This window comes from Rissa tridactyla, chromosome Z (assembly GCF_028500815.1).
Source record: "Rissa tridactyla isolate bRisTri1 chromosome Z, bRisTri1.patW.cur.20221130, whole genome shotgun sequence".
In the NCBI taxonomy this organism is placed as follows: domain Eukaryota; kingdom Metazoa; phylum Chordata; class Aves; order Charadriiformes; family Laridae; genus Rissa; species Rissa tridactyla.
In genome coordinates this window covers 22,677,630-22,749,718 of record NC_071497.1, presented here as the reverse complement: position 1 = coordinate 22,749,718, position 72,089 = coordinate 22,677,630, and the positions used below count along the sequence as shown (strand labels likewise).

The 72,089-nt window shown below is 43.1% G+C and overlaps 1 protein-coding gene across 3 annotated transcripts; it reads right to left on the bottom strand.

Moving 5' to 3' along the window:
* Positions 1–17,127: 17,127 nt before the first annotated feature.
* On the bottom strand, positions 17,128–41,996 carry FEM1C (fem-1 homolog C). Of its 3 annotated transcripts, none has more exons than XM_054185459.1 (3): positions 41,862–41,996; positions 40,510–41,243; positions 17,128–22,764 (listed from the first exon to the last, which is right to left on the bottom strand). In XM_054185459.1, the coding sequence occupies exons 2-3, from the start codon at positions 41,051–41,053 to the stop codon at positions 21,455–21,457; spliced, it is 1,854 nt and encodes a 617-aa protein (XP_054041434.1). In that variant the 5' UTR covers positions 41,054–41,243; positions 41,862–41,996; the 3' UTR covers positions 17,128–21,454. The 3 variants fall into 3 exon arrangements, with proteins under 3 accessions (XP_054041434.1, XP_054041435.1, XP_054041436.1); XM_054185460.1 differs by having other exon boundaries at positions 41,903–41,996; XM_054185461.1 differs by lacking the exon at positions 41,862–41,996 and adding an exon at positions 41,599–41,703.
* Between the last annotated feature and the right edge of the window lie 30,093 nt (positions 41,997–72,089).

Sequence of the window (72,089 nt, the reverse complement as noted above, 5' to 3'; positions counted from 1 at the left end):
CCAAGTGTTTTGTCATATTTTGCCTAGATGTACCTTATCCCTCCCCTTTGGGGAGGGGCTGTTTGCAAGGGCATGTAGTAACAGGACGAGGGGCAATGGTTTTAAACTGGAGCAGGGCAGGTTTAAATTAGACATTAGGAAGAAGTTCTTTACAACGAGGGTGGTGAGACACTGGCACAGGTCGCCCAGAGAGGTGGTGGAGGCCCCATCCTTGGAGACATTCAAGGCCAGGCTGGATGAGGCTCTGAGCAACCTGATCTAGTTGAAGATGTCCCTGCTTGCTGCAGGGGGGTTGGACTAGACGACCCTTAGAGGTCCCTTCCAACCCAACACATTCTATGACTCTAAGATTCTGTGATTACCCCATATAGTCCAGCACTTGCTACAAATAGGTGACAGCACCTCTACGTAGGCTGTTAAAGCCACACAGATACAGATGTGCTCCTGAGCCTTTGTAATATTTCACACACCGATCTTTGCTCCATCTCTACACTGAGAAGAACACCATAGGCACATTAATGGCAGGATCTTTCCTTTAAGCAAAAGCCTTTAGAAGCTGAAGAAATCACGTTTCTCATCTGGTTCTCAGCATTATTCCCTGCAAGACCATCTAACACATGCAACAGATTTGCAAGGAATTGTCAAGAAAAGATCGCGTCAAATTTAAAAGATACAAGTCCAGCACTATTTTGATTCCTTCTGCAATGAACATGGACTATATTTATTTTAAAAGTCTGCTATTTTATTTCTGTTTATGAAGAATGGCGATCTCAAGGATTATTAAGCCCTCAACACTATTAATTAAATAAAGCATAACATCAAGACTAAGCAAAATGAACCCTAGAATTCTTTTAACTGCTAATATCTTCAAGTTTTCGCAAGGCATCAACTCAGTTCATCACTCTTAGGGATCTCCTTTTTTCCTCTGCCCAGCTCGCAATGCCTGAAGCTCTATTTGCACAGCTGTTGAACAACCTGAGTTCCCACTGCCACCTCCTGCGTGCTTTGCTTTTCCAAACCGGGGACACATGAACTGAGACACTCATTTGAAATTAATGGACTTCAGTAACTTATTAGAAGTTGGTAGATCCTGGCGCTAGCAAGATAACCCACTCTGCCTTTTGGGTATTTCAGTAAAGATAATTGTAAACGTAAATGGTATTTTTAGAAGGTGGGTGGTTCCCTCCCATGGCCTCAGCACTTTGTGTTGCACTAAATCAGCAGTTCTCAGATCGCAGCCCTGTAAGAGATGGCCAGGAGGGCAGCTGGCGCCACTGGTTCCCACCTTTGCTTCTAGAGGCAGGAGACGGTGTGCTGCACAGATGCTGCAGTACCTGTACACACATTGCTCGGCCGAACCCTCCCAGCTGAGCTGCCACCACCAGGAAGGTGCCATTTCTGTTTGCATTTCTTTCTTCTCCATCACCTGGCAGTGAAGGAGCCCCAACACCTCACCAACTACTTCAGCAGGCACCGGTAGGTACTCGTGGGTGGTGGTCCTGCTGCCGCTTGGCATCTCCCACTGAAGGTCAGCTGCCAGAGGAGCACAACAGCACTTGCTTCCACCCCCATCTCCCCAAAACAAACAACTCCCCCCCAAAATATCTGGTCCACCAGACCTGTCTGCTGAGTGGGTGGCAGGCAGGAGGCAGCCAGACCGTCCACCAACTCATTTCAGTCACTGCTGCTGCTCAGCCATAAATTCCCTTTACAGACCATCCCCCCACACACCCCCACCCCATTACAGAGCAGGGCTGCTGAGGGTCTCCCTGGACAACACTGACTATGCACAGACACACACGGCAGCTCTGGGGCTTGTCACGCTGTCAGCAGCATGTGTCTGTCCTAGAGCAAAGGGGACACTTGTGCTTTCCCTAGCCGTGGTGTGCCCTTGTTCCTAAAGGCTTGTAAAACTCGTGAAATTTGAAAAGGAGAGAGAGAAGGAAAAAGGAAGGGGACAGAGAGAAAACCTCTACGTGTTCTGTGTTTGTTGCAGTTGATTGCATTACTTTCCTCCTGAGGATTTTGTGCATCAATTCAGTTGTGACCAGACAAATGAACTGCGAGACGACCTGGAGAGATTAGAGCTGAGTGGGCTGCTGGCAGGGTGAAGATATTTGGTATTAGCAAATCTATAGACCCATAAACCAGAGAGCTGGTACAGACATCATCATGGTAGATGGGAGAGGCAAGCAGCTGCGCTGTCGGAGAAGTTTAAACTAATTGTTGATCCCTCATACTGTCCCACAAACGTTAGTCTCTCTCACCAAGTAGTGACTGTGCTGGTGGGAAATGGGGTGAGCTGTAAGAAATACATTTTAGCAACTGGTATTAAAACAATATGGAAATGTAGTCAATGCAAGACAAACAGTTGTCTGTCTAACAAACTCACCCTTCTGGAGTTTTCTTGGGAAACTGCTGTGTCAGTTCCAATTAATATCTGATTTCAACCTCCTTTGAAACCAGTGTTCCCTGGAAATGAAACAGGCATTGCTTCCTCATAAGCTTTTGGCCAAGATTAGCATCACACTCGTTTCTCATCAGTCACACGCTTCACCGGGGGCACATGTCCTGCCGTTGCTCAGGGGGAGCCAGAGGCATCAAGTAAATCTTTCCCATTCAAATGTCTCCACACTCAAGTAACTTATATTTTAGCAAATGCAGACATGCTAAAACATGCTATGGCAACATTGAGCTTGTGACATAGAGGAAGTGAAGCAGAAAATTCAGCGTGAAGGATTACACACTGGCTGCTCTTCCTGTTACAAAAGAAAACCGCAGGGCCATGACTGGGCACACCGTCAGTCCCGACGCCCAGCCTTCCCGCTCGTGACAATTCATTTTACTACATAAGTGCTATTTTGTGGCTCCGTAATGCTTTTTCACATGGCTTCCTAGGATAATTTTCGGTGTTATGGTTTACTCCCTCCTGTTACACATAGCTTGGGGCCGGACCATACCCGGAGGTAGCTCACTCTTATCAGCAAAGTAGAGCTAGAAATCTGTATTGTGCAGACCTCACGCTTCTCAGCTAGTTTGCTAGAAGCATTAACAAGTCTTGTATCAACAAAAGTAAGGGCATGCCCTGGTCTGGGCTATGGCATGCCAGGGCATCGTGAGGAGCTGGTTTCCCAAGGAGGTAGCTCCTTCATGGACAGCAAAGGGAAGGAGAGCACTCCTGTGTCTCCTCCCATGCTCTGCTGATTAGCTAGCTATGAGTTTTACTGATCATTAAGGTATTTGTAGCATACCGGCAAAGCCATAACTACATCCTCTGTGTCCTGCCCTCATCTACAGACAGACCTTTCTAACGCCTTGGGCAGAGGTCGTGGAGATATTTATTTTCGGGGAGATGTCCCATAACGCAATACGAGACATTGAAAAAAAGCTTTATATTCTTAACGACAAATGACCCACTTGTTTGCTTCACTAAACTAAATTTCATGTGACTGATGACAACGGTTAGGTGTGACAGATGCTGAGGTTGAGCTCACTGAGGAACCACTGGGTGAGGCCACCCAGTTTGTTTGGGTTTCAGTCATAGAGGTGTGCACTGTTGTATTTCACATACACCCAGCCACTAAAAGATATTGTCCCTTTTTTCTTCTCCAACACTTTTTCAGCCTGTTTGGTTGCCTCCAATTTTTGCAACAAAAATACACTTTCAAGCAGTGTTCAGATAAGGGTCATTTTTATGCTCAAATTACCACATTTGAATATGGACTTTTGTAACTATGAATCCATTTTGGTGCTAACTAGCAAAACCGACAATAATGTGTATGATTTAAAAACAATAACTTTACTCTAAGCCTGCGTACCTCCTTTTTAATTGATACTTGAAACCACTGACATAGCAGGGTACCTGTCTCCAGCATTTTGCTCCCATCAGTGCTAATTCACGGTACGGTGATTCAACACCAAAGACGCCGACTGTACCGAGAAGCACTGCTGAGACTGTATTTTCTCGGTGCAGTGCAGGTTGCTTAGTGACCTGTCACCAAAACAAATGTGGTCACTTGGGTATTTAAAGAGCCGTTTCTCCCAAAGGATCCAGCGTTTTGTAGGGACACCTGTTACTTGCATGCTTGAAATTTCTGTCCTGAAATGACAGGCTCGATGTCGTACTCTAGCTGGTTAACACTTTTTTATAAGGAAGTCGTGCAACATGTGTGCAATCCTCTCTGACTCATCTTGCACCAGCGTTGCTTAAATCACACTTTAATGTGCACGTTGTCACACCGATCACAGGAGCAAGAGTCAATAAAGCACTCCCCTTTCCCAGACACATGGCAGTTTATACATTTGTTTCCTACTTCTCCATCCTTGGTGGAAACAAGGTAAATGGCATGCTTCCTATCAAAATATACCATTCAGCCGTATGTGAACAAGACACAGGGCAGTGTCTGAGTGAAAGGGCTTCCGAGCAGCTTGGGCACAAGTTGTCCTGCTTGTCAGATCACCCCATGCACCCACGACAGGGCTCAGAACTGAAGTCCCTCTCAAGCGCTGGAAGGGCTCCCCTCTGTAAAGGTCACACCTCATATTTCATGGCTGGAGGTTCAGCGACGGACTCAAGGGTTGTGTTGGGAGGCTGGACGTGTGTGGCAGCCAGTGCAAGCTGTGGTAGAAGAAGGGTCCAGGTGTATGGGCTTGTTTCTCCTTACACTCAACTCTAAAATTAGCTGAAGTCTCAGTAAGTACTGAGTAATAGATTTATGCAATAAGGCTTTAAGTATCTGTAACACCAGAGCGAATGACACCAAAAGGATGGCAACCTAAGAGTCACTGATATACGCGCTTGCATCTCGTCCTTCTCAGCCCGTCACCCACAAAACCAAAAAATCCCCAAGCCTAACAAAATACATTGTATTTGTGAAGGCAGACACTTTAGAAAATTACGAACCCAAAGGTTCCACAGGGAGCTTTTCTTCAGCCCTCCTCTTTGCACGCTTGACGCTGGCACAGCTGATGACTGCCTTTGCTGCAGGACTGGGGGTGCTACAAAACCAATTAATTTCTGGTCCAGCTGTTGAAGGTGGGAGGGCAGAAAGGAGGTCCATCCCTGGGAGAGGAGTGCCTGGGGTTGCATGGCATTACCAGCTCCAGCACAAACAGCAGTCGTCGCTCCTCCTCATGGTAAAGACATGTCTTTTGTCTGGCTCATTTCAGAGTAGTGCGTGGGGTGGTTATGCGTGCAGGATGTACAGGATGTCAAGGACCAGTCTCATTAACAACATGCAGCATTTGCTTTCTCCAGAGGTTTGGTGCTGGCTGGGGCTGGAAGAGGCTGGAGCACCAGCACCAGCACCTCCTGCCCCACGTGCACACCCCATCCTCCTGTAGTTAGCACAGGTAATTCCCAGACTCCCTGCTTTAAACAAAGATCTTATTAATCACAATTTCCTTTTGTTCCCTTCATTCAAAGCATGGCCTTTAACGGACACCTCTAAGTCTGGATTCAGCTGCCGGAGGTGTTTCCTCCTCAGCATGTTCATGGAGCTCCCACCCTGAATGCTTCACAGGCACAAATGAATAGAGTCCTCTCAGCACACCCATCTCTCTGATTGTGGCCTTCTTTTCATTTTAGAGCTTGAGAAACATTCCTAGTGCTGTCTTAAACAAGCTGTGCCTCCTTTCCTTTTAAGTTTTTGATGTCCTATTTGAAACACGAAGGAGGCAGTGTTTTAAGAATACAGAAACAGCCAGCTTTTTCATATTTCTTTATAAATTTAAACCAAATCTTTCCTATTGACTTCAGTCATGCCTGTGAAGACACAGAGTTGCCAACGTCAGGTATCAAGTGTTAAGCACCCATGAAGTGTGAAATGCCTGGTGCAACCACCCGTGAGAATTCAGGTGGAAGCCACTCGCTGTCCACCACCAAAACCCCGCGCCAGAGTTGAGTGGGATCCGACTGGCCAGGACAGCAGCGGTCAGTCCCCTTAAGCACGAGGCCACGCTTTTGCTTTTCCTGCAGGTCCTTTTGCTACAGACCCTTCAGCTCCTGCAACAGCAAACAGCTTCCTTCAACACACAGCCCTGACTCACACGCAGAATCACATCCTGTCCAAGGAACGAGGAAGGATTTTGTGAATAAAATAACTTGATCATGTAATTATCAGCAGCTTGATCAGCCATGTGCGTGTGGGAATGCAAAATGAGACTGCTGGCAATCCCTACTGAATTTTTAATTGTTTGACTTTGTCATCATATTTTCCCTCTAACTTTGCTCTTCTGCATAATTATATACACACATGTCTATCCACATGAAGAAGCTGTTCAGAGAAACTAGATGATGTCGGAAGAAGTATGGGATCAGAGAGATGAGAGCAATGGGAACCTGGAGTGCATCTGGTGGCTGAAGAGTAATCTGAGACAAAGAAGCATGAAGGGGAAAGAAGATGACTACGGACAAACAGAAAATGCTGAGGAAAGAAATCTGCAGTTTGCTGATCTATTAAATTAATATTAGGGGAAGAAAAGCACAAATCCAAATGGACAAATACATCTCAAGCAATGCATCCAACATACGGATGATATGTTTGTGGAGTGTACTCTCCAAAGGCTGGTGGATTGAGCCGCCCAGGACAAAAAGCAGAAATGTCCCACACCTTGGTCTGGCTTTGGTAAAACACGCATATAGTTCTACACTGGAGAGCATAAATGATAAATCTTTCACTCCAAAAGCAAAGAGGCTATAAGATTTTCAAGATTTTCAAGACCCAACTGGGTAAAGCCCTGAGGCAACCTGGCCTGGCTTCATAGCTGGCCAGGCTTTCAGCTGGAGGTTGGAGAAGAGACAGCCTGAGCTCCCATCAAGATTAGATCATTCTGCAAAAGACTAACTAATGGCACCAACAGCCAGAAAACATGCAGTGTCTCATGTGCACTTCGCATTTGGCTGAGAGTCACACATAAAGTATATTTCCAGTCTCCTTGACAGCAGTGGAGCTACTCACAGGAAGAAGTGGAGCAGAAGCATGTTCTTAGTTATCAGCCTGGTTTGATGGGCTGCGATACCACAAAACATACTGTTCCAGAACCACTCTGATCTGTAAGTTTCCAACAGCATAACAAGAATGAAAGTTGGCTGAAAAGCATGAGACCAATCAAAACCAGGAATTTGCCAAGGCCTGTTGCAAATACATTTTTTAAAGGTTTTTATATGTTTGAAAACACAACTACAGTTAGCTTAATCAGAAGTTCCCTGTACTCTGTGACAACCTAGATTTTATATTATTAAATGGCTTAACGTGCCTGGCAGAATTCCACTTTGCGTAGCAGGGTACACAGCGTATTCCTATCTCTGTATGAACAATTCAAGCCTATTTTAACGTATTGTGGGTTGGTGAGAAGTGAGCACACCAATAATTCAGAACCGTGCAGCTGCAAAATTCCCCCAGGAGCAGGAGGGGAGCAGGTAATCGCACAGCCTCACCCCTGCACGCCTCATGAGAATGCTCTTTGGGGCTGAAGATCATGTGAGCTGCGATGGGAAGCAGCCCTCCTCAGAAGCATTTCCCCCGTTTCCCATGTCCACGGTGATGCTATTACTGGCTGTCCCCATTTTGCATGCATCCGCTTCCTCATAGACAAGGTGCAGGAGTGTAATCAGGAAAAAAAAAAAAAAGCGATTCAGCTGTTTCCACCCCTCTTGACTGGAGCAATTTCTTAACTTTCCAGGGCACCTTGTGTCACATTGCTGGCACAAGGGTCCCACCGTGATGTATAAAGCCTTAATCCCACTGATGGCAGGCAGGAGGATGCCCTGCTGCTGAGCTACTGCTCAGCATCTCTTTCCTCCTTCTGGCCTTCACCAGTTTGGCTGCGTCGTTACAGTCTTGGTTGCTCTCCCTACTCTAGCGGGCAAAATCTAGTGAATTCGACTCGAGTGCTCTGAAATGTTAAGAAATACCTTGAATTACTGGAAGACAGGGACAGCCCCAGCAGCCTGCCATTACTGTGCTGTATCTGCACAAGTGTTTTGGTAGCACAGACTTCCCCATGTTGGCAAGCCCTTATGCAACATAGACTTCTCTCCCAGAGTGGAGTCTTGACCTCAGAGGACAGCAAAACGGGTATTTCAGCATCTGCATCTGGACATGCCCACAGCAGCAGGTGGGAGACAGCGTGGATCAGGAAAAAAAAGGAATGTGATGGCACCCTCCTAGGCTTCACTGATTCTTGGAAGCCAGTGCAACACTATTAATAATCCTGACATTTCTCTGCCTTTCCTACAAGATTTACCTGGCATTTACATAGTTAATATTGCTGTCGTATCATTGTGAGCCTTCACGACGTCATTCTGGAGAAATGGCTGGGAAACAGCTTGCTTCTGCATGCCAAAGCTTCGGGCTGATGGCAAACATGAGATGTCTACCACTGGTTCACTCCTGAATACTAACGTCGCAGACAGAAACACTAATGTCTTCATTTTGTTTTAAAAAAACACAAGTCTGAAACTAGGAAGCAGGCAAAGGGGATAGATGTTAGTTCTGCAACCTGCTGTCTCCATTCTTTCCTCTTGTTGATATTCACACTTGCAGTTTGGCCCATTTCACAGGTATCTCTTACCAGTACATGTTCTATAGGACAAACCATAGCTAGGGACATGTTTTAGTAGTAGTAATTACAAACTGAGGTGCACGCCAACTAAACCACGCTCTCTCTACTGCAGTGTTTCACTGGGCATGATGGAGAATTACTGTGCTTTGAACTCTCTCAGATAGTGGCGACAAGCCAAAGAGATTTCTAGTCTTCATTTCTGTGAAGAATTAGACAAGTTCCCAGTTGAGTAGTTTTGCAAGTGAGCTATTTAAGCAAATTGCACTTCCACTTTGCAGACAGTGTGATCATTTGGAGGTTAAACCCAGTCATTTTGTTGCAGTTCTCTTTTACATATGGTTATTCCATTTGGGGGAAAAAAACCCAACCCACAAAAGCTTTTAAGAAAGAAAAACAATCCTACAGAACTTGAATCTGTAGGCGTTCCTCTTAAAAACATCTTATCTTTATCAATCTTGGAAACACTCTTCTTCCTCTTTCCATTCAATGAGCAGCCTGAACGGAGATGTTCTGTGCATACCTGCCAGATTTCACCCAAGAGATACCTGCAGGGGCAGCTGGGCAAAAGTGCATGTGGTGGCTTGTAATCGATTATAAAATGCTCGCAGCAGGAAAGGAAACAAATTCACTTTTGGGTTTGTTTTCCCTTCTACACTAGGTCTTCACACATTTTTGTAACTGTGCCAAACCAGAAAAACAGCGTGTACTTATCCATATATGCAGTCGCATCATATGCCTTTAAATACACAAAATTCAGTAATCCCTATGAAAACAAGTTTTCTGTTTGGTGAGTATCTTTGTCCAAGTGCACATTTTTCCCCATGGCCAGTATCAAGCAGCCATGCAAGCTGTAAAACAATGATGGTTAACGCTTCTGCTTCACTTAGTGCCTCAGTTTAGCTATCTCCGCGGTTGCCTCAATGACTTTAAGTCACTCTGCTTTGCCTTTGCTACTTCAGGCAACTGAGAAGAGACATGTTAAAAGCACAGCTAATTCCTAAGGAAGGCTCACAGCTCCTGAAACAAAAGAGCTCGCTTGCCTATTTTTAAGTATATACATGCCTGTGCACACAGCGTTCTGCTACACATGCACATGCATATTTATGCCATGAGCTATAGGCACATATTTTGATGTAACACAGGCGTGTTTGCCGGGCCCTGCCTGTTTAACGGTGATGGAATATCTCGAGCCTCTTTCAAGCTGTTCAGCACCCGCACGTGCTCAACCCCAGGCACTAAGTCCAGGAGCTTCAGGACACCTTTCAGCAGTCCGCACGGTTTAAACGCTCAGGCTGGAGACAGAGACTACAAATTCTAGGAAGGTTTTTGATTTGTAAGGATATCTTTCTGATATCCATGACTAATTAAAAATCCCACCTCTGTATGAAAGCAGATGATTTCCCTGATTTGAATAACAGCAACAGTCTCAGAACTCAGCTGTCTGACTGAACAATTACTGAATAGTCTCCCACTGTGATCTAAGAAGTGCTTTCTTGGAAGAAGCATCATCAGCTGTCTTCCATAGAACATATAATAAAAGATCTAGACAACACCACTTAACCTTTTTCTTGTAGACGTCTTTAGCCAATTTCTACAGATAAAGGAAATGGGTTGTTCCATCTGTCAATAGACAGATTTCCTGAATTAAGGAAAAGATGTATGTTCCTCCCCACCTTCTGAAATGTCTCCTTTGAAGAAGAACTGGGTTTCTTCAGCAACAGGACTGAGTTGCTTTTTAGTTTTCTGATACTTTTGCACAATGCCTATAACTTTTTTCTCTCTGTCCCTGAAGGAGTATTTCCTCATTTCAAGGGTGCTCTTTTATCTGAGTAGATTGCCAAAGAGTTGACTACGTAGATGAACTCTGCCTAGAAGGTACAAAGTTTGTGCTCAGAGGCCCTTTACAGAAGACACTTCGCATCAATCATGGTGGAGATTTCAGGAATTTTTAGCATCATGTCAGAGAATGGTTTGATGACTACGCATAAAGTCTTAGCCGCTTAGAAAACACACAAAGCTACGCTTCTACTTATGTTTTTTTTTTCTGGGATCACAGCTTGCTAAAATTACTGAGGTGATATTTCAGACTTATTTTCCAGCCTGGCAGTTCACAATATGTGAGCACAGTCTGATCTATCTATAGTGGCTGCCTTGCACTGCTTTTTGCCGTTGGTACAGTAACGATACTTCATTTTCCCACTGAGTGTTCTTCCAGCATCTTCTCACCCCACAATAAAATTTACTATTGCCTGCTAAATCAGCTTGGCTTTGCAGTAGCTGCGTGCCCTTCTTTCACTTTTCCTCTTGGCTGTTTTCTGCTGGTGTAAGACCAGTATCACACAGTTGAAGACTAAACGAAGCAGAGTTTGAGGTTTATTAGGAAAGAGTGGTTTCTCCCTGCCCCCCCTCCCCGGTTTGTCTCCATGCTGCTTGCAGTCAGAGCAGTATGTTCAGATACCTGAACTGGTATTTCATCCTAGCTCCAGATCACGGTGCAACCCAAAGTAAAGTAGGGGGCTGCCTAGATCAACCCACTGCTCTGCTGTCCCTGTTCTGGAGAACAGTGATGGCTGTTGTGTACAGGGGAAAAAAGAAGGGGACTCCTAGCAGCAGCCATTGCTACCCCTGTCGCTGCTGGCCACAACAGAAAGTGCAGAAGGTTCCCTCTTCAGCCTCATCCCTTGCGCTGGCTGCCGCGGGAATGAGCTTGGACCTTTGCCCAACAGCATGAAAGATGCCAGATGGTCAGGAGTGACTGCTGTGAGGAGCTGGTGAATGCAGGGGTTGACAACAGACATCCACCTATGGCACCCCTAAGTTACTTACAGCCTGTTAAAGTCCAGCTGACCATCACATTTTCCTCCTTCCATAAGCCCCTTTCTGGCCTTTCTTCCCTCTTCTGTTCCAAAAAAGCAATCCCCTGCCAGTGCAAGATTACGTTTTCTTTTGCCTACTTTGCCAAGAAGCCTTGGGCCAGCTCTGTGCAGTTAGTGTTATTTGCTCTAAGTCCACAGAGGTCTAATTATCCAGCCAGGGTAAAGTACCCATAAGTGAATTTACTTGCTTCTCCAGTCCCACAAGTAGGTGCCCGTACCTCATCCCAAGGTACAACCACAGCATGCTTGGTGTTTCATTTGCTAGAAGTATGACCAGCTTCCTTTTATTTTCTCCTCTTTGGATTGAAGAAAATAGCCCCACATTCAATTCAGGTTATTAAATTACGCTTCTACAGTAGTCATTTAAAATTTTTCATTATCAGCTATTTTAAAATAGAATTTTTAGCCTAGCAGAATTTATAATTTCAGGTAGGTGACCCTTGCCTTGTTAATGGCAAGACAGTCAGGCAGAACATAACAGTAAGAGACAATTTTAATGCACTTCCCACCCTTGTGGTGTCAACAAACGTCTTGAGAGGAAACACATGAAATGTCACATTCCTGATATTAGCATAAATTTCCACAGCACAGAAGGGCAAAACGGGGTCATGAAGCAGCAATCTGGTGGACAAACTAGTGGGGCTTGGAAAGACACCGTGAGAATGACAGACTTTTAAGGCAGATTTTCAGAAGCCACAAACTGCAAAATCAGCAAGTTTGAAAACGTAGGACCAGGTGTTTAAACCGGGGCAAAACTTTTTAAGTATCTTGTGCATAGGATGAAATCCAGTATTACTGATTCCAGGGCGAGATTTGCTTATGGAATAGTAACAGCCCTACACCAGCAATACTTGCACAGTGCATGTGCAACCTCACGTGAGATAAAACTACATTGTGCAGAGTGATTAATGGAGCCTGTATTTCACATTAATGAGGAGACTAAGCAGCAGTGTAGCATCCTTACCTTGATTAAGAACCAGGCAGATGAAGACAGGACAAGCAAGCTGAATCCTGTATTTCTTCCAGTCCTTGCACTCCCCAACTGACATGGTTTAGAAACAGCAGAAGGTGCTTAAGGCATGGCAAGGGCTGAATCTCAAAAGCACTTCCCATTTCAACACAGGCTTGAGTCAGCCACAACGGCGGCAGGGGAAGAGTGAGGAATGGGAAGCTCCCTGGAACAAATGGGAATGGCAAATAAAGGAGACAGAGAACACAATGAGAAACAATGAAGGCACGGCTAGAAAAGGGTCACGAAGGATGGTGGGAAATCTGAGCTTTTAGGTGTTTATTTATAATGGCCACTATTGCTCATGGTCCGCACCAGACTTCCCCAGACATCACTGACTGGTTTGGCAGCTGGCTGCCAGTAGCAAAGGGCAGCTGGGGCCAGGCAGAGTGCACGGTTGCGTTCGGTGGGGTGTGGGGGCAAAGTATCGCAGCTGGAGAAATGTTGCTCCACAAAGAGAACCTGAGAGAGTTGGAAAATCAACCCTAGGCATGGACAGAGGTGGTGATCTCAGGAAAACTCGTGCTGGACACTCAGGAGGGAGCAGACCTCACAGGGCAGATTTTCAGAAGTGCCAGATCCCTTTTCCCACGGAATTGTTTTCCACCAGATGCATATTTCCTTTTCCAGAATTCATTTCATGTCATTTTAAGCTTTTTAATACAACAGTTACCATCTGGGAGAACTGAAATGCAGGATTTTGCAAGAGGGTGATTATGGAGTCTGGTCTTGCTCATAACTTGCGTGGAGGTCAACAGAAACCAGGACGCAAACAAGGTCAGAACCCTTATAGCCGCAATGAGAGTCACTGTTTCCCCCAACCCTCTTAGCAGGCACTCGTAACTTCTCAACAAAATTAACTGCAAACAATTTTGGCACGTATGCTGAAGAGGTTTAACTTAGTGCAATAGTCAGTACACAGCCATAGATGGTTCTAGAGTTTTTAATTTTGTGCAGTTTAGTAAATTGTCATTTACATTCTGTGTCATTACAGCTAACTACCACTCAGGACATCGAGTAACTAATGAGTGCGATCAGACTGTACAAACCAGGATAATCCATTGGTCAGATGCTACCACCTTGATGAGCAGGTGCAGGGACTCTATGATACACAATGTAATGAATGTAAGACGTGTCCTGACCTCTCATCAGGTGACTGGATCTGCTGCTCTCTAGTAAAGCCTGGGCTGTGATCAAAGCCTTTTCCATTGTCCTGAACGTTTTAATCCCCATGTGGATTCTCTCATGCCTAGTAAAAGTCAAGTTCATGCTGAAGCCTCTTCTTTGGGGGGAACTGTTAGCAGGGACTCTGCCTTCTGCCCCATCTGCTATTCTCAAGGAAGCTACACACATGCATATCTTTAAGGGTGCTCTATTTCTTTTGAATTTATTAAAGTGGCCCAACGTGTTCAAAAATTAGTGAGGGAGATGAGGGAGGCATAAACACATACTGTAAGCTGGTGCAATGACATCAGCCTAACTTTCCTAAAAAATTCTTGGTGACATATTTTTTTTTTTTAGAGCGGACTCTTGTATGAAATTACTAATGTCAAACCATAGCTGGAGCAAAGAGTCTGAAAATTAAAGTCCCTGGAGCCAGATGACGTGAACCTTGTTCCTTGCTACAGCACAAGCTTCAAAAGGTCATTTTAAGAGGTCACTGAGTGTGTGCTTTAATTTCTGCATTTGTATAATGGAGCAATATTTCCTTATGCCACTTCAACAACATTTTGTAGTAAGGTCAGTCATGCTGTCAGGAGGAAGTATCAGCGACACGTACAGCATGGCTGATTCATTCTCCAACAGCTAATGATGTGGTAGATCCACCTTAGCAATCAACTACATTATCTCATTTTAATTTTCCAGCTCAAAGCATAACATGGATTATGGGATGTTACGTTGGATAGGCAGTAACCATTTACAGGCAAGAGAAAAAGAAAAAACCACCCGTGTATGTGTCAGCTTATGTTTGACATCAGAAGAGAAACAGAACTATGGCTACACCTATATTAGCAAGTAGAAGAACTGTAGCACAGTGGAGCTGGTGCCAAGGATCAAAAGTCTGTGATGCTTTGGGGGGATGGAGGGAACAGGAGAGGAAAACAGGATTATTTCAGAACAACTTGCAGTCTGCTCCCATGAACTGAACACCCATTAGTGGTCAGAGCCTGTTAGGTGAGCTTTTGGAGCACATCCTTCACCCACTTTCATCCAGAAGGAATTCAGATCAGGGGCTGAGGCAACTCTGTGGTATGAACCCAAACACGCAAAGTGAGGACCATCAAAAGCACGTTCCTGATCCACACTAGAACACTGGGGCGGGTACAGAGCCTTGTCACAGGACTGTCTGCTGTTTGGCTCTAAGGTCAACACAAAGTGGGATTGAAAGTAAAAAGTAAGCCACATGCACTCCTCATTTAACAACTCACTGGGCATCTCCCTCACAGAGCATATATTGTTATTTTACAGTAGGCCCTGGTTTTTGGTTTGGTGTTGGGGCTTTTTATGGGGTTGAACTATTTATTTTTTGCAGCTCCCTGGAGCTCCCACTTCATGCGTGAGGGTAAAAAAAAAAAAAAAAAGCACGATAAAGGTGGTGACATATTTCCCAGCAAAGCCAGACAAACAGATAAAGAGCACAGACAGCTTAGGAGGACTCTGTCTTAGAGGCTAGCAAATAAAAATATAGTGCAAGCCTGGTAGCCACACATGTAAAAAGAAAGAAAAGGAGAAAAAGCAAGTTCACTATTCCGAAACTACGGGATGTAAATTAAAAAAAAAAAATCCAAGTCTGGCTCATCCACCAAGCACATTGCCTCACGTTCCATTTAGGTTAATGTTGTTCATAATTAGAATAAAATGGCATCTAATAAAAATTGGAATAGGACAGTACAAGCTAATGTATCTGAAAATAATTGACTGACTACTGTAAAAAAACCCTCCAATTGTAACAAAGAAAGACTTGGCAAGTTAAATTGCAGGTTCAGCAGCAAAAAACATTTAGTGAATGAGTAATTCCCTTTTTTTTTTTTGTAACATACAAGCAAGGGAGGGTAAAAAGGAAAACTGAACGATTCATCTTACTTGACTCTGGATTATTCTCTGTTTTTGCTCATCCTTACAGCTTGGTTTTTATTTGTTGAGTTGGTTTAGCCTAACCACACGAAGGTTGACAGAGGGTAACTGTTTGAAGGATGGACAAATGCTGAAACTATGAAAAGATCAAACATACAAAACCGTGAAAAAATAAATTTCTAATTATTGAAGGACTGGAGTTCCAAATAGCCTTCTAAAGAGAAATTTGGCAAGGAACTCATGACTTGATAAATCTTCAGGAGATATGACAGAAGCAACCCTTTGAACTTCAGATAGGAACCCCCATGTCTTATGATCTGCTGGGAGATGTGGTTGCCACTTACATCATAGTCTCTTTGGCTTCTGACAGGCACTTGTAGGGATGAGAAAGCCGTTCTTTTTCCCCCTTTGTGCATAATTCAACATCATTGCCCGTGAGTGTAGAAACTCTCTCCTCAATTTTTCTGAATGCTGTAGAACAACTGCAAGGTAAGGCTTTGATTTGGCCGGAGGGGGAAGGGCTTTCTGCTTTTCACTGTGGATGGTATACAGCCCTTTGAATATTATGTGGGAAACAAACAAATGTATTGCCTTTGCCAGAGTAACCGACCATACACTCAGCCTCTTTTGCCATCTTTCTGCTGTATTTTGTACTGTGAGTTTTAGTCTTCAACTGACGGGCAGCAACTGCTACTGCCAAGAAGCACTTTTGCATGGGGATAGAGCTTAGGTAACCAGCAGACACTTCCAGACGAAAACAGCTTTCATCATCTGGAACTGCAGAGGGATGAATAATGATACAAATGATCCTTTCCGGTTCTTCCCTTTCCTAATTAACAGAATCTATATTCAATTCAGTAAAGCCACCTGTGTGACAATAATCTTACTGTGAAAGCTCTGTATCAGTTTTCCTCATCCAGTACCTCATCTTTTTTGATGCTGTTTGTTACTGATTAGGCCTAAATCTAGAATTTCAGCTCTTTGAAGTGCATGCTGCCTTTTAATAAAGGATTTTGACTATTATGCCTTACTATAAAGATCTTTTGAAATTACAATGGCAACGTTCTTCAGAGTCTTCCATTCTCTAGCTGCCTTTAATAAGGATCTCCTCATACTTCTCTCACCCTTGGAGTATTCTATGCCTCTATTTTTCAAAACTGTCCCTGCAATAGGGAAGAGACTTCAAAAGTTTTAATAAGAAAATCAATTTGTGCAACTTTTTGAAAAAGTGTCTGTTGCTTACCTCTTACAGTGTCTTAATAACTACTTTTATGCTATAAACTAAAACTACTATGTTTTCACAGAGTTAATAGCATGACTAACTGCATTTTCTAGAAAGTGGAAAAATAATGTCTCCCGTTATCCAGTTTAAACCTTTTCTGTACTATTACCTACTACTGGAATTTAAAGGCTTGGCTGGACGACCATTTCACAGGAAGAGAATGAAATATGACATTTTGGTTAAGGTACAATTCTTAATGACATGAAGATTGAAGTCTAAAGCTGCAGCATTCACATTTAACTATTTATACTCAACAAAAAAGCAGCTTAACAACCCATATTGCAGTAACCGTGAAGGAAACAGATATATAGACTCAGACAGGTGTTCTCCAAAACATATTTTTAATGTAATCTGCATTTGGAGGCTAAAGAGAGTAAGAGCAGAGAAATATGCTTGTTATTCCTTTTTTACATTACTGTTAAAGCTAAATTACCTCACGTAAAAAAGAAACTGCAATATTTCCATACACGGAGCTAGCCCCGCATAGAAATCTTTGTGATAGAATGGAACACAAATACAACATTAGTTAAAACCAAGCCAACAACAGCTTTTCATTCTGCCCTCACTGAGGGGTCCACAGTTACTTTCACACTCAAAGCCAAGACATATCCCCATCAATATCCCCAAAATTTCCTTGAAGCATTAAATAACAGTTGACTTCACTGTAGTCACAGAAGATAGAAATTAGTGTTTAGTGTACTTACTCACGTTTGTCAACATGTTAGAGTATAACAGGCATTCCACTCTATATTTCAAAGCATGAGGAAGCTATTTCAAGTGCAGTCATATCCTGCCACTGTCACCTAGCAGTTGATATAAAACTGAGGAGAGGCACATTTTTTCCTCATGAGGTTATCTTTTTAGAAATCCTCCTAAAAGGATTTTACTATAGCACTCTATTCTTTTTAAAGTAGCGTTTTGTAAAAATGGAAAGAGGTTAATTTTAACCAGTTGCAAAACAGTCGTTAAAAGAGAGCTCTTTGGGGACTTAGGAAATAACACAAAATTATTTCCTGTCCAGGGACTGTTGCAAAGTATATATGGAAAACTAACCACGCTGTTGCCTTGCATTTCAGAAAGTGTCTTTAAACTGCACTTAAACAGAACAAAGACACCACAGACAGCTGGAATCTTGTTACCAGCATAAGTGATATAAAAATAGGAATATAATTTTAGAATTTGGTAGGAAAAACATTTCTTTTTTTTTTTTTTTTTTTAATGAGAATACTCTTCATCTTCCCGGTTGAAGGATTTCAGTTGAAACCCAAGATGATTAGAAGAAAAACTGCTTTGAACATTTATCCCCTACCCCAAAAAGTACAACTTCAGGGGTCTCAACAAGCAAGGAGGTATCAGTGTCTTTGTCTCTAGGGAGCCATACCTGTAAATTGTGTAATCAATTTTAAAACCTGTTTCACCCCTGCAGGGCATACAGTTTTTTCCACAGTGTTCTCAACATTTTTCTGTGTTGGTAGCTCAGAAGCAGTACATTTCACCAGAAAAAAAGCCCAAACAGGAAGAAAAGAGAAGAACAGGAAAAGAGGGAGTAAAAATATGACAAAAATAAAGCAATTCTTTGTGTTCTGAATGCTCTTTAGTTCCTTGTCCTTACCACAGTTTGGGTCCAGTTAGGAACACTGCTGCATCAACACGTTTCACTAAAACTTATTCCCACCTCTGAATAGTAACAATAAAAAAAAAATCTGGTCCAGAAACTTGGTATATATACACAAGTGGAGACAAAACTGGTTTGAGTCAGGGGTCAAGGGGGCAAAACTGCTACTACTCATTAGCACAGGCCTTAGTGGCACATCCATCTCAGACAGTGTCGGCTGTCTCAACCCTCGCTCCCAATCAGCAAATCCTGAACTAAACCCTAACCACCCAGCACAGGCTCTGTACTAGTTTGTTTTAAAATTAAGAAAAATTAAACAGGGTAGGGTAAACATACAGGGCTAAGTGGAAAGTGGTATTAAATGCATGAACTCAATCTGCCTGGACACCTAAGTCCAAGTATCTGGCAAGGTAAGAGTTCAACAGATGGCCTCATCACCACGAGAAATTAAATTCTGCATGAAGGTGACAGTCTTTAGGACTGATGCACATTGGTAGATATTTAGACAGAATAAGTACAATAAATCAGTACACCTTTTAAATTGGTTCGTTTTTAAAGAGTAGCTAACAGAATAAGCCTTCCTTGTAGCAACTTCTACTGGATTTATGTATACTAAATAGTGATGTGCCTTCTCTTTTGGGAATGGTTTCCATTCAAAGATTTGCTAACATTTAACAATTTTTAGATTATATTTCCTGACTAATAACATCCAACTAATTTTAAATGGGATATTTGACAGTTATAAAGACAGAAATATAAATTCAAACCACTAAAGAGCATACAGATTCCAGAGTATAAAACTCTAAAAATCCCCTACTCTGTGACCTATAGAAAAAGAATTATTTTTATAACTTGAAGTATTACGTGGGTCATTTCTAGTATGGTGTGATTTGTTGATTAGCCCTACTTAGAGAGCAGTAGAAAAGCATAAAAATAAAATCAAAAATCAAACTACATTTTCTCACAAATAACTTGAGTAGCATGTCTTTTAATCATTACAAATCAGAGATTCAGCCAATTGAATAGAGTTTTACTCCCATGTATTTGCAAGAGAAACTAACAGGACTTCCTCATTCTCATAATTTCATACAATGTAGACATGGCATGGGACAAACAGGTGAAAGTTGCTTCAAAATACAGAGTCTGAAAGCGGCAATACACAAACAGCACTGCTTTCAACATACTATTGTTGAAAAAAATCCCCATATTTTTTGTAAGAATGGCTAAGCTAGTAGGCACCACGCTGTACACCAACAGGAACCCCAAAGCAGCCCAAAAGCAAGGAAGAACTATTCTTATATGCTCCCAAGACACATTCTTCCTCAACTTAATTCACAAACAAAAAAAATAAGTGTTTCAACACCATCTTGAAAATGAAACTAAAACCAGAACATTAAAGACCCTCGCAAAAACAACTTTACCTTTATCTAATTAATTTGGCTTCTAAATATCTCTATCCTGACAAAGGCCTAAATCAACTTGTTGAATTTCTGGAGCAAGAACCCCATAGGTACACTTACTGCCCACCACCGAAATGAAACATCAAGCCGAAAATATCCAATATGCTAGACCACTACACTTGCAAGTAAACTATATTCTATCCAAAAGAAATGAATTTTTAAGACATTTGCAGGGCTAATGTGCCATAATAAATTCTAATATTAATCACCAGTAAAGTGCTGAATTATATTAATTACCTGAATCGCACTCACATTTATGATCTTCATTTATAGATTTCTTATCAAGTCAAAAGAGCCCTTTCTGTTGCAAAAGCTAAGCTGTTGTGCAAGTATTATAAAAATAGGTACTTTAATTAGGAGCTATATACACAATAGAACTTCCGCTTTTTGTTAAGTACAGCTGACATAGTAGAGATGAAAAAATCCATGCAAGTACTTATAAAGATACTTAAAATGAAGAAAAAAAGGACACTGCTATAGAACTTCCAATAGCCTGGCACACAGCCACGTACTATATTAGATGATGTCTAGATCTGGACTGATAAGCATCATGCCACCAACATGCTTTAGTTTCTTTTGTAGCTAAAGTTGATTTGTAAGTTTTAAACTACAGCATACATTTGATCTATTTCTCATTAAAGTGTATCATTAAGTTTGAGGTTAAACTTTGAGCAAACTTCACATCTAGTCACATAACTAGCACAAGCAAGACATTAGTGCAAAGGGGAAGGTGTCAGTTGTACATAATGAGGACTCTTCCCCAACTGCACAATGCAATAAAACGATTTTCAGATTTAAAGTTCAAGTGGACTACGATGAGAAAAAGCGAGATTTTCTTCTCCCAAATTTAGGACAAATTTCCAGAGGATCAATAGGAAAGCAACCTCAGATACAGCAGTCAAAAAAATCAAACCCAAATTTGGAGAGCTGATAAGTAACTCCAAAATTCATCATGCTATGAAGACAGCATTCTCAAAAGAGCTCCAAACAAACTGCAAAACAAAACTGGCATTTAAGTTGAAATTGGCCAAGTGCTGCATAGAAATATGCTCACACACAACAGTCATGTTTAAGCCAGTGCATAGAGAAGATAAAAGCACTTATGGTAGTTGCAAATGTTAACAAGTCCATACAACTTGTACATTTTAGCAATGAGTCCATAGAAAAAGAACAGAGTAAGAGTAGAAATGCTCAAGCAAAATCAAAGAAAGATGACCTTCCAACTGTATAAAATCCACAGAACAGTTATAGTAAAAAGACATCAGTGGAAATACTCAACTCAGTCCCAAACACCCAACAGGCAAATAAGACCAGAATAGACAAGCCTTTGGCAGACAATTTTTAGAGTCTAAATATGGCATTACGTTTCTAAATAATCCACAAAATATATTATATGGCATATTCATATTAAATACTGGGTAACCAACTCTGCAGATCTGATGCTAACAACACTTTAGCCAATGAGAGCAAGATGGAGCAAGCTAAGGGAACGCTGGTGTATCACAACAGTGCTCAAGGAATATATCATCACCAAGTCGTGCTTCAAAAACAGTACTCTGGGACTCCATACTATCATCTATGGAGCAAAACAAAGTTCTCTAGTTTTTCAGGGATGTGCCCTGTATAGTATATGTTATGATTCACTATTACACGAGCAGCAAGACACTGCAACGTAGTATGATTTATGGGCTGGATTAAATTTTTTGCTATTTCCTTCTCATCCAGCAAATCACTAGCAGTTTGTTTATGTGAGTTTGTAGCATCAAAGTGTGAACCTGACTTGATAAGAAGATTCATGATGTCTGGATGGTTGTTCAGTGCAGCAATGTGTAATGGACTGTTGTTATCAGAGTCTCTGACATTTACATCAGCACCACATTCCACCAGGATAGCAGTAACTTGTAGAGAGGGGAATTTACAAACTGGGTAGCGACCCACACATGTGGTATTATTGTCAACAGCAAGATGAAGCGGACTGAAGTTATTCTTCCCTCTTGGCTGAAGCTTAAGAAACTTGTAAATGGTCTGCTTCTTAAAATGCTCCTGTTCTGAGCTGCAAGGTACTTTCTCCAACAAGCAAATTAAATGCAAAATGATGGTAAGGGCTTTGTTCAGCTGTATTGGATCAGGAGAACACTGGGTTTGTTTCATGGCCCTTTCTATTTCAAGAACGCTTTTGCACAGTATACCCATGAGATCATCAAATGTGACAGTAGTGCCTAGCAGGCCTTTTGCCCTATCTTGCAGCATGAAAGAGAAAAGTTCAGCAAATGATAGTAAGCTGCTGGCTGTCATAGGGCTCAGTGGATCAAGATTGCTCTGCTGCATGTCCAAAGCATATTTCCATAAGTTGATGCAACGCTTGAAGTTTCCAGAGTCTGCATAGACAGCACCTCTGTATCTAATATAGTAGGATGTGTCTGGGTGAGAAGGGCCAAGAATACGCTCTCTAATTAATAGTGCTTGCATTCTCATTTCATCAGGGTCTGCAATAAGATTTTCTAGCTCTTCTGAGCTGTTTACCTCTTTAGCATAATCATACGCCATAATTAGTGTTTGTGGCACAGGTTTGCTCAGGATATTAGTCCTATCGCTGTATCTCATTTCCATAGCTCGCTTCCAGTATTTCAAAGCACCAAGCAGATCTCTCTTTTTATCCACGAATGTTGCTCCTAGGAGTTCCAGAGCATTTATGCGCTCAGCCTTACTGGTTTGTACATGCTGGGTCAGAAAGTCCACAATATTTGTGTGGCCTGTCACACTAGCTGACAGAAGGGGAGTCATTCCATAACCATCCTTTTCCATTTTAGCACAATACTTCAGAAGCATCTTCATGATCTCCAAACTTCCAGATTCCGCACAGTCATGTAACGCGGTGTTTCCTGCAAGAGAAGAAACACAATTACACAAGTCGTAATTAAAAAAAGAGAATAATAAAAAAATAGGTAAACACACCCAAACATTAACAGCTCAAAAAACAACTGTTTTGATGCCTATGAACTATGAAAGGCTTCAATAACAAGTCAAAATATTCAAGATATGATTAAATATCAAGACTGCCAGGCGGCTATACAAATCAAAATGCTTGATATTATTGCCTGAAAGAATTAAACAGGTTTTAAGGACATTTTTGTCTCGTTATTAAAAAAAAAAAGGCAACAGCATTAAAAGAGAATTGTCCACCACATATAAGCACAGGATGAGGCAATTCCATTGTGTCAGAAGTCAAAACAGTGGGCCAGAAGACCAGCTTGGCCGAAAAGGGAGCTCCTCATGGAGGTCAAGAGGAAAAAGAAATTGTACCATCTCTGGAAGCACGGCCAGGCTTCTCAGGAAATTTACAGAGCTGTGGTTCATATATGCAGTGAGAAGACAAAAAAGGCCAAAGCTCAGAGTTGAAACTGGCCAGTGTTCCTAAGGTCAGTTCTGTTCAATATCAATGATGTGGATGCAGGAATTGAATGCACCATTAGCAAGTTTGCTGATGATACCAAACTGGGAGGTGCTGTTGACTGTCTCATTGGGAAATCATCAATGGCATAAAATCTAACAAGAACAAATGCCAGATTCTGCACCTGGAATTGAGTTACACTGGGGACAAGTATAAATTGGGAGAGGAGTGGCTGTGGAGCAGCCCTGCAGAAAGGGATCTGGGGGTGCAGGTCAACAGCAGACTCAGTAGGAGTCAGCAGTGTGCCCTGGCAGCCAAGAGGGCAAGCCACATTCTGGGGTGCATCAAACACAGCATGGCCAGCTGATCAAGAAAGGCAACCACCCTGCTGTACTTAGCATTGGTGCAACCTCATCTTGAGTATTGTGTGCAGTTCTGGGCCCCACAATTTAAGAAGGATGTGAAGGTCCTTGAATTCATCCAGACGAGGGCAACAAAGCTGGTGGAAGGTCTGGAAGACATGCCCTCTGAGGACTCTGGGTGTATCTAGTTTGGAGAAAATGAGGCTGAGGGGTGACCTCACTGCTCTCTACAGCTTCCTGAGGAGGGCAAGGGGAGAGGGAAGTGCTTGACCTCTTCTCACTGAGATCCAGCGACAGGATGCCTGAGAATGGTTCAAAGCTGAGGCAAGAGAGTTTCAGATTGGACATTAGGAAAGATTTCTTTACTGGGAAGGTGGTTAAACACTGGAACTGGCCTCCTACAGAAGCAGTTGGTGCCCCAGGCCTCTCAGTGTTTAAGAGGCATTTGGACAATACCCTTAATAACATATTTTAACTTTTGGTCAGCCCTGAAGGAGTTGGGCAGTTGGTCTAGATGACAATTGTAGGTCCCTTCCAACTGAAATATCCATTCCATAAGAGATTTTGTATCTGCTTTCAAGTACAAAACAGAAACTTAAGCTTGCTATCTCCACGTTGTTTCACTTTTCCCTTCTTCTCTTGTCAGATTTCCCTTCCTCCCTATCTCCAGCAATGATTAAAAAATAATGGTATCTGTATGATAATTAAAGCTGGGCTAACTCAACATCGTCTTTGTTTGCCTCTATGCTATACCTCTTCCTCTCTCCGTCTGCCAACCCTTTTGATTTACAAGTTTTGAAGCAATAATTCTACACAATGGAAAATACGATCCCTCACAACAGGCCCTTCATCTCAGCTGTGGCATTTGAGACTGCCAGTATATTCTGAGGGAGCTGGATATTTTGTCAAGCACATCTATATACCCAGACAAACTATTCTTAATGCTTTCTTAGATATTTATCCTGAAGTCCCACATTAATCCCTCTGCTCCTCTGTTTAGGATTCCCAAAGCCAAGAAGAAAATAATGCCTTCAATACACAACATGCAGCCATCTATCTTATAAGTGTATTATCATTTTCATGCAGATTATTTCTCATTAGCATGACATTGCACAGTCTTTTATTTAAAGGCACTCTGGTTCTAACAGCACGTGGGGAAATTTCTAGTAAGCACTAGTGCTATCTGCTTGAAAACCTTACTCACAGAAAGTGAGAAAGCAAGCATTGGACACCACAGTTAAATATTTAACTATTAGGCGTCAACAAGATTAAAATTTTGCTTAACTTCAAATATGAGCACTTTACTGGAGGAAAAGGAAAAAGATGGAAACAAACTCTTCTGGTTCCCTTCCAACATAACAAACTCTCTTATGTGGTTGACTGCTTTTAAAATTACACAATTTAAATCTATCTTGTTCTTTATAATATATTGTACATACTACAGATTCAGGTCCAGTAACTTTTCAGCCTCCCACTAAATTAATACGTAAATTATAAACAGAACACCCATGTAAAATCACACGCCACCCCCCCACCCCCAATTAAGATTTCTTACATTGCTAGCCCTGCAAATTCCAGTTAACTGCCCATCAGATCATCAGTGTGTGTTACACTGTCAGCAAGTTTCCACATTCACAAATGAGACCTTTTCTAAGGGTTCTCTGTCCATTCATAGTCATCAGATTTGGCTTTTAAAAGTTAAGAGAGAAGTTTCATGAAACTTCCTTATTTTCATTTTGGTAGGCTTTTTTTCTTTTTTAATGCCAACAAGACAGCCATTTACAGTGCACTTTACTATTGTATTTCTAGTATCCAATAGAACTATGGTGGGTTAGGAAACAAAGCAGTACTCTTGAAATATCCAGCTGATGTTTGGGATAAGTGTGTACTTCTAGATATACAGTCTACTGATCTAAACAGCTTCTACTTATCTATATATATTCGAATTCTCTTTTTTCCAGGCTCTGATCTCCAGAATGTTTATACTAGAGTATAAACACAGAGGTCTCCAATCTTTAACTAGGATATTTAGCTAGTGAAACTCAAATCAAATTAAAAGCTGAACACTGTATAGAAATAAATTAAAGCTAAAATGGAGGTAAAGTCTTTCTGCTAATAACATTGTTTACACTGTCTTAAATAGGACAAATTCAAAAGCAAAACATTTGAAGTCAGTATGTGTCTATGTATATACGGAAACAAGATTCATAGTTATTAAATATGCTTCAGAAATATGAAATTTGTTCAATTTTAATTTCAATTATAAGAACCTGATATATGTCTATACAAATAATTTTGACATCATCTAGCTTTTACATATGTGACTTCATAGCGTATTTAACTTCTTTCTAACAAGACATCGTAAGATGATATAAAGTCAAAGAAAAACCACAAAAGCAAAATTCAGAAATATCAGGTCATAGAATCACAGAATGCTTCAAATTAAAGATCTTCCAGTTCCAAGTCCCTGCCATAGGCAGAGACACCTCCCACTAGACCAGGTTGCTCAAAGCCCCATCCAGCCTGGCCTTGAACACTTCCAGGGACGGGACATTCACAACTTTCCTGGGCAACCTGTTCCAGCACCTCGCCACCCTCAGAGTAAAGAATTTCTTCCTAATAGCTAATCTAAATCTCCCCTCTTCCAGCTTAAAACCCTTACCCTTTGTCCTAATGCTATAGTCTCTGATAAAGAGTCCCTCCCCATCTTTTCTTTAGGCCCCTTTAAGTACTGAAAGGCTGCTATAAGGTCTCCCCGGTGCCTTTTCTCCAGGCTGAACAACCCCAACTCTCACAGCCTGTCTTCAGAGGAGAGGTGCTCCCGCCCTCTGATCATTTTCATGGCCCTCCTCTGGACTTGCTCCAATAGGTCCATGTCCCTCCTATATTGAGGGCCCCAGAGCTGGATGCAGTACTCCAGGTGGGGTCTCATGAGAGCAGAGCAGAGGGGGAGAATCACCTCCTTTGATCTGCTGGCTATGCTTCTTTCGATGCAGCCCAAGATGCAGTTGGCTTTCTGGGCTGCAAGCACGCATTGATGGTCAAGCCATAACGACTGTTCTCTAAATTCAATACCCACTTGTCACCAGCAGAACCATACACCTTAGAAGTCTACAACGTAGACCTCTATTCTGTGTTTTGAACTAGCAGACTATCATGTAGTAACTTTCTTTTGTCTTCTGTTGACCATCCACCGAGGCAAGAAAGGTTCATTCAATGCTTTTGTAAGTTTCGGTATGCACAAAAAGAAGTATGGAGAGACTCATAGTCTGTTTAGATAACAATTTTCTAATAGGCACCAGGCATTTGGCGTTGGCTTCCCCACTAGTACCTCAATCATCTCCTCCTCACTCTTTCTCTTCCAGCCTTTCACTTCTCAAAACTTTACACGTATTATTGGTCTGCTGGTTCTTCCTCAAACTTCTTCGTGGACCATCTGAAGAAGAACCGACAGCACATTTCACGAACTCTTTATTGCTCTCAATCCCAGCATCCAGAAGAAGAGTGGTAAGGAGCATCAGTTATTCAGGACAAACTATGGCTCAATCCAGGCTCATCATCAGATACCAAAATTTAGCTGACACACTAATCAAATTCATAGAAAAGATGTGTAAAAAGTTATTTTCAAAAGCATACGACTCAAGTTTAAAGTTTTTTTTGCAATTATAGCAGAGCTATGAACATATTTTGTCCCACAACTGCTATTTTAAGTGCCAGTTACAAACCTTAAAAAAAACCCCAAAAATACCACCACAGAAAATATCAGATTCTTCCATTAACAGACAGTGAACTTAAGGCAAAAATATTCCTTTCCTGAAACGCTTCTGAATAGTGGCCAGTAATTTTACTATAATTTGCTAGTAAGCAAGCTGAGAAAGACACCCTGACACAAAGTGTCACCTGAAATTATCTGTTAGATCAAGATTCACAAAGCTAAATCAGTTCATAAAATGGTAAGTGATTTTAAAGTACTTAAGGTATTAAAGATTAATCACTAATAGAGTGCAGTCAGTCTGGCCACACTACAGTCTCTACCAAGACCAACAAAACTTCCAATCACAGGAATAGATTTAACCAAATATATGTGAAGTTTGGCATATTTGACATGCCTAGTTTCTCAACTATAATTCCCTCTGTCCTTATCACACATCAGACCAGAAAACTGCCAATACCTCAATACTGATGAACATGAGACCTTTAAATTCCTCAGATGGGAAGGTGTCAAAAGCAGATAAATACACAAGCTTGCCAACATACATACATTGTAAGTCTTCTTGCTATGCTGGACAAAGCCTAGTAAAAATGGAACTACAGCAGTCAGTCCAGAACTAAAGGCTGTCGGGTTCCTCAGACCATCTGCACTTCTCCACTCAGTGATGAAGGCAAAACCAGATGCACAGAATCATAGGGTTGGAAGGGACCTCTGGAGATCATCTAGTCCAACCCCCCTGCCAGAGCAGGCTCACCTAGAGCAGGTTGCACAGGAATGCATCCAGGCAGGTTTTGAATATCTCCAGAGAAGGAGACTCCACCACCTCTGGGCAACCCGTTCCAGTGCTCTGCTACCCTCAAAGTAAAGAAGTTCCTCCTCATGTTTAGGTGGAACTTCCTGTGCTCAAGTTTGTGCCCATTACCTCTTGTCCTGTCGCTGGGCACCACTGAAAAGATCCTGGCCCCATCCTCCTGACACCCACCCTTTAAGTATTTTTAAGTGTTGATAAGATCCCCCCCCTCAGTCTTCTTTTTTCCAGACTGAAGAGACCCAAATCCCTCAGCCCTTCCTCCTAAAGAGAGGTGTTCCAATCCCCTAATCATCTTGGTAGCCCTTTACTACACCCTCTCCGGCAGTTCCCTGTCCCTCTTGAACTGGGGAGCCCAGAACTGGACATGGTACTCCAGGTGCATCCTCACCAGGGCAGAGTAGAGGGGGAGGATGACCTCCCTCGACCTGCCGGCCACACTCTTCTTGATGCACCCCAGGGTGCCACTGGCCTTCCTGGCCACAAGGGCACATTGCTGGCTCATGGTCATCCTGTTGTCCACTAGGACTCCCCACCAAGCTGCTCTCCCGCAGGTCAGCCCCCAAACTGTACTGGTGCATGGGGTTATTCCTCCCCAGGTACAGCACCCTACACTTGCCCTTGTTGAATTTCATAAGGTTCCTCTTTGCCCAAATCTCCAACCTGTCCAGGTCTCTCTGTATGGTGGCACAGCCTTCCGGTGTGCCAGCCACCCCCCCAGCTTTGTGTCATTAGCAAACTTGCTGAGGGTGCACTCTATCCCCTCACCCAGGTCATTGATGAATATATTGAAGAGGACTGGGCCCAGTACTGACCCCTGGGGAGCACCACTCGTCACTGACCTCCAACTAGACTCTGTGCCCCTAATCACAACCCTCTGTCTTTCAACCAGTTATCTATCCACCTTACTGTCCGTTCATCTAACCCACTCTTCTTAAGCTTCCCTATGAGGATGCTGTGGGAGACTGTGTCGAACGCCTTGCTTAAGTCAGGGTAGACCACATCTACTGCCCTTCCCTCATCTATCCATCCAGTCACGCCATCACAGAAGGCTATCACATTGGTCAGACATGATTTCCCCTTGGTGAATCCACGTTGAGTACTTCTGATAGCTTTCTTTTCCTCCACATGCCTTGAGATGACACCCAGAATGAGCTGTTCCATCATCTTTCCAGGGAAGGAGGTGAGGCTGACCGGCCTGTAGTTCCCCAGCTCCTCCTTCTTGCCTTTTTTGAAGACTGGAGCGACATTGGCTTTCCTCCAGTCCTCAGGCACCTCGCTTGTTCTCCCAGACCTTTCAAAGATGATGGAGAGCGGCCCAGCAATGACTTCTGCCAGCTCCCTCAGCACTCTCGGGGGCATCCCATCGGGGCCCATGGACTTGTGAATGTCTAATTGATCCCTCACTCAATCCTCCTCAACCCAGAGGAAGTCTTCTTCTTTCCCCGTTACTTTTCCCGAAGCCTGGGACTCCTGAGGGCTGGGCCGAGCAGCAAAGACCAAAGCAAAGAAGGCATTCAGTAACTCCACCTTCTCCGCATCCTCCATCACCATGGCTCCTGTCTCATTCAACAGTGGGCCCACAACTTCTCTGGTCTTCCTTTTGCTTCCAATATACTTGTAGAAGGCCTTCCTGTTGAGCTTGACATCCCTAGCCAGGTTTAATTCCAAGGCAGCCTTGGCTTTCCTTGTTTCATCCCTCTGTTCCATCCCACGCATCTGCGTGTTGGCTGTGCCACCAGTAATTACAGCCACTTCTGGGTGTATTCAAGTCCATATTCTGTCCTCACAGCAGACCTCCAAAACACTGGATTTAGCACTTATTTTCTACCTTCAGGTCATTATTTTAAGATATTTAAAAAGTCGTTACACAAAAGCATATTAAAGATAAATAAACGAAAAGGTATTAGTAACACTAAAGTTATTACTATTGCTTCACAACTATTAAGATACATTTTGCTGGCCTTGACAATAGGACCAATGGCAGCTATTCATATTTCACATTGTAGATCCATCACATGAATGCTGCTTTGACGCCCTGTTATCAATTGCCAGGCATATATGCTATGACACATTAATACTGAAAAAAATCCACACAAATTAAGCTTGGCCATTGTCTCAGTAAATTCAGGTCCAATCCAACAGTCTGTATGTCATTAATTTACAATGCAGCTATGCAGAAGATGTGGAAATGCACTAAGACTCCAAGGAATTTCACTACTCTGTCCAAATGGTTATCATCCTTTTTTAAAAAATTATGTTTTTTATTCGTATTACTATTACTGACTTAGGCTTAAACAGCTGTTACTGACAGCATATCAAAAGTAGTGTAATTTTTTAGCTACTTATATTGTGGTAGCCCTTAGAGTTAAAATAACCATGGTTACTTTAAGCCATGTACAAACTAATAAAGGAAGGTGTCCTGGTTCCGGTGGGGATAGGGTTAACTTTTCCTGGTATTCCATGCCATGTGAGCCACGCCCACCCTGAGCTGCCGGGGGAGGGGGCAGGAAGTTGCTGCTTAAAAGCGGGCTGGGGCTGCCCGGGTCCGGCCGCGAGCGGCCGGGGAGCGGCGGTTCCGTAATCGCGTTTGTATATTCCCCTATCCGTGTTGTTGTTGTTGTTGTTTGCCTGTTCCCTTTGCTGTTCTGTTAAACTGCCTTTGTCTCAACCCAAGAGTCTTGCCTTTTCTTACGATTCTTCCTGTGTTAGGAAGGCACGAGCGAGCGGCACGTGGTTCTTTGTTGCCGTCTGAGGCTAAACCACGACAGTCCTTTTTGGCGCCCAACGTGGGGCTCGAAGGGTTGAGATAACGACAGAATCCAACTAGAACGTGGAAAAAACGGTTTTGGTTTTTTTTGTATGCGTTTATTTTATTAGGTAAGTAGTCACTGGTCATCATGTTGCTTGGTTTGTTCTCATGGCTGTGTTACATAAATTCCTATATGGCTTATGTACTCCCTGCGATGCTGTTTACCATGTCTGGAAAAGGGATGAGGATTATCATTCTGCTGTCCTGTGCGATATCTGTTTATGATATGATAACATCACTGTTCAGACGGCTATTTTGGGGTGTTTATGTGGTTTTGCTGTCCTGTCCGTACATTGGACACCGTCTCTCAGAATTTGTTAATAATTTCCCCAGCCCTTTTGCCTCCCTTTTCTCCTTCGGGTCAGGTATGACAGCTTTTGAGAATTTTGAATATCCTTGGGATACTCAAACTAGCGTGTTCCTAGTGCTATGTCTCCTGAATACGTTCCAGGTCTTGTTTAGGGTTAAGCGACTATTTAAGACTACCACCCGGAGATCTGCTCCGAGGCTGGATAGTCAGGGGTGGCACGGCATGTGGGAGAGCATGGGCAGGTACCTAGAGAACTACTCACCTCCAATGGTCTGGGACTTCACCCCTGAACAATTACAGGACCCTGATAAAGTGGTAGAATATTTGAAGGGAAAATGCTGTGGCTATTCTAGAGAGGCACAACTCACCGCGCTGTGCTGGGCCCATGACTCCTCAGGCCATCAAGGGAGAGATGCGACATATAGATGGGCTCGTGACCGAGGGGTGGACTTGACCATGGACACTATTGCACAGGTCATCCATGAATGTGAGACATGCGCTGCGATCAAACAAGCCAAGCGTTTGAAGCCTCTTTGGTATGGAGGGCGATGGCTGAAATACAAATATGGGGAGGCCTGGCAGATTGATTATATCACACTGCCACAAACCCGTCAAGGCAAGCGCTATGTGCTCACAATGGTGGAAGCAACCACTGGATGGCTGGAAACATACCCTGTGCCCCATGCCACTGCCCAGAACACTATCCTGGGCCTTGAAAAGCAAGTCCTGTGGCGACATGGTACCCCAGAGAGAATTGAGTCGGACAATGGGACTCATTTCCGAAACAGCCTCATAGACACCTGGGCCAAAGAGCATGGTATCGAGTGGGTGTATCACATCCCCTATCACGCCCCAGCCTCTGGGAAGATAGAACGATACAATGGACTGTTAAAAACTACACTGAGAGGCAATGGGTGGTGGGACTTTCAAACACTGGGATAGGCATTTAGCAAAAGCTACCTGGCTAGTTAACACCAGGGGATCTAACAATTGGGCTGGCCCTGCCCAATCAAAACTTCCACGTACTGTAGAAGGGGATAAAGTCCCCGTAGTGCACATGAAGAATATGCTAGGGAAGACAGTCTGGGTTAGTCCTGCCTCAGGCAAAGGCAAACCCATCCGTGGGATTGCTTTTGCCCAAGGACCTGGGTGCACTTGGTGGGTGATGCGGAAGGATGGGGAAGTCCGATGTGTACCTCATGGAGATCTGATTTTGGGCGAGAATAGCCAATGAATCAGATTGTGTGCTGTTAATTGCTAAGTAACACTGTCACTGTATGTCCTCATTGCTATAATTGCTATCAGTTGTACTACAAGTAAGGCACAGGGATGATGGGATAAGAACTGATCTCAGCAGCCGGCGCCCAGCAGTTTCCTCAAGATCTACATCTTCAGCCCACGGACTGCGTGCATGAGCCACACCAGGTGCACCAGTCACAAGCTCCGAAAAAATACAGCATGCAACAGACCAGCACCACCCAGCATCTCACCTGCCCTGAGAGACTGTTCTAACAGATGGAGCCCAAAGCCGTGGATTAAAAGAACTCAACGGACACTTTGGAGGATGACCCATAAACTAAGGGCATTATATGTGTGTGTATATATATATATAACAGGGGAAAGTGGTGGCAATTCATTGGAACCTGCTGGGCATGGCATAGATGGTATGGAATAAGGGGTGGATAATGTCCTGGTTCCGGTGGGGATAGGGTTAACTTTTCCTGGTATTCCATGCCATGTGAGCCACGCCCACCCTGAGCTGCCGGGGGAGGGGGCAGGAAGTTGCTGCTTAAAAGCGGGCTGGGGCTGCCCGGGTCCGGCCGCTCGCTGAGCGGCGGGGGAGCGGCGGTTCCGTAATCGCGTTTGTATATTCCCCTATCCGTGTTGTTGTTGTTGTTGTTTGCCTGTTCCCTTTGCTGTTCTGTTAAACTGCCTTTGTCTCAACCCAAGAGTCTTGCCTTTTCTTACGATTCTTCCTGTGTTAGGAAGGCACGAGCGAGCGGCACGTGGTTCTTTTTTGCCGTCTGAGGCTAAACCACGACAGAAGGCCATCACCACTAATTTTTAGTGGCTGCACTTCACTTCAGAGTTTGACTGGATAGTACAGGTACAGCAGTGGGAAGGATACATGGTAAAAAAACAAGTTTCCATAGACTAAAAGTGGGCATGGGGAGACAGATAGTTGAGAGCTGCCAACTTCAAAAACCATAAACCCTAACCTTAAGAATTAACAAAATTAACAGCCACCTACACCTACTAAGAATCAAGTGTTAAATTTCAGGAAAAACTTGTAAGAAAACATGGCAATGGCCTTAATACCTAATTCAAAGTTTATGTTCCACATATTGGCCAGGAATTGAAGAGTTCAAATATGTATAGCAGATAAACTGTTATTCTGTGAACTAACTCATCCATTTCAAAAACACTATATCGTCTACAGTGACGGGAATAAACAATGGCTGAACATAATTCAGCAGTTAATTCAATTTCTATAACATCATTTATTCAGTAACAAACTGTGAGTCAACATTATATCTACTGCTGTATTAAAAAGGAAAAAGGCTAAAAATAAGCAAAAGTAATTTGAAAATCATTCACTTTGATAGGCAGTTTTCCAAGGGATACATACGAAGATGCTGGTCAAATCAAAGTATTTTTTTTAAAGGCACAAACAATTATTTCAAAATAGGTTTCATTAAACTTTCTTAATCCACTTTTAATTGCAAAATGATCTGCAGGAATTTCATCAAATATAGAAGTTAGCTAATATTACAATTTATTGATGAAATAATATGAAACCAATAATGAAAGGTTTGCTATTCTTGCACAGAAACAAAATTGGACTGGAAGTGTTTTGGTAGTCACAGTACTTCTCTGCTAGAAAGCGAGTGCCACTACACTGTATTGCTAACACCGCTTACAAACCATTTCTATTTGTATAAAACTTTACTAGTGACACTACCTAATAACTTCCTCTACTTTAAAAAAAAAAATAACAAAGAAATGGAATAACCCCACCTCCAGTACTTCTAAATCTTGCAAAAACAAATTAAGGAAAAAGACATGGTCAGTTGACACCATAGCTTCGTGTTTTATTCTTTTGTTACAGTCCTCTGTTAGCAGTAGTATGAATGTTACACAAACACTTCACATACCACAGAACTAATTCTCTAACTATGTAGTGTCACCAAAAGCTTATCGGAGTGGGGGGTGGGCATTCAAATTCATAATCAGGCCATGTCTTTCTATGTCAGAAGCAAATAACTCCCAAAATAGACTGTCAGCTTGTGACATCGGTATGAAAGAAAAAGCAGCAGTGACACAGAAAGTGATCTGACTTGATTTAAAACCAATTAAGTACATCCACTTCCTAATACTTACAAAATACTTGATCAAATTTCTGGGTAGTAAAACTTGCATTAAAATCTAGTATCAATCTGATTTCATATCCAAGATATTCAAAAATAAGAGAAAAAAGATTCAATTTAAATGGCTGACCAGTGTATAAAATTAACTGCATGTATTTATTTTTGCAGCCTTACAGATGAAATCAATCACATTTAAAGTGACATTGTTCACCTAACATTGACTCTAACAGAGTACTTGAAGTAATGAAGTCTTCCAAGAGCTTTACTGATTTAAAAAAAAAAACAAAACAGTATTGCTACATAAATCCAAACAAGAATAGTGCATAAGAAAAGTGCAGAAAAGCACATCCCTACACTTAGTATGCGTGACAAACAAAAACTAAAGGTATGTCTTCCCTTTAAGAGGAGATTAAGTAAAAATTGCAAAGAACTGCTAATCTCAACAAATTATTTTAATCTAGCTTCCATATTCTGTAATGGAACAATTGCTCTCTTGCTCTCCAGAGTACCTCATGAGAGTTTGTATTATCAAGATTACCAATAAAAAGCATGCTGTTAATCATTTAAGTTCAACATAAACTCCTTTGTAGTTGAAATTCAAGAATTTATTCCTTTAAACTGCACCTTCCCTATTTACAGACATTCCTACTGAAGTTCAGTTTCCACATAGCATCACACACAAAGTATCTACAAAATGCAGTGCACTGTGCCATGTAATACCAACTGAAAAAGAAAAAAAAAACCACAAACAAAACAAAAAAGACACAAAACACTTTCAGAGCAAGGGTTTATTCACAAAGTGAAAAAAAAAAAGAGGAAAAAAAAGGGAGCTTTGTTTTGGCTTTTTGTTCAGTGTTTTCCCCCCACCCCAATGAATCTTGGCAAGCAGACAAGACACAAAACCTCAGAAGAGAACAAACCTGTCAGACTCCTTAATGTTTACTGCAAGAGAAAATTAATAATTTTTAGCGCATACTAAACCACACCAATCATAGAGCAAAGAGCATGAATCTCTCTAATCCCTCTATTTTTGGGCCCGACAAGTCTGTAAAAGATTTTTTTTATCCCCTTACCAGCACATTTGAGTGTTACACTTTGCAGTATCTCACATAAATGACAATACTGAAATAGCTCTAGCTCTGATATAGTACTACTATACCTGTAACCTTGATACAGCACCCATAGAGACTGAGGTCTGTATGCTTCTATACTTTCTAAAATGAGGAAGTAAAGTCAACAGGCCTTATCCTCCATATTATTTTACAACGCTATTTTAATCAAATACTGTGCCAGTGGAATCTAAGAACAACAAGATTCTGAATCATAGTGTTATTTCACATTTTCAAAGTACATGAGTCCCTCCGACTGCTACAGTAGTATGGAGGACCCTAAACAATAAAGAATCACAGCTCGCAAATAAACATTCCTGTGGAGATCTCAAAAGACACCTAAACACACACCTAACTCCAGTAGTTCTTATGAAATCTTCTAATGATACTCAATAGGAAGAAAATTAGGCTTTTGGCTAGCAGATGAGTCTGCTAACAACAGAAGAGGGACAGAGTTAGTGAAGACCACTAGTAAAAACCAGAAGTGAAGAGAAAGAGACCACATACCAAGTAGCCGAGCAATGGAAACACCAAGTAGCTGAGCAATGGAAACACTTACAAGCCATGTTCTGGAAAAATATCTGCCTTTCAAGTAGGTGTTTTGGAAGAGAGTCCTTACTCCCTGCACCATTACATTCAGACCATCCTGGCTATTAGCACCTGTGTACTTCATCTATAATTTAACTCGTTAATTGCAGAAAGGAAAGGAAATCTCCATTATTGCAGCAAGTCTGGTGGAGGAAGATAAAGCATGACACAAGTTATCAAAACGCGCGTTGCTAATTTTCAGAACACAAGATCTAAGTATCTGTCTTGAGTTAGAACAGAAGTATAAGTTCCCTTTAAAATTGTTTGCATGCAAAATAATTTTATTGGGCCAATGATGTGAAATATTTTATTTTAAATACAAAATCCAACAAACACAGCCCCAGGAATATCCCCAAGAGAGACCAAATCTATAATCTGAAGGCCCAAAGACTGCTACCACCTGAACTACAAGAGTAATTATTTCCCTCCCCACACACAGCAGCCAAATGAAGACTGTGCATAGAAGGCCACCAGTGAAACACCGTTCAAGATTCCAGAGGTCTATTCGGAACATGGTAAGGGAGCACCACTCTAATGACAGATCATTGGCAGACTTCGCAATGCAGCAGAACAGAAAACTGCCTGCAGCCAACACACAGAACATCCTCCTCATCCAGCACAACAGTAGGTCTGTGCTTCACTTCAGGTTTAGTTCCAGGGTTCTACCTCCTCCTGAAGACTCAGGTTTCTGCTACTGTAGCATTATCCACACTGTTCCTCCTTTAAGAGCAGCATAAAAGCTTTAAGATCTTTAAGTCTTAAAAGGGCTTTTTTGTTTTGTTTTGGGAAATAACATTTGAGATAGTATTTTATACCAGTGAAAACTTTGTCATTTTTAATATGCAGCTTCTTAAACCAGGAGGAATAGACTGGAGAAGATTCTGAATTAGGAATACAGTGGTGAATTAACTCACTTTGGCTGCTTTTTGCTTTTCTACCAAAAAAAAAAAAAAGAAAAAGAGATATCTACAGATATATTCGCTGTTTTCCACAATTCTCAGAGAAAAAATTCCACCCTTCTTAGCCCAGGTACCAATTTTTCCCCCTCACTAACACCGTTCATGTAACATAAAATGTTTTTTAAAGAAATCCTTTGTTTACATCTGTGTTGCCTATGTGCTTCATAAAAGTCTCAGGAAATTGTGAAAGTTTGGATCTGTAAAACAGGCTTGTACTTTAAATTCAGAACCATTAGCCATCTTTCACAGTATAGCCCTCACCTACCCAAAACTTCTTGTTACCTCTTCCTTCACCACCATCTCCTGTGAGACAGTGTCAGACCTACACTTTACCTGGGTGTAGCATCTTATCTGACTCAGACTCTGAAGTCTTTATGAACATCTTAATCATCTCCTAGCTGTACTTTTGCCCTTACACAGCTGTCTTTCAAGAACCTCTGCATTCTGAATTTCTGTAGTCCAAATCGGAGTGTGGGATTCTGTCTGTATTTTAGAAGCAGAATTTTAGCACGTTTTCACCTGCTCTTTCATACTCTGCCTCAGTTGCCACCCTGACTTTTAGATGCCTGTGAACTTAGCTATTTTCTCATCTCAAAGTATTTGTATTTTTCCCTGAAACTTTTAACACTTCCAAACTCTTTTGTATTATTCCCAGCTTTAGATTTTCCTGGCTTTTAAAATATGAATAAAGTTCTACTTTGCAATAGGAAAATCCAGTGGAAAACCACAAGGAATAGTTCAAGTAATTCTGCCCCCCATGGTTTTAAGAATAATATCTGGAAAAGAATCTATGGTAATCTCCCACAATAGCACCACTACTGAAGTTAGGTACTTTTGTTCTTGCAAGGACCACTGTAATTCTAAATGCAGCAAAATTTACAGTAACTAAAGCTTTTACATCTTACACAGAACAATAGGCTTCTCCATACACGGCCCAGGAAGGGGCCTATCTAAAAAGAGTTCAGATACAAGGACAGCAACAACTTTTACTACTCAAGAGCAAAGCATTCAGGTTCTCTGTATCTTCCTAGTACAAGCGTAGACACATTCTATCAGCCATTCAGTACACAGCAGGGAGGAGTAGAAACTGAAAATAAAAGGCTTTGAGGTGGAACGTGACAGTGTAGAATGAATGCTGTTGGAAATACTAATTTTGAAGTTAATAGCTACTGAGTATTCTTGCAAAACAAAGCTCAAAAGGTTAGTCGTTGAGCCTCAGCGACTGCAATACCCATGCTACTGCAATACTTAGGGCTACCAGTTTTGCTCGGGTCTTCTGCCCTTCCACAACTGACTTTCACTTTCAGGTTTATAGTACTTTCTCTTCTTGTACCTCACCACTGCTTATTAAATAACTTCAGAGGTCAAACTGTTTTAAGATGTCAAAAAGAAAAAGTATGCTTGTGTCATATCAGAGCAGACTTCCACATACAAAAAGGCACACCGTACTTGACCGATAACTGAGAAATATTATGTACACACATCCACCTGTACACATGGCAGTTCAAAGAAAAAAATGAATTTTTATGAGCTAAAATGTATCCAATCCGACTTTTTTTTAATTTTAATAAGGATCAGTTATGCTCATGTGCCTAGTTGCGAGTTACACAGAAACTAAAGGAAGCAGAGAGAAGAAGGAATTAAGATAATAGAGAAACTGAGAGCACTGAGAAAAATCCTCAGGAGCATGTGGCTGCCACCTAGTCATTTAAACGAAGGCAAATAACACTAATGCACAAGTGAATTATAGGGACCAATAAAGTAAAGCCTACTCCACTAACAGAAAATGAGGGGAAAGAGAGCTGCAGAGATATATCTTCTCCTCTGTTACATCAGACATTTAACAGCACTGCTCTGTTCATACCCATCATATCAAGTGATTGGTTTAAAACTAAAAAACAATACACACTTTATATTTAGCTTGTTATTCCAAGAACCCTCTCTAGAAAAATGACATTTTTATCCTATCACAAGTCCATGATGATTCATAAGCAACCTTAAATCCTTACAAAGGAAGATTTATTTTGCTCTACCCACCTCTATGACAAATCTGTAGTTTAGCTTTCTTTACATTAAACCCACATATCTGCATGATTTGCTGAAAAATGGCATATTTAACTGAACAGCTTTTCCAAAAATTACTCTCATATTTGTCATTTACCAGTATCATACAATAATCTAGATACAAAATATACTTTAAGAAGAAATAACTGTAAAGTACAGTATCCTGTTACAAATGTAATTAGCTAGAAGCAGGCAGTGGAAGTATTACACTACAAAAGGCTTATTAGCAGATTAGTAATATATATACATATTTAAAAATAAGCCGCTGAAACACAATCCTGGTTCAGTGCGATAAACATTAACTGTAACGTGAAATAATTGGTATGCTTTTCAGGCAAATATCAGACTCCGCATACAAATTTGAGATGTAATAAAAACACCCCAGTGGTTAAACCAAGAGGTCCACATAATTACAATCACAACAAAACTGACAGAAATCTTCACTTCGAATGGTAACACTAGGTTAACTGCAAACCAGGGTGAAGAGATGCCCTTTGCCATCTGTGCATCACTGAAGTCCTTCTGTTGGGATCACTGTCACCTGCAGCTTCATTTCTTTAATCCTAATACATGTTTTTTGTTTACTAACACTGAAAAAAGGTCCAAAATTATTCAAGAATTTGGGAGGAGAGGAGGGTGAAATGCAGAGTGGTTATTAATTTCTAATGTAGAAAAGCATTTTTCACCTTTATGCATCTTTCCTTGGACTAGCCTTATTGTCATAGGTCAGTTTTATGTGTAGCATATTGGGTTCGTTAAGAAACAGTACGAAAAACAAGAATATATGCTCATATATTTGAATATGTTGCTACACCAACCTACTATAAAGAGTTCTCAGCAAGTTCATTACCTTTTCACGCATGCATGAATGTGATGTTTCATATGATCATGCTTTTTTAAGAATTAGGGCTTTAAGATTAAAATATATCCATTTGGGATGAAATTACACAGCCCATATTAACAAAGGAGTATGTTGGAAAAAAAAAAAAAACAACACAGTAAAAACATAGCTAAATTCACTTCATGTCCTACTTATCCACTTTATGAGACCAGAAGAATATTTTTTGACATCAGCCTCCTTAAGACCAGCAAATGATCAATTTTACCCCTACTTACCCCAAGAAAAGTGAAAAAATTCACCTACCTTTAACACTTTTTCTGTTAACATCAGCTCCTTTTTCAAGTAAATACTGAGCAATTTCTTTGTGGCCTTTGTAACATGAGATCATCAAGCACGTATGCCCATGACGGTTTGATACTTCCAGGTCTGCTTTGTGCTCCACAAGATATTTTACTATTTCCAAGTGACCATCAAAACAGGCAGCTCTAAGTGGTGTTGAATTTGTCAGAGTTGTATTGTTGACAGACGCACCATGATCTAACAGACACTGAACCACCTTCAAGTGGCCAGCAGCTGATGCTGCCCATAACGGCGGAGCCCCCTCAATGGTCTCACCATCAAAATTCACCGAACCACCAACTTCTATTGACGCAGAGCAATGGTCCAACAAGTATTCCACCATGTCAAGGTGGCCATAACGGGCTGCCATCAGAAGTGGTGTGGCACCATTGGTTTTCTCTGACATCAGTAGGGCTACCTCTTCTCTTGTTTTGCTTGCCAGTAACTTGGAAAGGAGCCGCAGCTTGCCATCACGAGCTGCGTTGAACACTGCTGTCTTTAGATCCATTTAGTCTGTACCTCTCTGCTTCTTGAAGGATACACGCCTGCCTTTTTCCAGAGTCAAAAGCTTACTGGAAACGCACAGCCCAAACACAGTGTCCCCAGCTTCTTCTCAGATCACTTTTTTTGTCTAGACGGGACAACATGGAGACTCTGAACAGTGTCCTGACAAAGCACAGGCTGTGCTTGCTATAAATCTGCAAGAGAAAGAATTCTGGATGTTTTCACCTCCTACTTGGCAAATGAGTAGCTGCAACTGTGTTTTTCTACAGCTATACCCAAACAACTCGCTGCTGCAGTGCACTGACGCCCAGCTGCCTTCCTTGGGACCCCCCGGGCTGCGCGGTACCCCCTGAGGAAAGCTGTTGCGGAGGGGTGGAAGGGGGGGAAGAGGGGCCTCATCCTACCAGCGTGTTATCCATACCAGCCGCAGAAAATTCCTCTTCTCCCTTAAACGTTACGAGCCGTACCCCCGGTTGCCTTTGAGGCGCAGTCTAAGGAAAGAACTCCCCTCCAATCCCCCCAGCCCCGCTCCCCCAAGGAGACACGCACCCCACGGGGCAAAGCCAGGCGGGGAAGGCGACGCAGGACCCGGCCGCCGCGCTTCGGCCGAGTCTCAGGCTTTCACGAGAGCCTGAGCCTGCCCGCTACCCTCAGTCCGCCCTGAGGCCTGCCGCCCCTCCTCAGAGCCAGCCCCTTCCCCTCCGCCCTCCCACCTCCAGGGCCCCAAACCCGCTCCCGGCTCCCTCGCGGCCCGCCCCGGCCTCCCCGCCCGCCCGCAGCCGGCCAGAAAGGGCCACCGGGCTACGGGTTACCTTCCCGGGGCGCTATCGGCCCCCTTCCCGCCGCAGCTGACCTCACAGGGAAGAGCCTACCGCCGCCGCCTCCCGCGCCCGGTTCAGCTCCTCCATGACAGCCAGCCCCCGCCACCCAGAACCGGCCCGGGGCGCGGCGTGACGTAGCCTCCTGGGCGCGGCCGGGACCAATCAGAGAAGGGCGCGGGCGCCCTCCAGCCACTCGCAGAGGGGGTTGGGGGCGGGACTACGCCGCCGCTCAAAGGCGAAGTTTAAGGCGGCAGGCGGCCGCTAGGGGGCGGCCCAGGGCTCTCCCGCCCGCCCCGCGCCGCACCCCGCTATAGCGCGGGGCGGGGGGAGGAGGGGAGGGATCGGGGCATATTCCGAGTCTTCGGAGCTGGTTGTGCTGGCTCCCCCCGACTCGAGGAACCCATGAGACAACACATACCTTATATATATGCCTCGTTAGTTCATAAATTTTGGGTAAAATGTCCGATTTTTTGCAAGGGAATGAAGCTTCTCTCACAATCAGGTGTGTTATCAGCAAACCTGGAAAAGGAGGGGTGCCATATGCAGAAACAAACTTGGGAGAAGATCCGCGGGCAGTAATTTGGACATCAGTTTGCAACGCAATCGAGTAGCCTCCCACCCGCCCCCACAAAACAAAAAAAACCAAACAACCAAAAAAATAATAGAGAAAACAGTTAAATTCGCAGTTTTATGCACAGAAGCAATATATCATAGCCTGGGTTGCTGTTTGTCCCCTTGCAAGACGGTCCATAGGCAGATGATTGTTTTGCCTGCAAACCTCAGAATGAGAAAGATGAAAACAAACTCATGGGGATTTAGAGAAAAGCAGTCAAAATTATTAAGGAGCTGGTGGTATTATTTATGGAGACATATTAAAAGATGCAAATGTGTGTAAATGCTAAATTAGAAGTAAGGTGGAGGTAAGAAGAACAGGCAACTTTTTCTAGAGATGTGAGTGGAACAGAGGAATTATTTGAAGAGTTTTACAAGCTTTAGTCAACAGCAGTTGGGAAGAAAATGAAAGGAGGAAAGCACATACTTAGCATCAAGAATAATATCCTGGTAGGGAGGCTCCTTCAAGCCAGAAAAATTATTTAGAAGTTGTGGGAGCTCATTGATTGGGTCATTTGCGACAAAGCTGTGCAAATCATATCTCATGTAAATAAGGCACTGCGGGGAAGAGCTCTGTGCTGGAGGGGACAGGGAGATGATAACCTGAGAGAGCTTTCTCCCCGGAGCTTTCGGGGCAGGCGGTATGCAGCGCAGTCGGTGTTGATGGACCTGCAAAATACCGGGCTTTACAGCTGGTTGTAAAGTAGGGGATGTGGCGGTGCTTCTGCAGATGTCAAACACCGGCACGTCCCTGCTCCCTCCCAGCCCTGAGTTAGGCCGAGGTCCCAGGAGAGGGTCCATGGGAGGAAAATTGGGCAGGCAGGCCACAGGGGAACATGAACGGCTTCTGCAGAGACCTCCCACCTGGACCACAGCAGGAGACAGACCCCGGCAGGCAGCTGCGAGACACAACAACGGGGAGTTTAGACACAGCCTGTTGGACCACCAGGCTTCCTCGTCAAATAAAAAATCTCTGTCTGATGTGGCAAATAATAAATCTGCCTTGACATTTCAAAAATCTACCTTAGAGTCACTAGGTGTAGGCATCTATTAATTACGCAGAGAAATAAATTATTGAACAAAATTTTACAGGAGCTATACTCCACTTGCTTGGCAGTGCCTGGCTCCACAGGGACACGGAGGGAGGGACACCAAGAGCCTGACTCTGCAGGGACACCAAGAGCCATGGGTCCAGGTACAGCCCCAGCCAGTGCTTCCCTGCCACAGTTATTTTCTGACCCCCAGAGCAGACCTAAGCCCTGCTTCGCAGAGGCAAAAAGCAAGTATTTTTACCCATTGTACCTGAAGCATTGTGGAAAAAAAAAAAGAGATACCTATTCTTTCTTTAAGGTTTCAACTTTAATCATTGGCAGCCAGTCAATCTGGCATGGGGATGCAGTGCCAGGGATAATTTGATCTGGTTTTCCTCCGCCTCTCTTGTGGCTCTGGATGCACGAATAAAGGCACCATGCCCATGGGGAAGAGGAGTGTTGTCAGACTGGGATTTTTGGTGGTGCCCCAAACACAGCCCATGCCATTGAAAAGACCAGTTAGCCTCGGTGCGTGATCAGTTTTGCAGTTTCCTTCCCCAAAATATACTCTGATTTTCAAAGCTGTGAATGGTGTTAAAAGGCACGTGTTACGATGGCTTAGTTTTCACCTCAGGATATTCTTGTCCTCACGGCTATTCACAGGAGACAGCTGAAGGGATCTGTCACATACACAAGGGACTGATGTGCTCCTCACTTTGCAGTTACCTATGGTTTGGTGTGGAGCAGACCTCTTCTCCGTGCCTGGGTCACCCGCTGTGGCACTGCCTCTCACAGACCAGTGTTCTACTGTTCCATCCACGGCCTTAGCTCCAGATTGAGGGGTAGATGTTCATTTTGTGTACAAGTGGTAATGCCATAACGAAAAAACTCACAGGTCACCAGACGATGCTTTATGGTATGCTTGGTCTGAACCAGTGGGAGGGTTTTCAGAACTGCCATTGATAACATTTTGGGAGCCAAATTCTGTTTTCAGCAAGACATCTGGTTGTAAAGTGCTGTATTATTAAGTTTCAACTCTTCACTTCTTTATTCCTATGTCCCAAAGGACAAAAGAGGATAGTGCAGAGCTTGTTTTCATCTCGAGGCAGGCTATGCATAGCAATACAGCAAAGAGAAACCTCAGCCGCATCTCAGTTGTTAGCTTTGGCACGAGAAGCAATGTGTCTACATTAACAATGGTGATTTCCTCAAATTTTTTATCCTGCTTTTCAGCATGCATCAGGCAGTATCCCCAGCATGGCTATACTTCTGCTGGGCCCTGAGCTAACTCACCAAACTCTGTGTTGGGGTTTGCAAGGGGGATGTGCCCTCCAGCTGCTCCGTGTAGTGCGTGTAGCACGTGTCTATCCTGAACTGGCACCTAATCCCCTACACAGGACTGGCTCAGAGGTAGGTCAGGAAGGGAATACAGGGTATAAGGTCAGGAAGGCTCCCAGGAAGGGGAGCTGGATGAGAGGGTGAGCTGAGCAGAGAGGTGCCTAAGGCATCTGGAGTGAATGCCAGTATGTGTGCTGAGGCCAAATTATTCAATAAACTGAAATACCCTGTTGAAGCACAGCCTGAATCCTAGGTCTTCCTTGAGATGCACTGACGACCGTGTGAAGAGGTGGTGGTGGCATCTGCTGCCAAATTTACCTTAGTGAAACCCCTTGCTGGCTGCCCACACCTCTGGCAGACCCAGTGGTGGCACAGATGCTGGCAGTGATGCTGCATGCTGTTGCTGTCACTCGCTCTTTCTTGCACATGAATATTTATGCATTTTCACATGAAGCAGAAGAGCTTCACAAGGACTGACAGAGACACCCACCCTGGAAACATCTGCGCCCAGGGGCTGCGACACCTTCTGAGGCAGTGGGAGACCCCTGCACCACCTGAGCTGTCCAGGGGATGCAAAGATGGCCACCTGTGCCCCAGGGCTGGGGCGAGAACTCAAGGCATTGGCAGCACCTCCTCACCCTGCCTGAACCTCAGCATCACTAAACATCCCTCTCTCCCTCAGTACAGCAAAAACCACCTGTTGGACACACATTTGGCTTGGGGAGGTTGCACACATGAGGTAGTTGCATATTTAGGCTGTCTCCTAAAATGTGATTGCTCACTTTAGGTGACCTCAGCGATCCAGGTGTTCACCCTTTGGTCTAAAACCCCAGCCCTTTGCATGCAAGTCCACTGTGGGCAAGCCAGATTATGAGGTTTCTTCTTCTGTAACTGTCAACTCTTGCTTGCACCGTCCTGTCAACAAAGCTCTGGGAGCTGAATTCATTAGTTGTTGCTTAAGTGGACAAATTTGGTGCAGATTGGTGTTAAAATCATAAGAGAGGTCACGAGGTGGCTGGACATGTGAGTCTGCAGGAACTGAAAAGTTTTGGCAGGTTTGCTCGGCCCCGGCAGTCTGTGAGCCTTCCTTGTCCTTGAGCACTTAACTCACCACCGACAGCAGAAACTGTCTGCAGCCCACGTGTGGACACAGACCAAGACAGAGAAGTCTGGTCCTCAGAAGAGGAAATAAGCATCTCTGCCTATTCACCCTGGAGCGTAAGGATGACATTTTGTTTCCAGTGAAGTCAGCTGAGCCAGGGTTTTACCCCCAGTATCCATAACAATACTTGGCTCATTAGTTTTCTCTAGTTGTACTATGAAAATGGGGAAATAAAAAGAAAACGATAACCAGCTTGTTTACGATTTGTAAAAAAAACCTGTGCAAATCATACTAATTTTATAGGCTATTAAATTATACATGTGCACATGTGTGTGTATGTATGTACGTATGTATTTATATATCATGGAAACAGTTTATAGGTTAACTTCCCTAAAATACACACAGCGGTTTAGTAATGGAAATATACTACAGCAGACAGGTGCTATTCCGCATGATATGGGTATTTCTAAAAGGTACAAATAAGGAAAGTTTACAAATAAATACCCTCATTAAAGGAATCAGGGTTTTTAAACAGTCTAATTAACCTACATCTTTCCTAACTATTCTGGTATTTAATGTACAACCTGCAAAATTTCCTTTCCTCTCTCTCTGCTGCCCCTGGTGCTAATTTAAGAGGTTGAAAGCACATTGACAGAGGTTGCAATTTTCAGAAATTCAAACATTTCTATCATTAAAATCAGTGGCAGTTGTGCACCCAACTTTTAGGTCAATATTTGCCAAGCTTGCGAAAGCTGAATTTCCCTTCAAGAAGACAAACACAATTTTCTTCCTCTCCTGGCAATCCCTAGCATGCTCGTAAAAGACCTGCACATCTGAATTCATACATCCAAAGACGTTCCAGCTAGCCAGTGCACGACCATACATTGCCTCTTCAGTAACAATAGCCAGGCATTTTGGGAGAGGCTTCCCTAGGCTGTATGACAGATCTTGAGCAGTAAAGCCTGTAAATCTGACACGGCAGAATTTAAATGTAATGAAAACAACCGCCAGAGTAAAATTCTCTGCCAAAACAACATTTTCAACTTACAAAATAATCTCAGGTTCATCAGTACAGTTGTTTTAAGTCAACAGTTGGTTAAACTGTAGATAAAAAAATGCATGAAAAATTAGCTTACCATTAAATATAAATTAACCATGCCATTATTAGGTAGAGCCAGTTGTGTCCATGTTGCTAGCCACACTGGGTTCAAACAGTGCTCTGCCATGGTGTGATCCTCTACCAGAGATATGTTGAGCATGCACTGTGACTTTGCTTACCATCGATTGGTTTGACTAATCCTTTGCCATGTTAAACTTTGGGCTGTGCCCTTGTAACACCAGAAGCCTCTCCTGTACCACAGGCTGTACCCATTCTGGTATATTGCAGACGCGAAACTTTCAGAATGTGCTGCTCACAGTCTCTTTCCTGCCTTTTTTTTACCCCATGCATATTATCCCTCTGTTGTTTTCTTTGCCTCCAGGCCAAGGAAAAGACGGACCCGGCAATGTTGATAAAGGTATACAGAATTCTGGCTATTGAATTCACAAGATTTCCACAGTGGGTGGAATAAAAAAAACGTAACATCCTCTGCTTTCCAAATATAGAACAGACATTTCACCTACAATGAAACCTACTACACTAGTCATGATACTTGGAAATATGCATATTTAACTCCCAGGCATTTGTAGAGACCACTCCACTAATACACTGCAGAGAAAATCTAGGGAGCTGATCAGCCAGGGAGAACTCTGGGCTGACAGAAAGCTCAAAAGGCTCCAGAGGTTCCAAAATGCTTGGAAGCAAAAGAAAAGGAAATGAAAAGGAAAATAAGGTGGCTCTGGGAAGACCTTATATCTGCCTTCCAGTATCTAAAGGGGGCCTACAGGAAAGATGGGAAGGGACTCTTTATCAGGGAGTGTAGCAATAGGATGAGGGGTAGCGGTTTCAAACTGAAAGAGGGGAGATTTAGATTAGATATGAGGAAGAAATTCTTTACTGTGAGGGCGCTGAGACACTGGAATGCGTTGCCCAGAGAAGTTGTGGATGCCCCTATGGAGGTGTTCAAGGCCAGGCTGGATGGGGCTTTGAGCAGCCTGGTCTAGTGGGAGGTGTCCCTGCCCAGGGCAGGGGGGTTGGAACTACATGATCTTTAAGGTCCCTTCTAAAGTAAACCATTCTATGATCTATGTGGTAAAGCTACTTTTCCTCAAATAGATGTCAGTAGAAGTGGGGTGTGTGTGTGTGTAATTACAGAAATACTCCATTTACCGTAAGCAGCAGCCAGCACGAGCAGAGAGAGCAAACAAAACAGAGTACAAGTGCTAGGCAACGGGCTGGATTGCAACACGCCACGCACTGCAGCTCCCGCAGAAGCTGCTGAGAGGCTGGGAGCACGCTGGTAGTATTTCAGTCCTTGGCTTCAGATGCAAGTGCTATAAGCGTCCTCTCATTTTAGTCGTCTGCAGCTGTAACTGTCATTGGAAGTCTGCAGAGGCACCGAGCGGTTCAGACTAGCCATGACCTTTTACATTGCCATATATATCCAGAAAACATTCTGTCTGTAGCATAGAATTCCTGTTCCCAGCGGTTTCTGGCCACGTGGGTTTGTGTGCACATACGCACGCACACAGTCACACACGTATGTGCTTTGGAGAGTTGTGCTCTCCTTTTCTGCCTTCTAACCATTTCCATAAGCAGCTAGCCAGAGACAAGCGTGTGGCCTCTTAGCAAAACGATCTCTGGGAGTAGCTTCCTATTAAATCATGACTGGGGAATCTCTCATTAATCTGCCTCTAATTGCTGGCTCCAGCATGACCCTGAAGAATCACAGGGCATGGACTAACAGGAAAACTATTTCCAAGCCTGGCTTAATTCTATGTTAGGACACAGAGGTTTGCGTTGTTGTTTTTTTAAAATGACATAAGGCTCAGCTACTGAGTTTTTCAGTTCCCTTGTGCAGGGATGTCTCTGCCTGTCTGTCCAGTGGCTTTCTGATAAGACTGGTGTCATTTCAGTAGTAGCTCTTTTCCTTGTGGAGCTGCCATCAGCCACAGCCATCCCCTGGGAATTGCCGTGCATCCTCCCGCCCAGACACCTGACCTGCGTGAGGAAACCCCACAAGCTCTGCAGCACTTGCCTTTAACAGCAGGGTTTCGCATTTCTAAGCAATTCTGCAACAGACACCCATGTAACCGACTCCCTCCTTATCTAGACTGCCTGTTCCACTGCCGCAGCGTATGAGCATCGACTCCATTTTCTCCTGCAGGCTGGATTACTAAAATACACTTTACTGGGGCTTCTCGCAAGCACGCCTCAGAAGATTCAGTCAGAGCAGACTGGAGCTGTTTGCTTGGCTTTTGATGCTAACCACACTGAGCTTATTAAAACTGTACTTCACAGATTGCCTTAGCTTATTTAAGGTTTGTAAATCTCTTGGATTTATGCCACTAGTACCTCGGGTACTCAGGAACCGTCCTTTCCATGTGTACCCCTCAACTCTGGCTGTCAGCCAGAGAGTGCAGACAAACCATACCCAGCACTGAAATCTGAGGAAAAGTTGCCTTATCTCAGTTTTGGGATTTTTTTGCCTTTTTTTTCCCCTTGTAGTGGTTACACCAAATGAGATTGGTGGTTTTTATGAGAAGGAAGGGCTGCTGCTTTTACCCTGCCCTTTCTCTAAGGGATGAATGCAGTGCAGGGCAAGGTGGCAGCCACACGACTTCACGCTTTCCCCAGGCCAAGTTGCTTGGGAAACATCTGAGACAAGTGCCAGAAATTTTGCAATAGAATTGTACTTTTAAGAGGAAAAAGAACCAAAAAACAAACAAACAAAACAAACCAGAAAATGGTTTATTCCAGTTAATAAGTCTCAGCATATTTTTGCATAAGTCTTCATAGGCCTTCAGGCAGAGCAAAGGAAAATTTAAAATGAACAAATAACCTATTGCAGAGAAAGCCAGATACACCATTAGGCATATGTTAGGAAGTGTGTTAGCTCTGCATCCCGTTGTGCAATGCCTTCTAGCACAAGACTTGTAAATAAAATGTATGTAGCCTGCTGTAACATATGGATGGCTGCCATTGTTTAAAAGTTGAATGAGCAAAGCATGGAGAGATCTCTGAGCATCGAACCCACTATGGGGAGAGGGGACTGAGACTGATGCCAGAGAGGATTTTTCCAGTGTACTGCCTTGCTGTCCTAGCCCTCAGCCTCGCCACCATCCTTCCTCATCTGTTCAGGCACGTCCAATTTCCAACCATTAACAAGACACTGGCTTCAAACACTGCTGTTGAACCAGGGGACCACTGCCCTCCCCTCCCTGTCCCCCCAGCCAGGGACAGGACCCTTTCACTCAAGTCCAGCATGATGCTCAGCATCCCTGAGATCTCTCCTCATCTCTGATTCTTTGGTCACTTCTGCCAGGACAGAGCGTAGTGAGGGGACAGGTGGTATCAAGGTGACGTTTGGGACCTCCAGAAGGAGGAGACAGCTCAGAGGCTGCCAGCTGCAGAGTGCTCTGAGATGCAGACAAGAGCCTCCCTTGCAAATGCGATAGTCATGGCAACAGTGCTCTGGCTTCTCTGAGAGCAGTAATTCAGCTTTAGACGTAATTCCATATATTTGTTTTGTAGTGTGGCATTGTACCCAGCAGCATGCTCAAAATTCCTGTTTTTCTCTAACTGCACTAAGGGCTGGGGGGGGTCACCCACCTTGCTTTTCCAGCACTGATATCTACGAGTGTGCGAGCAGGAGTAGGTCACACCTGGATGACATGCGCATTTCTTAGGCTTTACTTATCACAGGATACAAATTTCCTCCCTTTGCCAGAGTATCCCCACGTAGGCTTTTAAGTACTGCATTCTGCTGCAGTGCTCGGGGAATGCCGCACGTAGCATGAAGGCAGCTGCCCGGGAGGGGTAAGGCAGAGCTGCAGTCAGCTGCGAATGCAACCCAAGACAAGTAACAGGAGCTTCATTTGGCTGGAGCCTGCAACTCCCAGGCAGACCCTTGCTTAACAGCCAGATGGTTGTCAGCCGTCAGGGCAGCACACTAAGCACCCCAGTAAGACCAGCAGGAGAATGGTCCGTAGTGGCAAGGCACACATTTCTGCATGAAAATGAGACAGCAATTCTTATTTGTAGGCACCTAGCGTACAAGACAGCTGTCTGTGTGGTTCTTGCAGGCAGTATGCAGCAGTATAAGCAGGCAGTAACGCTTGTGGGAACACTTTTTTTCTGAACTAGCTACTGAAAGGGAACAACATTAAAGCGTAAATGACCTGGGGACTTTAGCGCTCAAACATTGCCCGAGAGCTGCACAGTAGAGTATTACCTGCAAATCTGGGCTTCTCACCATCAAAGAAACTGGTATCTCCTGGGATCAGCCAGAAGGAATGGTTTTATAGAGGTGAAAGAAATAAGTAGCAACAACAATGCAGCAGCTTGGTAGGTCAAGAACAGGAGTCTCTGGGTTGCTGGGGTTTGGTCCAACCCTGAAAACTGGTTTCCCTTTTTGGAAACATTTTGCTGCGTAACAGACCACATCTCCTCCTGTTTCTCTTAGACTTCTTCCCGTTCTCTTTTCCTTCTGTCTTCTTTGCGTAATCTTCTCATTGGTATGGTTTATAGACTGTATGCTATGGACAGGTTGTCTTATGTTTACCATTTTAAACATCACAGGAAAAAGTACATTTACACTGAGGGGAAAAATGAAAAAGGTAAAAAATACTGTAGACATCACTTAAATGAATCAGCACCGGCAGAGGAACTCTGAAAGCCTCCCACAGCCGAAACCCTCCACCCATGCTCACGGTGCTTGTGACTTTCCTTCAGGAGCTTGGGCAGTTCTGGCCACCTCCCCGTGCAAGGGGGGCAGAGGGGAGCAGAATTCTGTTCCCCTCCCTGCTTTCGGTGACCAAGCAGTCCCCAGCACTGGAGTCAGAAGCCCTGTCTGGCTGTCAATAGCCAGCACTGGGGACACCAGGGGTGATTAACTGAGGAACCCTCTACCCTGCTCAGGACTTTCTGCCATCCCAGGCACTGTGACTGGCTGCACTGAGGGTGCTTTGCAAGGGCTGCGGACACCCACCAGCCCCTCGGCTCCACAAATTCACTTTCCTGCAGCACAAGGGTGCAGCCAGCACGTGGATGAAGCATGTGGTGTGTCCGTAACTCATTCTTGCCCCACATTTTTTTGAGACAGAGATTCATAGCTGTTATTCTTCTCATTCACAAAACAGGGAGCAGAGGCAGAACACAAAGCATCGTGTCCAAAATCACGCTGCATGCAAGCAATGGCACAGCTATCACGTCAGCTACCTCCCACAAGAACAGCATCAATGCTGATCCAGACACTTAAGCCCCTCTTGCTGCCTTTTCTCTTCAGCAAGCAACAAAGTGTTTTGTTCACAGCTGACTGTCCTTACATTTGGAATAGCCAGTTTTTGGTCATTCAGAAAATAACAAATTGTCATGTTTTAATTTAATTTCCAACAGAAGAAGCAAAGATTTCCAATGCTATTTTAGTAATTATGTTCCACATCAGCAGTACAAAACCATAGTGGAACCTCATGCAAGCTGGCTTACTGAATCACAGCTAGCAGTCCTATCAAGTACGGGAGGAAAAAAGAACATTGGAGACCTGTTTTAAATCTGTTCAAATATGCTTAAGAACTGGGATATGTGAAGCGCATGAAATACAAGTAATTCAAACTGATGCCATTTCTCTGTCTCTCCTTTTCCGGCCTCAGCTCAGAACACTTGCCTTGAAGACAAACACAATCTCCCATACTATTCTCTCCAATATAATTGACTAATGTTTTCCCTTAAAGAATGTGCCAAACAAAGTTTAGTCTCAGAATGGGACAAGAAAATGTGTCTTGAAATAAAAAAACCCACATCTGAAAAAGTTTTCTTTATAGAAAAAAAAACCCAAATGTAACAAAAATAAAGTATTCTTGAAATGTCCGTTTCTCAAAGTGACAGTGTTTTTCACAGAATGCCTTTCATAATGCATTGATTTCATGGTGATGACAAATATTCCTCTTTTATTAATACTTTTCAGTATCAGCTACAAGATGTGAAAAGCTGTACATTGTTAATGGAAAAGAATACATGTCTGGCAGAGCTCACAAGATAAAACCAAACATAGCTAGGGTTTCGGTTTGGCAGCATCTTGTACCTTTAAGCCCACACAGTGACAGGCATGCCTTCAAATACGGCATGCATTCAGCAGTACTTAGTTAACACACTTGGCAGAGAACTTTACCATTAGTATTGTCAAAAGAAGAGTTTCCCTTCCTTTATAAAACAAGAGCAAGGAATATCACTTCTGCTTTACTCTAAACATGGTCTGCCTTCACAGTTTTTCACCATGACAAGTGCTCTAGTTTCTCTTTCATCCTTTCCTCCCTCCCTATCTCTCACTGTTGCCTGTATGTAGTCTTGTGGAAATTTTTCTCTGCTTGTTTTGCAAAGCCAGGACTATTCTCTTGCAGTGCATTAACAGCCTGAAAAACAAAAAAAGAAGTCTTTTCCTGGGTAAGTGGGTTATTTAGTAGCCTCACAGGTATCACAGAGCTGTGATTTATGCTGTTAAGAGCATTGACATACTGAGATCCATTCAGAAAATTTTGTCAATAGCATAATAGTCCACGCTGAGCCACAGCATCACTTAAGTTTTCCAAGATATGTTCACTACAAGGCATCTCTGCAAAGATTATTCCAGATTTAACACAAAATTTATTCTGCAGCAGGTTCTGGATCTGGATGGCTTCATCTTCATCATTGTCAGCACGCAGAATCACAAACTTTCAGAAAGCAGCCTTAGTAGTCTCATTACTGCTGCAAACTCCTGGAGCCCTGCTTGTGATTGTGATCTCTGATTTCACCAGAGAGGCTGCAGAGTTCATTAATTGGCTTGGAGTCTCCTAGACCTTTACTCAAGCTGTTAGCCTTTTGCTGCCGTCTGCTGAGAGTGGTTTGTCTGGAGTTAGTACTGCCCATTACAAAAAACACACACACCAAAAAATGATTTGTTGGTGTGACTAATGTCTTCTTTCTCCATTATTTAAAAAAAAAAAAAAAGTCAGAGAAAGAAAAAAGCAAAAGAGCTACTGGGTGCTAGGATAATGTAAAAAAAATTATTCCCTGCCTTTTCGAAATAACAAACGCATTTGACTGGAGGATGTTATTACTCGTGCTAATGAAAGAAGGCAGAAATGCTGAGAGAAAAGCTGACGTTCAAGCTCAATAGTTTCTAGCCCCTTTTTGCTGGTGAACTCGATGATGAGCACTCTCCATCCCACAAGCAGGCCAGGCACCTCCCATGGAGACCCACCAATAGGAAAGTCCACCCAGGGGGTGTCCAGCTCTTGCTGTGGTTCCTTTGCTTGCAAAAGGAGGTGCTGAAGATGTTGGCATAGGGATGGCAGGGTGGAAGCTCATCTGTCCCCTGTGATCTGTGCTCCCACCCCAGCCGAAATCCGTGCCAGCAGCACTGCGAAGCCAATGCCTCAGCGCTGGGACGGTGACACAAGGCGCAGCGCCGTCAGAAAACTAAGCAGCCAGCCTTTCGCTGTCTCATTCCTGTTCATTTCTTTAATTGTCGTTTCCGCAGCTTGAGCTGAACTTGCAGGAGCATCTTCCCTTTGTGCAAAGAAGCTGGAAGAGCTGGTGTTTTTAATTCTGCTAACCTGAGCAAAGCCCTGAGGGCAGAGCTGGGCAGGAGGGGTCCTGCCCCTTCCAGCAGCTGCCAAAGCGATTTAGCTGTAGCCTGAAAGTGTAGCCAAGGCTCACACCCTCCAGGGAATTTAGGCAACTGAATTGGCCTTTAAATTAATCTGGGCTCCTGTGCCCTCACCCAGGTTAGGGAGGACATCTGGGGCAGAATGTGTCTTGGTCGGTAAGGGCAGGTGTCTGCCTGGCCTGACCACACCAGCCCTATTCCTCGGCTTCCCCTCCTCTCGTTTCACCTCCTTTCCCCTAAAACAGAGGTTGCTGTGCAGCCCTCCGGCTGAGGAGAAACGAGCAGGGTCACCGGTGGGATGGCAGGTGTTTCCCCTTGGCCAGAGACAGAGAAGTTTTAGACGTGAGGCTGTCTGGGCCCGGACACCTTCCCTGTGGACTCAGTGCTCTCTCAGCTCCTCCTGCCTGGAGAAGCCCGTCAAGGTCTCCCGCAGCTAGCTCTTGCTCTGATCCACGGCTTTTCCTTTTTTACACACAAGGTCAAGCCAGCATTAGTCTGTTCAAATCTAAGTATAGCACAGGTGGTAGGAGTCATCCACCACTCCATGTTTTCCCACTGTTACAGCCCCATCCGTCTCCCCACAGTGTGCTTCTGTCCTTAAATATTAGTTTCATTTTATCAGTAGAGCTTCGGGTGTTTTCCAATGACTGGATAAAGAGCCAGCACCCGTGTTTGGGAAGATCAGAGCCACAGACAGCAACAGCACTTTTGTTCCACAGTAACACAAACCCATACAGAGCCTCACTCCCTCTATCTCCATTTTCCATCAGGCCATGACATTTTCCTCATTAAGTGAAAGTCCACCATGAATGTTGTGTTTTAATGTTGTAATCTCAAAAATATGGGCAGGAGAACCAAGTGCCTCCAGAGGCAGGGGCCAAAACACTGCAACTCCTTTTGAGGTAAAAATAACTAACTGTATTAAAACCAACTAGGTTACTTTTTTTTTTTTTCCTAAAGCAGGTTCATCCTGGGTAAAGTCAATAAATACTGGAATAAGCATGTCTTTAAGGACATGTGGTGATATGATCATGCAGCTTTGCACATGAAGGTGGTGGCTCTGGATCTTACAGGAATGGTGGATTTGAGACAAAATGCTGCCCGTTAGAGAGCAGAGCAGTGTATTATGGGCAATGCAGCCTGCAGTAGGAAGCTGACATCATGAACAATGAAAATGTCTTACACATGGGCATAAAGATACAGTATAGCTGTACACTCGTTCGTTCCATGCATTTAGTCCCCTGTAAAACTGTGTAAATGCAGGTGTGGGATCTATGCCTTCTACGCAGCATCTCCAGAGCAGAGTCTGGTGTTTGTCTGTTTGTCTTGTTTGCAAGAAAACACACAGGAAAGAGAAAAAAACCCAAAGGTCTGCTTTTGCAGTGAGAACAAATTGGCAGTGGGCTAAGTGCACTGAGCAGTAATTATAGTAAGACACAGAGTTTCTATGTTAATGATCCCTTAAATTAAATTCCCATGTGACCTAATATAGGTCCAGGCATGCAGTTTCTGTTCTTGGTTGCTGCCCTCTCTTTGCTGCATGACCAAACTCCAGGAGAGAAAACACAAAATGAAGGTTGTGGAGAAAAGCATCAAACCACACTCAGAGAAGATGGAAGAAAGAGTCTTGCACCAAAGGAAAAAAAGCAACATTTTGCATCTTTTTCCACATTGGAAAAATAATGAATTGCTTGTAAGAAGTCAGATCTCCTGTCTTCTCTAAGGCATTCACTGACCTGGTATGTGTGAGAAAGAACAGATTTGGGTGATGAGACTGTCACAGAAAAACATCATCCTTTCCTATACAGTACTTTATACACCTACCACCTGCCTTGTCCTTCCTTCCCCATAAAAGCAATTTTCTAAAAAAGAGTGATTGCTGCTTTTCAACCCCTAGAAGAATATTTGAGCAGACTTACAAGGCATTGCCCCAATTGCCTTCTATAAAGATTTCCATCTCTAATATACATGTACTTATCTTTTATTATCACTGTTAGAAAGTCAGAGAAAAAAAAAGTGGATCCTGTGAATAATGGTAGTCCTTTGTGGCAAATGTTAAAGGAGAAGCTGCTGCCCGAGCACTCCCACCCCACTCAAGGAGGGGCACACACACCACCCTAGTCTTCCCCTGCTCGGACCAGGGTCCCTTTGCAGCAGGCGACCCCCCGGAGCCAACAGGTGCCCCTTCCCACTCCTCACACACACATACGCTCACTCTCGGGCAAGATCCCTCCTTCTTCAGGCTCCACTCTAGCTTTTCCACAGTGTCAGGTTTTATAAAATAAGTAATTTAATTGAGAGGTCCAGCAGCAGGGTCAGCCTGGGCTGGGTGCCTCCAGAGAGGGACCTCGAACAAAGAAATCCCTGGGCAATGACACCCTTGTGGTCTCTACATCTGCCCCTCACATGCTTTTCACGCATCTTTTAGTCCAATGGTGATTTTTGGTCTGGTATCTTCTAACACTGTCTGGGATTCTTTTTCTGTATCCAGACAGGCCATTTACTGCTCTTATCCTGTTGATGTGCAGTCTCTGCTTAGGGTGTTGATGTCTCTGCTCAAGGTTGTCGCCTCCTTATCTCCTGGTTTATGCTTCTTGTACACCTGAGCTCCCTGGCAGAACGTGGGGAATGGAAAACATTCCAAAACACTACCAAAACATCAGTGTGTTATCAACATTTTTCTTATACTAAAAGACTAAGCGCAGCCCTGTACCATCTGTGAGGAAAATTACTAAGAAAATTAACTGTATTGTGGCCCAAAGGCTTCAGCAAATCTAGCTAAGTAAAGCTAAGCACACAGCATAAATCACACCATGTTATAACCCTAAGTAATTTATTCTAATTAAAATTACTTGTTCAAGCTAAACAACTAATATCTCTCAACAACAGGGATGACACCAAATTCCAAAATCAAAATCACAAAAAAGGCAAAGCCTATATATGATACAGTGTGCTATACAATGCATTAATCCTCTTTCAATGGATGTGGCAGAAATATACCAAATCCAGTAAAGTCATGAGTATCTGGGTAATAAATACAAAGCCTCAGATAAAAAAAAAAAATAAAAACATAATCTGTTTCCCAGCTGAGCTGAAGAGACATGTGTGGGAAGTGGAAATCAGACCAGAAACAGTGAAAAGATTCCCTTTGTGTTAAGTAGTGACTGGAGTATTCCTACCTGCCTCCAAGTAGTATTATCCATGTGGTCTGTGATGAGAAAAGTCCCTTAAGGAACTTAAAGAACTTGTCTCAGATCAAGACTTGTATTTAATTCATTGACACAAACAACAGCAGATATGCAATGGCTCATGAGTACAATGAGAAATATAAAACCAAACAGAAGTGAAATTGTGTAGGGTAGCACACTTGCATTAAAGATTTTGTCATCAAGTCACCAGAATTCATGCAGTGCTTAAGAAATCATAGCCATTAACTACAGACTTACCTTTTTAAACAGTTATTTATTGGTAAAGCAATATAAAAATGAAAAGGTTTGCGACAGCCAGTACATTTTTCGGCAATGGCCATTTACAATACATGAATGTATCTAAGAGCCTTAGATGCTGTTTTGCCAATCTTTAGTTGAATTGATTCAGCCCTGAGTGGTCCATTGGTTGGCAGGTCCACTGGAAGTCAGGGCTCCTTCTTTGCGCTTATAAACCAATACCAACTCTAACAAAGCAGGAAGTGGTTTGCTGGTAGACATTATCAGACAAACTGATATAATCGGAAAAATCAGAGAAAATTTTGGGTCCTCAAACCTGAAAATCTGAAGAAGGGCTTGAGTGACTTAAAATTTGTCCATTTCTTCCTGTTTTACCAGTTATTTAATAAAGTATATTACTTCTTCCAGCAACCCCTGTGCCTTCTTTGTCCTTATACCATCATGGTTATAATGAAATACCATGCTGACAATGGCAGAAGGCAACAACAGGATTTAATAATAATGGCATAGTTCATTTCACTAATGAGGTTGGCTGTTGTTATATCTTTGCTTATGAACATAGCACGAAGAAAAGGGTGAGTTCACTGAGAACAAAGCTGTGACTCTAATCCTGTCTGAAGCTGAAATCAAAAAGCTGTTTTCTACATCATTTAATTGCTTCCTGTTTATGAATCTACTCGTGAAGCTTAAAACTTTCTCTCCTTGGCAATTTGCTGCTCTTCCACAGCATGCCCAGGGCCTGCTCGTTATTTGTTTGGTACTAACTTGAAACACCTGCTGTGAAGAGGAATGCACACGAGCTACGCAGATAGAGCACAAGAAAAACCCAGTATCTGACTTATCAGCCATGACACAAGCAGAAGACGGATGAGCCGTTCCTGCCCCACCTTAAAGCCAGTGTTTAGACACACATACCACACAGGCACACAAGCCAAAATACATTTGCACAGTGGTAGGTGTCGCTTTTCCCCTTGCCATTACTGGGAGAGGTTTCCCATTTGCTGAGCAGCAGCACCACCGTGTGACGCACGTTATGTCATGCCCTATAGGGTTACACACGTATGTATTAACGCGGGGGCACAACTGGTCACACGAGCCACAGACACTCCCCCTCCCAAATCATTCTGTTGGCAGTTCCTTCAACTTTACCCTGTTTCATTCACTTTCACACCAGCAACACGGACAGATGATCTGGTGATCAATCAGTTCCCAGAGCACCAGCCCTGGAAGGTGCTGAGCCCTGGGCTCCAGATCTGGTTTTCTGCTTGGTTTTGGAAGGACTGCTTCTGTCATTGCCGGCACCCTGTGGGTGCACTAACTTTTAGCATGGTTAAAGATGCACCAGGGGTTAGACTAATCTGTCTTCCCTGCTGGGGCTGAGAAGAAATACGGAAAAAATTCAACCCATACGTGTCCTTGGTGAGACAATGACATGGGATTTTTGAAGTTTAGAAATGATGCCTGCATAGGCTTCTAGCAATAGATAGGGAGACTATACAAAGGCTCATAACTGAAAAGAAAGTACAGGAATAAAAATCAGTAAAGCCATGTCAATATTACTTGGGGACACAATGATTTTGTCCAAGATGAAAATTAAGTTCTATATGATTAAAATCCACTCCTTTGGAGCTGTGCTTTTGCAGGCACAGCACAATAATGCAGCATGCTTCCATGAAGGATTGAGATAATTTCCTCTTTTCTCAGAGGCCAGATTTTATAACATTACAGCCTTCTAAACAAGCAAATCAGGGTCAAGCCAACATTATGTCATTCCTTCAATACTGGTCAGCACTATACTCAATGTTTTTAAATGCAAAAAAGAGAACTGTTTTGTAGAGGACAAAAAGGCAATATTACATTTTTTAATGGTATAAGTGTGCCCAATATGTGGGTGATTAGACTTTTGGCATGATGCTGATGCTTTTCATCATGCTGAAGCATGATGCTTTTTGCCTCGTTGAAGCAAAAAGTAGAAAAGAGCTGAAGTGGTTATGAACTAGACAGGAAGAATCTGGTTGACCTTCTGTCACTGATAACCAACCTTGGGTGTTCAAGCATAAATGTAAAATATATATTTTCAAAAAGCCTTTTCTGATTTTTAATGCTTTTGCAAGTAAACAACAATTTTACATAAAAGAATGGACTCTTGCAGGTAAAAGAAATGGCAGAAGAAAAATACTTATTTTAGTATTTCTGTTCTTCTTCTCACTGCCTGTCCATAGGTATGATAGCGGTCAGCTTACAAATGCAAATCTACGTCAGAAACACTGTCACATGTTCTTTTTTCCAGATGAAAGAGAAAAACAGGTCTTTTGAACATTGGCTTCACCAGAGAATGGATTCCCAAACCAGTCTACTGTGAATTTACTTGAGACAAGAGCCAGCAAATACACTCATGGAAGAGGCCACCTACACGTGGATGTGACACAGAAGAGCACAGTCCTCAAAAAGCACATGTGAAAAAACTCTTAGAGCTCTTTAACAGTTGCCCAGTACAACTGGGAAGGTCATAACAAGGGATGCAGTCTTTCTACTGCAATCCTACATCTTTCATAAAGAGGTGAGAGCTGAATCAACAAATCTGCATGAGCCAAAGGCTCTGGGGCTCCTATGAAATCTTCTTTCATACACTTGTTTACAGGCTGTAAACTGGAATGGGATGCTAGACCAAGCTTGAGGACTCAGTGTGCTAAGCTCTGTGCAAGACGTGCAATAACAAGGCAGTTTCTGTCTCTGAAGACTCAACAGTGCGAGCTGTGACAAAACACACCAGCTGGATGACACAAGCCAGCTGTCAGGACAACATGCTCCTCTTGCACTGCTGCCAGCACAACCGGCCCTCTGCTATCCGGGCAGTGGAGACGCTTGGCTCCAGAGAGCTCACGTGAGTCAAGAAGCAGAACAGCCACATGCACAAGTCGTGCACCAGCTCTTTTCAGTGACCTCTCAGGAGCCCCTGACCATCAAAATGCAAGTGTTACTGGCCTTCCTTTTCATCAGTAGTCTCTCACTGCATGCTCGTAGAGCATCAATTAAATATAATTTCCATTATTGGTAGCTTTGTTTTACCCATTTTGCTCCATCACTAGTCACTGCAAATAGTTGAGAACTGACTGTACTTAATGTTGAAGATGTGGCGATATGACAGGCCCTTTCTCACTTATCAGGGGTCACAGGCAATTTAGAGTGATACACCTTAATGATAATCAACAGCTTATGATAAATTTTAAGTAGCTCTTCTGGTTTTAAAAGTCAGGATACACACACCAGTCTCATAAAATTAATTCCTTAGTCCCTGTAGAGCACTGTTAAGGCCAGAAGCATATACGTCAGGAAACAAACCAGGTGGTTTACATTGCTGCAGAAGGCTGTCCTCCACAGGACAGCCCATCTCCTCCTAGCAGATCAGCTCCTGAATCAGTAGCACTTAGGAAAACATATATTAGACCATTTTCAATTTACTGTGTTATTATACGAAGCTGAAGACTGCAGTGACTGAAGATGGGAGTGTGAGTTGAACCCCCTTCCTGCAGGAGAGCCAGGTCCCATCAGAGGGGCAGGGAGGGTGACAGCTGGGGTGGCAGCAGCACCCTGTGCCTGATTTCCACATGCCACCATACATCTGTTAGAGCCCTAAGCGGACCCAGGTAGAGCTCAGAACAGCACGGCATTTGTCAATTCGTAGCAGGTATCTACCCTACTCATTAAGCCAGTAGTGCCTACACCCTGTTAGACCTGGTCCACAAGTCGAAAGCTCCACACAGGGCAATATTTGACTTTGCTTCAAGGACTGATTTGAATGCAGAAAATCCATCAGCACCCTCCGAACAGCCCCACTGCTCAGGGTTTCATCGGCATCTCCTTGCATGACTCAGTTTCAGCCTTCCTGCTTCATTCATTCACTTGGGTCAGCACATTCTCACATACGCCATCCAGTACCAGAGACTCCAAGTACTTGAGTAACTATTTTAATAAACCGTAAAACTCATGGGAGGCTGCCGTGCACAGTCTACATTGCATTTAAGCACAAATGTTTTTGCTCTATGAGTTCTGCTGCTCCTGTACTCTCACTGTGCCATCTCAACCATCCAGCCTTCTAGCATGCCTACCGACAGACCTGCAGGTTCCTGGTCCCATAATAAAGTATGACACACAGAGATATCATTCACTATGTGCATTCTTCAGACAATATTTTTGCATTTTACATTATTTTTAAGTCCTTAAACTCATAGGGATTTTTCAAGCAGCAAGTTTGCTCTCCTCTTTTCCTACTTAAAGATACACAGGCCATCTTTCTTGTTAGCAATATGTATATATGTATGTGTGTGCGTATGTATATACACATATATGTATGTATATAGCCTCCAGGCTGATTCTGTTCTGGTTCTGTTTATAAAGAAAAGCAAAAGCAAAAGATCTGAAAAAAACCTTTGTCCCTGAGATTACCATTCACTTTTTCTTCAGTTTTAATGTCTGTCCTTACCAAGGGCATTATCACTAGACTCTCCCAGGCATTACCTTTTGACCCAACCAAAGCTGTCACACAATTAAAATCACATTTTACTGTGATAGTTCTACAGCAGTAATTGCACTTGCACATGATTTATGTTGCTACCAGTCATCTTTCACTGCCAAATACCAAAACCTTGTAAGGAATGGGAAACAGCCTGGGTTCTGCTGTGCAGTGAACTGCTGCTATTTGGATCCCTTGGCAGAAAAATATGGTAGTAAAATCAATAACCATGCATTGGTTATCCGTGCTGACTTGCCCTGTTTGCCTGGCAGTTTAGTTTGAGTGTAATGACTTGATTTGACTTTTTCTTCCTTTAAAGGACAGAACTAACTGTTCTCACATTATTCATATGTAAATGCTGGACTATGTTGGCAGTGTGTGTCAGAGAATACCTTGCTAATCCTAAATTTACCGAACAACATCAAGACAGTCATCGTCTCTTTCTTTTCTAGAACATGACGATACCAGATGAGGAGCCTGCATGGATACCAGCTTGTTGCCAAAAGTTAGCACAGGTGAGCTGCACTGGCTGTGGAGGACTCCAGCTAATGCTTATGGTTCAAGGCAATTTACCAGTCCAGAACATGGGGTACAAACCTTCGCTGAAAGGAGATCAGATGATCTTTAAGGTCCCTTCCAACCCTAACCATTATATGCTTCTATGATTTTATGACAAGAGTGCTCATCAAGAGTGACCTGGGCCAGTAAGAAGAGGCTGCGAAGCTCCTTCACAGAGGGACTTTCACTTCTGAGCTGAAAATAAGTGAATCTGGAAGTTAAAGGCATCTTGCTGTGGGTTGTTTCTTCACACAGTTGTGACAAGAAGTAACCTTGTGGCTCCTCTCCCACAATCCACACAGATCCGCTCCACCTCATCCCAACCACAAGTCTCATAGAGATGGGGAAAAGCCTTCCCCTCTGGAGGCTTGGGTCTGCTCCCCACGATCTAGTTAAAGATGTCCCTGCTTACTGCAGGGGGGTTGGACTAGATGGCCTTTAAAGGTTCCTTCCAACCCAACACATTCTATGATTCTATGAGCGGTCACATGCTTTGGAATTTCTCAATCAAAAGAGCTTTTGCCCACCTGCATCTTCCTTGGGGGAGAGCACATAGAGGCTTTGTTCTTGTGCCCAGGAACACAGCCCAGAGGCTGTGTTCTTGAGCAGCAGACACAGCAGTGGCAGTGGCCGAGCTGCTGCCAATGGGACCTGCAGTCTGTGGAAGGGTAAGCACCCCATCCCTCTCCCTGGCTTGTCCTGAAACCATGCGTGATGTCCTGCCTCCCTCCTGCTCCACTCCATAAATGCGTGGTACTCACACAGCAGAGACATGGGCACTGAGCAGATGTCTCTGGAGGTACACCAGGGCCATTTCCAGTGAGATCTTGCTCTTGATGTCTCTCCTCTAGGATCCCCATCGCAGAAGCCTAAGATCCCTGCAGGGAAGTGGGTGCTGAATCGTACCCCCTCCCTTCCCATGGCAGGGTCAGAGCCAGGGGCAGCACCATGGGGTGCCTTGAAGAGGGGCAGCTGGGCACACACTGGGAGCAGGAGGACATGGGCTGGGGAGGGGTAGGGCAGAGACAGCTCAGGTAGGGCAGAGACAGCTCCTCTGGGGAAGGAGGTCAGCAGGAGGCCCAGGACAATCAATTTGGTTGGGTTTTTTTTATTAGCATATCCCACATTAGCTAAACCATCCCACAAATATATCACGGTCAGCTTTTCGGTCTTCATTTGCGTTGCTACCACAGGCATGCAGAGAACATGCCAGAGCTGCCGGTGGGCAGATAATGGTCTTTGCAGGGTATGGGTTGCTCTGTGCTGCTGCTAACCTTCCAAGTGCCATTGTGCAGTTACCACAACCAAACTTGCCCATTCTGGTTATGTTCCTTCTGGGCAGCTGAGTGTTCATAAACATGCAGAGCTGTTTTCCCTGTGAACTTCCACGAGGTGGCAAAATTCTCAACAGCATTGCTCCCTAACTGCTAGCCATCACCGAAGGCTGTAGCTGTAGCTGTAGGAGAGGAGAAAGCGTATCATTTCCTTTCCCCTGGGATTAGCTGCTCCTCAGCATGTCCAGGGGTGCCTCTACAAGGGCTTCCAGAGACCAAGATCTGCTTGCTACCTCTGGACACTGGAATTCCAAGGCAGAATGTGCAACTGCTCCCATGAAACACCCCAAAATGTTCCTGCCACTCACTAGGCCTTTAGACCATGCTGGCAAGGAGACACGAAGGTAGCCTGCACTTACTGTTGTGCTGTTCTTAGCTGTGACCGGTCTATAAAACCCTACAAAGTGAGAAGGCTCAGAGAAGATAGACAAAGATGATGTGCTCATGAGGCTCAGAAAGAAACCTAGGAAATGGCCTCAGCTATTGTAAAGGATGCTGAACTTAACTCCAAGGGCATGAATGAGTGACCTGTGTTGTCAATAAATGGATGCATCAGGTGAGGGGATCAACTGGTTGTGTAAATGGCCTAAATAAGCAATAGAAAGTGTGATGTTCCTGAGCCAGACAGACCAATATGAGGGGACTGTATACGTGTCTCAGACCAACATAGAGTACAAAAATCAAGCAACCAACAAAATGGACATTGAAGAAAGCAATGGGCTTGAGCTGACTTCAACCGAGCTATGCCTTCCCAGTGCTTGTGGACCATCACAGCAGTGGACCATACAGGGGCTCATAATGGGAATCATGTTTATATTGTGGTTCAACTGTATATTGCAATCGCTATATTGTGCTTGCATTGTGACTTCAGTGCGTTGCTGTATCGCTCTTCTAAATCAAAATCCCACATAATGTCAAATATCTTCAAATAAGTAAATTTTGTATTAAAACATTAAATGATCCTCACGTGGAATATCTAAAAGAGTATTGGACCAGACCATCTATCTGCAGAAAGACTTTAGGAAGCGAAAGGAAATGAAGGTCTTATGACTGCTGCCTGCAGGTGCCAGGTGGGTGCCTGGCACAGGTGAGATCTCTGACAAATGTGCCCACCACCATCTGCAGAATTTGCCTCCACTACCTCCCTGGCCAGGCAAGCCTGGCTCCTGACTGAACAGCTTTTGTGTGTGCTGAAGGACGTCATTAATTTACACAGGAGGTCTTTCCACCAGTAGAGAACACTGGTTCTGACTGTCAGGAAAAGTCTCCACTGGACTGTCATTGTGCCACCAAATAAAATCAAGCCTTACTAACCTGCTGCAGGCCTCCAGTAGGCTATTGTATTAGGTGTTGTGATGTACGCATACATACAGACTTGGTGTTTCTCTTCATTGTGATTGCACAGATGCTGCTGCCGCCCCATGGAACCAAAGCTCTTCCCAGTCCCTCAGCTGCTGAGAAATGAGATCCCCAGGAAGCATGCCTTGCCTTCAAGCCTGGCTCCTTACAGATATGAAGTTTATAGAACCTGAACTTCTCCCTAGGAAGTCCAGGTTTCTCAGTTCTCATATAATTTAAGCACCAACCCATTAGTACCACCTCCTGACTTCCTCAGAAGGTCAAACATGAGCAGTGCTGCAGCTGCAGCAGTTTGGGCTGAACAAACTGACACTGTGTACAAAGCTGAAATTTGCAGAAAGCTTTCCACTAAGTCAACTTCTTTATGCAGTAACCAATGATGTGGAAGACAATAATCAAGGTAATGTTATATTTTCAATATGCTTGGGTATCCCCTGGGTGTTCAGGATATACACAAGTCTTAAAAGTAACCACTTTCACTAATTACCACCTAATGAGTTAGGTGAATGAATGAGTGAATAAAACTTTAGGCCTTGCTTCAATTAGAGCCCCTTTTCTATAGAACAGATAATTAGGGGTAAATTTCTAAAACACCATGTGTAATTTGCTGTTTTCTTTTGAAATAAACTCTTGACACTCTGTTTTGTAACTCTTGCCTCTAACTGAATATGTGGATGAAGTATTTAATTAGACAAAACTCTTCTGGGGTAGTTAGTCACCAAAGTGTTAAAATTATTCCTGTCTGTTTTTTTGTTGTTGTTTTTGTTGATGTTGGTTTGTTACTATTATTATTTTGCACTGCTATTGCATTTGCTAAACAAGTTAATATCTATCTGGATGACTTAATTTTCTGAGCTGACTCATGTTACTTTCTGCTAACACAAGAGATGGAGCGAAAAATAAAAAGACTAAAGGGGCATGTCAAATGAAACTTTTTAGACTTACCACTCTCCCAAAACATCATATTCCTACGTATTTATTTTAATGTAAACAATAATAAAAATTACTATAAAAGTGTCTTAGTGTCCAAACACACAGTACTACAGAAGGATTCTAAGAAGCTTTCAATGATCATTCAAAAACAAATGGAGCCAGTCACATTCCTATGAAAGGGTTTATCTTTCACTGCTTTCAAATCAAGCTGCCAGCAGCCTCCAAAACACTCATCAGATTTATTTCTTTTCCTAAAAATATCACAACAATTAAGCTATTTTTGGGCAGGTCAGAGGGTGTAAAATCATTATGGAAAGACAAACCTCAGAATCATAATAGAGAAGTCCCTGTTCAGCTCTCATATTTTATTAGGTATTTATCCACCAGTTAAGGCTTCAATTCAGAGCATTTAAGCACATCCTTAGTCTGAGCCACAATGGTATAGGCTTAATCAATGTACTCTGACATGTGTTTAAGTGATTTACCAACTTAAAAAAACAAGTCAGGCTTCTTCCATCTTGTAATAAAATCTTGTCTCATCATATCTGATCTACTGCTGTTTGGATCTAAGTGTATTGTCTGCAGTAAAAAAAAAAACACACTGAAAGTTAAGAGAAAGCTGAGTAGCAATATAATCATTTTGTTTTCAATTGTTTGTTGCATGGAATTACTTAGGTTGTTTATTTTCCCCACCAGTTCTATGCAGGCAGCAGTCTTACAGGATTTCAGGGTTGCCACGAAGTGTTAATTAATCCTGCACGTCTTGCTGACTACTAGAGAGCACAATGACTTCGACTGATATAACTATACAGAAGTGGATATTTTAATTCGAGGGGTAAGTATATTAAGAGAAGAAAGTACTGCACAACAGGACAGCTTCAAAAGCAGGGTTAAATAATTTATCTTCATTTTGGAAGAAAGAGCTGAGTCCTTCTGGCGATGCCTTTCCCAATCAAGAAAGATCTGTAACCACTGGAATAATGCATGGGACCAGGCTTTGTAGATGCATTGGCTCTAAGGATGCTGACCGGGTCAAATACAATCCCTCCCTCCTCTAACAAGGTAGGCAGGAGAAGGGCTTGGTTTTTGTCCACATTGGGTTTAGGAATTAACACTGCATTATTCCATACCAACAAGCCCAAAGCCCTTCCAGACATGCCCCGTTCTGCCCCGAATCTGTAATATTCCTGGGAATATTATACGGAGGGAGGGAGCATTGATGGCTGCTGAGCCAGGTTTCCTAGGAAGGTGATCTTTGCCCCTCAAAACCTGTGGGGCTTCACATGGAATTTAAGCCCTTGAATTCCTTTTTTTTTTTTTTTCCATCTTGTACCAAGTCTGTGTCTCCCGTGGTTATAGGCTTTGATTCAGCTGGGTGTTGAAGCATTAAAAATGGATACTTTTTTTTTCCTCTGGACATATTCTTGAGCTTGAATTTAAGCATATGTCTCAAGGATATAATGCCTCTGTAACAGCCAGTTATTGTAGAATATCTGTTCTTCTCATTCTTGTGTATGCTCTTCCCTTGCCCTCTCACTCCCTGTTATTCTAATATGCAAAGTTGTAATCCAGATTCACCTGAGCTAACACTTGGACTTTTTAAATTTTATTTTTGAATGTCCTTTCTAAGCATATCACAAAGAACTCTGCCTAAGGCTTGTTTTAGGTGAACAGCCAACCTTTCTCCTCAGGCAATGCTACTGAAAGGGCAAGAAATGCAAATCTGCAAAGCACTGAATAATTACAGTCACAGAGGGGAGGCTGCTTTCACAGCTAGCTTACCACCCACATAGACATTTAGATGCTAAGTTACATTTGAGAAAAACCTTTGCCAAAATTGTTATGATAGCTATACAAAACCTCCATTTCTTTAACTCCCTTCATCTTCAGCATTGACTACACTACAAGACAAGAGACACAGGTTATCTGCATGGGCAAAATGTTGAACATTCATTGGTCTTTTGCTTCCAGACCTCACCTGGCAAGTGACAGGTACACCTAAAAGCTAATGTCTAGCTCAGGGCCTCAGCACTATTAGCAGCGCAAATGTGCTTTTGGTCATACAAGAAATAACAGTCTGAAGTTCCAGGTAAGTCCCTTAAAACATAGGGTTTTTCTTTCCCTCATTGTTTAAGTGACATGTTTCCAAATAATCCAAATAATTTATGATCTGGCTTTTTTTTTCTTTTTTTTTTTTTTCTGTCGGATGTTGTGGGGAGGTGGGATGCATCCTTAAGGTTCATATGCCTTATGGTGATTGTACAGCTCCTGATGTGAAATGTGCACAGGATGTTCTGACGTGAATCAAAGCCTGTCTAGGTGATATAAAAGTACACCCATCCTGGTTCTCCTTGGGGACTTCAACCTCCCTTACTTTGGCTGCAAGTGAGATGCAGTGGGACACTCCTGCTCCAGGAGAGTTATGGAGGGTGTCAGGGACAACTGTGTAATATAGGTCCTGGAGGTACCAAGCAGGGATGAGGCAGAGCTGGACCTGCTGGTCAGTAACAAGGAGGAGTTGCTGGGGGAGGTGGTAATGGGGGGCAGCCTTGGCTGTAGGGACCATGAGATAGTGATGTTCAAGATCTGGGGGAGAGTGAGGATTACAGAATAGCAGAGGACAGACCTCAGATCTTAAGAAAGCAAAGTTTGTCATGCTCTAAAGAAAAAAGAATGTAAGGGTGTGGGGACAGTGTACAATGCAAGGGTCGTTAGTTCAGCTTTTCAAGGACCTCAGCAAAAGAGCAGACATAATGCTTTTCCGTGGGACAGAAATTTTGGCATTCTGATAACTTCAGATGAAGAACTAAATAACTATTTTGTATGAAGCAAAATGGAAAATCCTGTCATGAATTTGAGATCTGTACTTTTTTATTTTGGAGCACATTCACCTTAAATTATATCTCTCGCAAATGTTGTGCAGGAACACGGAAATTAGAGTTCAAGTACTTTTTTTTCTTCGTTCCTTTCAATAGGCTGAGCTCTCTGATTAACTTACCTCTCCCAGGACACACAGTCACGGTGACCGTATGCATTGCTGACTCCAATGGTGCATTACTTATCTCTGTCAGGAGGTGCTTGAGGTGCTTCAGAAGTAAACTGGATGAAGTCCTTACAACTTGAAAAAGAAAGGTACACATATTACAACCCTATAATTGTTCATGGTATTTTAGAAGAGAGATGTATGAAAAATATTGGAAGGAAAAGTTGCAGATACAGGTAAAATAAAACTCCAAAACAAACAAACCTCCCAACAAAAATGTTTCAGTTCAGCTCAAACTGACAAATGAAAATACTTCGCTATTTAGCGAAGTTAAAAATTTTGCACAGGAAGTTTCTTCTTTTAATGAAAATTTATTTCTTATTGATGTTTTTTACCTAGTGGTCTAGGTAAAACCTACCATTTTCCCCGGTGGTCTTTAGTAGGCACTAATTTCCTAGAAAACTTTCATGAGATACTGCTAATTCCCTTCAGACATGCTGAAAAGCTCACTGGAAATAATGGAAAAATCATTTTGGTTTTACGCATATATGTACTTGGAAGAAATATATGTACCTGAAGGGACTGTATCCATTCTGATTACACTCAATTTACTCAAAATGATGATTGAAGTTACTCTTACTTGACGTCATTTATCTACACATTTATGAGTTGCTATATCTGATAACTGATGATACACTCCTGTTTATTAACAATTGTTTGGAAAACATGGCTTCAGATCCAAGCTTTCAAGGATGGTAGTGAAAGCTGTGCTTTGGAAATGGGGCATTTCTTTGGGTCATTAGAGATTCACAAATCTCAGTGTTCATTAATTGGTAGATATGGAAGTGTAATGGGTTTGGTTAATTTCTCGTTTTTATGAGATAGCAACATTTCCAAGTCCACAGCCGACACGTACTATGTAAATGTCATCTTGGCTTTCCTACTCCAGCAACAGCTCATAGCCCACCAGATTTTCTTCTGGCCTTTAAATCAAAGCTGTCTTTAAGGGTTACAGTCTTCAATTTTATGGCTCTTCTTGAGCGGTTCATCAGAACAATACTCCACAAAAAGGATCAATTTCATTCCCTCTCCTCCTTCTTGGGCACTGACTCTAAAAGAACTGCCCCTGCCATGGAGGAGGGAGAGGGCTCCCATGGGATCCCTTCCCTCAGAGCAACAGGTCTCTGCATGGCAAATCAAAAGCTCCTCCACTCTCTAAAAACCTCCCATACTTACTAAGCAATAAAGCATTTCAGTGAAAAGAAATAAAACTAAACAAAAGCAGTCTTAACCACCCATATTACTGTTTGTCATGGAAAGATAAGTAGGCAGTCTTATTTAATGTCTTTATTCTTTAATTAGAAAATCTATGATCAGCCAAAATAAAATAGAATTCATTATTTAAGTTTGCCACTGTTTTGCCACAAGATGACACAGGCATGATTATATTTTTCTTGGTTGTAAATTTACCACAAACCCATGGCACTCTCCCTGAGTTTAATATGAGTGTGTACACTCTAAGTCAATGTAAACGATCCTACAAATTGATGATCAGAGGACTGGAGCACCTCTGCTATGAGGACAGCGTGGGTGAGCTGGGGTTGTTCAGCCTGGAGAAGAGAAGGCTCCGGGGAAACCTTATAGTGGCCTTCCAGTACCTGAAGGGGACCTACAGGAAGGATGGGGAGGGACTCTTTATCAGGGAGTGTAATGATAGGATGAGGGGTAGCGGTTTCAAACTGAAGGAGGGTAGATTTAGATTGGATATCAGGAAGAAATTCTTTACTGTGAGGGTGGTGAGACACAGAAACAGGCTGCCCAGGGAAGCTGTGGATGCCCCATCCCTGGAAGTGTTCAAGGCCAGGCTGGACGGGGCTTTGAGCAGCCTGGTCTAGTGGGAGGTGTCCCTGCCCAGGGCAGGGAGGTTGGAGCTAGATGATCTTTAAGGTCCCTTCCAACCCAAACCATTCTGTGATTCTGTGAAACTGGGGAAAGTGTGATTTTTTTTACGTGCTTCCATGGCAATGCTTCTTTCCTCAGAAAAAAGAGCAAAGTAAAATTTCAAACAGACCCTTTTAGAGCTCCTTGCAGAACAAATGCAATCAGTATGTTATTAAATATATAATAAATTTTCAGGAACTAAGAGGCAATATGAATTATTTTACAAATGCTTATGATACACCTAGCCCTACTATTTCTTAAAATCTCTTTCATTACATTGTTTTCTTTCTAACCTGAGGAAACCACAACATAGAAGGTAGAG

Bases quoted from the DNA above. Each gene is read 5' to 3' on its own strand.
- FEM1C (XM_054185459.1), bottom strand. From the start codon at position 41,053: ATGGATCTAAAGACAGCAGTGTTCAACGCAGCTCGTGATGGCAAGCTG. The intron at 22,765-40,509 runs GTAGGTGAATTT...CTTCTCTTGCAG, and splicing joins TAACAGAAAAAGTGTTAAAG to GAAACACCGCGTTACATGAC.